The sequence below is a fragment of the Lactuca sativa genome, chromosome 5, assembly GCF_002870075.4.
Source record: "Lactuca sativa cultivar Salinas chromosome 5, Lsat_Salinas_v11, whole genome shotgun sequence".
In the NCBI taxonomy this organism is placed as follows: domain Eukaryota; kingdom Viridiplantae; phylum Streptophyta; class Magnoliopsida; order Asterales; family Asteraceae; genus Lactuca; species Lactuca sativa.
Window position 1 is genome coordinate 284473331 of NC_056627.2, and position 64420 is coordinate 284537750.

General features: G+C 36.8%; 2 protein-coding genes and 1 long non-coding RNA gene across 3 annotated transcripts; 2 read left to right on the forward strand and 1 right to left on the reverse strand.

Moving 5' to 3' along the window:
* The first annotated feature begins 17957 nt into the window (after positions 1-17957).
* LOC111910222 (uncharacterized) lies at positions 17958-20197 on the forward strand. Its single transcript, XM_023906013.3, has 2 exons — positions 17958-18346; positions 18977-20197. The coding sequence occupies exon 2, from the start codon at positions 18998-19000 to the stop codon at positions 19964-19966; it is 969 nt and encodes a 322-aa protein (XP_023761781.1). The 5' UTR covers positions 17958-18346; positions 18977-18997; the 3' UTR covers positions 19967-20197.
* Positions 20198-40984: 20787 nt separating this feature from the next.
* LOC111910224 (uncharacterized) lies at positions 40985-41730 on the forward strand. Its single transcript, XR_002856463.3, has 2 exons — positions 40985-41196; positions 41291-41730. It is a non-coding gene; the product is annotated as an uncharacterized LOC111910224 (long non-coding RNA).
* A 1009-nt stretch (positions 41731-42739) lies between these two features.
* On the reverse strand, positions 42740-44568 carry LOC111910223 (cytochrome c oxidase subunit 5b-1, mitochondrial). Its single transcript, XM_023906014.3, has 6 exons — positions 44322-44568; positions 44085-44164; positions 43949-43999; positions 43367-43433; positions 43197-43276; positions 42740-43097 (listed from the first exon to the last, which is right to left on the reverse strand). Exons 1-6 carry the CDS (start codon positions 44449-44451, stop codon positions 43032-43034), a joined length of 474 nt encoding a protein of 157 aa, XP_023761782.1. The 5' UTR covers positions 44452-44568; the 3' UTR covers positions 42740-43031.
* Positions 44569-64420: the final 19852 nt, after the last annotated feature.

Here is a 64420-nt window from a genome sequence, read left to right on the forward strand (position 1 = left end):
TGGGGGTTAGGGTTTCTTGACCCCTTTGTTGGTTAGATTTGATGTCCATTTCGTCCCTATTTGTGATGAGGCTTGGGATGAGATGCATAGAGGTCCAGAGAAGCTTTATTCCTTAAGCTTTATGAGGATTCATGGGAGTTTTGACCTAGAGTTATGAGATATGGGGCTAAAACATCATCTAGGAGCAAATAGTTGTTGTTTGAGCACCAAGGTTTGGACTTTACGTGATTATCATGCTTGGGGAGGCCAGATCTATGATTATATGGAACAGATCTGACCTCAGAAGTGAGTTTGAGTTATGCATGGCATGGACTCGCCGAGTCTGAAGAATAGACTTGGTGAGTAGCATGAAGTTTGCCCGTAACCACTCAGTGAGTGGTCTTGTCGAGTTAAGGGGTCAACTCAGTGAGTCAGGGAGAGTCAGGGGGAATGAGTCAAGCCGGAACTCGCCGAGTTGTTCTTGAGACTCGGCGAGTTGAGTCGTGGTGGCCTCGCGATTTATGCCAGGTGAAACTCATCGAGTCAGAGAAATACTCGACGTGTCAAGAGAGGATCCAAGGGAGTTAGTGGACACGTGTAGACTCGCCGAGTCGCCCTAGTGCACTCGCCGAGTCCGGTCAAAGTTGATCGTTGACTTTTGTTGACTTTTAGGGTTTGGTCAGTGATGTGGCCTTTGGGCCAAGAGAGGGGTAAAATGGTCTTTTACCCTTAAGAGGGTGCCAAGAGAGGGTTGATTCTAGTCTCGAGAGTTATATTCATGAGAATATTTGCCTTATGTGTTAGGCGGTGGCGAGTTCGAGATTCAAGTGTGGGGATATCTGCTTTCTGCTTGCCAGGTGAGTCTTCTCACTATACTTTACCTTGAGTAGGTAACCAGAGTTATGTGACAGAGTATTTGTATGCTATGTATGTTATGTGTTGTACTGCATTGTTTCTATGTGATCTATGTTGTGCATGTTTACAGAGTTAGAACCGGAAAGGTTCCCAGAGTTAGAACCAGAGGGTTCATAGAGTAGGGTCCACAGACCCACAGAGTTATAGCCTCGAGTGGCTAATATGTGTTATGTGTGGCATTTTGGGGGACTCACTAAGCTTCGTGCTTATAGTGTTTTGTGTTATGTGTTTCAGGTTTCTCTCAGGATCACGGGACGGCACCGGCTCGATTGTACACACCAGAGAAAGAGTCATGTTTTGAGGATCCTGGTTTATTAAGCAAGTGAAAATGGAGTTATGTTTTTGTAATTCGATTATGACTGAATTTTAAGAAAAGTGTTTTTAAGAATTAACGATTATTTTTAAATGAAAATTTTGTAGCACCGTAAATTTTCAAACAAAATTTTCATTTCAAAATAAGTTATTTTCATTCAAAACAAGGCATAAACATTTCAAGTGTCATGTCAAAATACAAATCATCTGAATCCCAAGATCACAAAACATCTATCAGTGTGTACAGATCATGCCGGCGTCTTCCCACGATCCTCGCTAGTACCTGAAACACATACATAACAACTGTAAGCATAAATGCTTAGTGAGTTCCCCAATATACAACTTACGCACATACGCCTTTCCAGGCCCTGACCTTCCGGTCCATGTGTCTCAGGGGACTTCCGTCCCTGCTGGGTAAACCTTCCGGTCCTACCCACGCCGACCTTCCGGTCCACAACACAACGCCTTCCGGCCCATAACATAATGCCTTCAGGCCCATAACATAATGCCTTCCGGCCCACATAACATACATAGCACGTATAACAATTAACTTATCACATATAGCACATATATCTCATATCATATCCGACCTTCCGGTCACACAGTCAAACCCTTTCGGGTACAGTATAGTGAGAAGACTCACCTCGTGAATGTCGAAAGCTAGCAAATCCCGAAGTCACTCGTACTCGATCCACCGAGCTACAATCTCCCTATAACATCATACATCTCTTATTACACTTTTATCTTCTAAGTTTGACTATCCCTAAGAGGTCAAACATAGGTCAACTCTGGTCAACGGTCAACGGTCAACTTGACCTGACTCGGCGAGTGCTAGGGCGACTCGGCGAGTCTAGACGTCCTCACCAATTCTCTAAGATTCCCTTTCTACTCGTCGAGTATCCTCCTTGACTCGACGAGTTTCTCCTGGAAGAATCGCGGGGCCACCCCGACTCAACTCGCCGAGTCTGAAGAACAACTCGACGAGTCCCAATTAATCTTCAAGCTACTCGCCGAGTCTGTTCATCGGACTCGGCGAGTCCATGCCATGCAACCGCTCAAACTGCTTTCTAAGGTCAGAACTGCTCCGACCATTCATAGGTCTGGCCTTCCTAGACTGATTCATCACGTAAGGTCCTCATTTCGGTGCTCATAATACACCCCATGACTCATAATTTACATTTTTACCTAAGGCATAAGGATTCCAATCCAAAACCTCCATTGATTCCCGAAATGCTCAGGCATGGGACATTCTGGACGTCCAAAGATCCCAATACAGGGTTCCAATCGTTTGGGGGACTAAGGCAGCACTCAATCTAGCCACAAAAGGGTTCAATAAACCCTAAATCCATATACACATCAACATAGAAGGATGCAACTCGAAATATTACCTGAATAACGTGCTCTCTGTGTCCCCAATCCTCAGAACGTGGCTTCCCTTGTTGTTCCCTTAACGAAGCCTCCTCTTCCTTGCAAAACAACACTTCCAAAATCAACAATGGTCTTCTACCTTGCTCCAGATGCTCACAATCGAATTAGGGTTTCTCTCAGAGGACTAGGGTGAACAATGACGGCCATAAGGTCCCTCATATACATCCCAAACCTGAACGGTTAGGGTTTTCGCTAAACAGCGCAGACTCGCCGAGTCCATATCCGGACTCGTCGAGTCCAGTCGCGAACCCGCGACCAGATCCGCGATCCTACTCGGCGAGTCTAGGCTCTAACTCGCCGAGTCCCCTCTTAAAACACCCAAAATCATAAATATAACGATACCTGAAATCCCGGGCTGTTACAAAATTGTTTTGAAATTTACGGTGTTACAGAGATGCTACGAAAGTCCATTGCATCATGCTCGTGGCTATGACTGTAGAACTCTAAAAGTCCTACGAGTACTACTATCCCTATGAGATGCACCAGGATTTGCTAGACAGGTACCACCAAAGTGCCACGTAGGAGAGGTACGAGATCATCACTTCGATGATCACGACCAAGATGAGGGATTGAGAGTCTGTCACTACTCATTAGCAGAAAATGCAGAGATATGTCGACCGCTTGCTGAAGTTAAATGTTAATTTCGATGAAGAGTTGGCGATTGATATCATTATTCAATCCTTTCCACCTTGTTTCAACTAGTTCCACATGACCTACCACATGAACAAGGAGGAGGTCAGCTTGAGCAAGCTTCAAGGCTTATTGAGGACTACTGAGAGCAACCTTAAGGAAAAATCCGTTGCATCAACTCCCGCTACTACTGCCCCCATCTTGGCTATTGAGCAAGGGAAGGGTAAGAAGAGGAAGGCTCCTTCAAAGAGCCACCATAAGGGAAAGTCCCATGATGACACCTCTTCTAGTGGAACCAAGGTTGGTCCCGCTGTACCCACCTCCAACCCAAAGGATGCAGAGTGCTACTACTGCCATGATAAGGGGCATTAGAAACGAAGCTGCCCAAAATATCTGCAAGATATCAAGGATGGGAAGATCAAGTCGTCCTTCGCAGGTATTTATACTATTTAATCTAATATCTCATCGCATGCTATTTCTTGGGTTCTTGATATAGGATGTGGTTTTCACATTTGTTCTGATTTGCAGGGCCTAAGAAGAAATAGGGATGTGGAGCATGGGAAGATAAACTTGATCATGGAGAATAGAAGATCTTCGCCTGTCACCAAGATTGGAGTTTACTCTTTAGTGCTTAGTAGTGGGTTAGGACTAGAGTTGAATAATTATTGTTATTCGCTAGAAATGGCAAGAAACATCATTTCTTTTCATGGTTTATATAAACAAGGATTTAGATTTTCGTTTGATAATGAAAAAGTTTCTATTAATGCTTTTATGAATGGTGTTTTCTATTTTGAAGCATTGCCTTGTAATGGAATATATGAAACTTTGATGGTTGTAGACAACTTAGGAAAGGATGTGTTGCATATCAACTCTTCCAATAGTTTGGACAAAGCATGTTTGTGGCATTATCGTCTTGGACATGTAAACAAGAAATGCATAGCCCAACTCCAAAAGGATGGAGTGTTAGATTCATTCGACCTTAGGGACGATGACGTGTGCGAGTCTTGTTTACTTGGAAAGAGGACCAAGTCACCCTTCACTGGTACTTGTGAAAGGGGTGAGGGTTTATTGGATCTCATACACACCGATGTATGTGGTCCCTTTAGATCCACCACAAGGGATGTGATCCGCTTCTATGTGACTTTCACAGATGATTATAACATATATATGGGTATATCTACTTAATCAAGCACAAGTCAGAAACCTTTGAAAAGTCAAAGAGTTTAAGCAATAAGTGGAGAATCAGTTGGGGAGGAAAGTCAAGATGCTTCGATCCGATTTAGGTGGAGAGTACCTTAGTCTTGAATTCCACGACTACCTCAAGGAATGCGGAATCGTTTCGCAATTGATGTCACCTAGGACACCGCAGTTGAATGATGTAGCTGAGAGGCGTAATTGAACCTTGCTCGATATGGTTCGTTCCATGATGAGTCGTGCTTCGCTACCTATCTCATTCTAGGGGTATGCCTTAGAGACTGCCGCCCATATCCTTAACTTAGTCCCTATAAAGAAAGTTGCCAAAACATGTCACGAGATGTGGACAGGGAAAGATCCCTCGTTGGCACATATCAAGGTTTGGGGTTGCGAGGCTTTCGTAAGACGAGAGACTCACAACGAGCTCGAACCTCGTAGTGAGCGGTGTATTTTCATCGGCTATCCATAGAAATCCTTTGGACATCTCTTCTATAGACCAAATGACAGTGTTGTCTTCATTGCGAGGAGAGGGGTTTTCCAAGAGCGAGAACTCATAAGCCAAGGAGACAGTGGGAGGCAAATCGATCTTGAAGAGCTTCAAGAATCGAACGATGAAGGAATCTCAAACACTTGCGCTCAGCTTGAGGAGGAAAATTTTGTTGAACCGATTGACGAGTCCTTACCTCTTAGACGTTCCAGTAGGGTTAGTGTTCTGCCTGTGTTGTATGGTTTTCATATAACAAGTGTGGGTGATACGTTTATTAGTGACAGTACACTAATAAATTTAGATGAACCTAACAACTACAAGGTAGCCATGGCAGTCCCGAAGTCTGCAAAATGGAAAGAGGCTATGGACACCCAGATTTAGTCCATGTATGACAGTAAAGTTTGGAATTTGGTTGACAATGTGCCAAGTCGTAAAACAGTCGAGTGCACGTGGATCTTAAAGAAGAAAACCGACATGGATAGGAAGGTACACACTTATAAGGTGTGATTTCTTGCGAAGGCCTTTACTCAAACTCCCAAAGTTGACTATGATGAGACCTTCTCACCAGTTGAGAAGATAAAGTCTATTAGGGTGATGCTATCCATTGCTACATTTCATGACTATGATATATGGAAAATGGGTGTCAAAACCTCTTTCCTTAATGGGAAGTTGGCTGAGGATGTTTAAATGAGTCAGCCAGATGGTTTTGTCGATGCGAAGCATCCAAATAGAGTGTGTAAGCTTGAGAAATCCATTTATGGATTGAAACAAGCATCTCGCAGATGGAATCTTTGTTTCGATGAGAAAGTCAAAGAGTTTGGCTTTCTGCGAAGCTCGGATGAGTCATGTGAATATATCAAAGCCAGTGAGAGTATAGTTAGCTTCCTCGTATTATATGTCGATGACATACTACTCATAGGAAACGACATCTCGATCCTGCAGGCAGTTAAGTCCTATCTTGGGAAGTGTTTCGCTATGAAGGACCTCAGAGAGGCTCCCTATATTCTAGGAATAAGGATAGTGAGAAACAGGAGTAAAAGACTAATAGGACTTAGTCAGAATACTTACTTGGACAAGGTACTAAAGCGTTTTAGTATGGAGAATTCCAAGAAAGGGGAGTTACCGATCCAAAGCAATTCCAAGTTGAGTAAGACTCAAACCCCGAGTACCGAAGCTGAGATAGCAGAAATGAGTCGAGTACCTTACGCTTCCGCAGTTGGCTCGGTCATGTATGCTACGACTTGTACTCGCCCTGATGTGGCCTTCGCTTTGAGCATGGTCAACAAATATAAAGGGAACCCTGGAAGAGCAGCTTGGACCGCAACCAAGAATATTCTTAAGTACCTTCGGAAGACCAAAGAATGGTTTCTAGTCCTCGGTGGGAGTGATGACTTAAGGGTGCCAGGGTATAGCGACGCCAGTTTTCAGACCGACCGGGACAACTACCGCTCTCATTCGGGTTGGGTCTTTACCCTGAATGGAGGAGCAGTAACTAGGAAAAGTTCCAAGCAAGAGACCGTAGCTGATTCAAAGTGCAAATCAGAGTACATAGCAGCGAGAAAAGCGTCAAAGGATACAATATGGTTGAAGAAATTCATCGGAGACCTTGGAGTTATGCCAGCTATATAGGAGCCTATGGAGATTTTCTACGATAATGAAGGGGCGGTTGCCTTGACCAAAGAACCGAGGGATCATGGCAGATCCCGACATATCGACAGGAAATATCACTTTATTAGATACCGGGTTGAAGAGGGACTCCTCGTGGTAAATAGGGTATCGTCCGAAGATAACCCAACATATCCCCGTACGAAGGGACCGAGTAGGGTTAAGCACTTGCAGCACACTAGGAGCATTGGTCTGAAGGACGATATTAGTTTGGATTAGATAGCTTCGAAACATGTAATAGATAAATTGTAATTAACATTTGATGATTAAATAAAGGAGTATTAGTTATGAGTAAAGTTAATGTTGTAACATCCGGAAATTCAGGTAAAGCTATTTAACCCTTCCATTTTATCAAGTTGTCTAGATTGGTCCCTTGAGAGAGTTCTTGTAGCAAATGAGTGTGTTGGGCGTACTGGGGAGTACACCGCGCGTACTCATGCGCTTAATTTGGATGCGGACTCGCCTGGGTACGTTGGGCGTACCCAGGGTCACGCTGGGCGTAACGGGTCCAGATGCAAACCCTAAATGTTTGGCTTGTGCACTATTTAAAGGATGTTAAGGCTCATTTCCCAGCCTCCATATCAGAGAGTGAAACCCTAAGAGAGAGCCTTCCATCGTCCTTAACTTGAGTGTGTGTGTTTTGGAGCTAAAAGTGTCTTGGTGTATTAGTGAAGAAGAAGGAGAAGAGCTTGTAGAGACTAGGGCTTGAAGTGCAAGTTTGGATCTGAAATCTACAGAGAAAGGAGCTTCATCTAGAGGTATAAAGTTCAAAACTTTCCTCTTTATTTGGTTTGATGTTGCATGGACCATTTCTAGGGTTAAAAGTCCTAAAGGTGGAGACCTTATGAGTGTAATGTACTCCATGGACCTAGATCTGTCCCGTTTCAGTGATATTTGTGTTATAGATCCATAAAAATTCAATCTTGGTCGTTGTTATGAGGTCATGCTTGAGTTATGAGCTTTCTAAAGTTGGGAAATGGAATGTTATGGGTGTTAGTGACTTATCCAGCCATGCAAAGGCTTAAAGTCACCAACTTTATGGATTAAGAGGCTTAAAAATGGTCAGATCTAGAAGTTGAACGTGGGTCTTAACTGTTTAAGACCTCAAGAGCTTAGAGTCTAAAACTAGGAGTTACGCGGGGCGTAATCCCAGTACACGCGACGTAAGGGGTCGCGCACCCCGTTTCTATGAGGACGTCGGGTACGCCCATCTTACATGTTTGGTACGCGCAGCATAACCCGGAGAGTTGACTTTTGTTGACTTTTAGGGTTTGGTCAACTTTAGGGTCTTTGAGCCATGAGAGGGGTAAAATGGTCTTTTACCCTTCTTAGAGTACTAAGACATGAAATATTCTAGCCTTGAGAGATGTATTGATTTATAGTGTTTATTTCATATGATTAGGCGGAGGCTAGACCAGATTTTTACAGAGTTTGAGATTACCGAGTTACCTGAGGTGAGTCTTCTCATTATACTTTACCTAGAGTGGTAATTAGAGTTATGTGACAGAGTATTTTGTATGCTTTTGCATGATGTGATTTCTATGTGATTTATGCTATGTATGCTACAAAGTTTACAGAGTTAGGACCGGAAGGTCCACAGAGTTAGGGCCAGAGGGCTCACAGAGTTATGGGACTGGAGGGTCCTACTAAGACACATTGACCAGAAGGTCAAACAGAGTTATAGCCTCGAGTGGCTAATATGTGTTGTGTGTGGTATTTTGGGGAACTCACTAAGCATTTATGCTTACAGTGTTGTGTTATGTGTTTCAGGTACCAGTGAGGATCGCGGGAAGGCGTCGGCTTGATTAGTACACACATGAGGAGCTTTTACATATTATGATCTTGGGATGTGATGTTATGAATTGATTATGCGATACAATGATATTTTTATAACAATTATGAATGAAAATGTGTTTTTAAATGTGAAAAATTATTTGAAAATTTGGGTGTTACAAGTTGGTATCAGAGCCTTGGTTTGAGGGATTCGGGTGCACCTTCGGGCGTATCTGAACTCAAACTGAGGATTTGAGAGATTTTCAAATTAAAATTCTCAAAATTGTTCTCAAGAGTAAAAAGTTTTTGAAATAGCAGATCAGAGCAGTGTGTACGATCAACCAGAGCCCGAATGGTGATTTCCCAAAATACCCTTATATTATGAGTTATGAGATATGTTATGATATGATATGCATGCTAGAGTAGGCTAGGTATTCTTATTAGGACTAGAGTGGCTTGATTTGGGATGCCTTAGCCTAGGGATTTTGTTGCTAGGAGATGCTTGAGAGTGAATAGATAGCAGCGAGGAGCTTATGAGAGATCTGCTAGAGAGTAGACTATATATATAGAGAGAGTAGAGTACTTGGGACTTCGAATCCTAGGAGGAGGACTTAGGGTGAATATTGATTTGGTGTGCATGGTAGTATTGGGCCCGTACTACCGAAGGCACCCGATCAGTGCGCAGCCCAAGTAAGAATCCTTAGGGGACCAGGGATCAAGTAGGAATGGGATATCAAGTGTATGTACACTCGAGCGAGTCTTTGATATCTTATGTTGTATTTGAGAGAGATATCATGGTTGGGACACGCCACAGGCCAGGGACTAGCGAGGGGGGTGTGAGCGATGAGGAGCTCTGCCAGATGATTCATGATGAGGTGGCTGTTGCCATCTGCGCTGAGATTCCAGAGATGTTCGGGTCTATCAAGACCACACTGATTGAGACTTTTGATGAGTGGTATGCTGCTCTTACTGATGCTGTTGTTGCTGCAGCCGTTGCTGCTTCCAGGCCGTAGGGGGTGACGCGTTGCTGTATAGGGAGTTCAACAACACGAAGCCACCAGAGTTTGATGGGACTCAGGATCCGATAGTCGCGATGAGGTGGATCTTTGACATTGAGGGGTGCTTTTACACATGTTCATGTCCAGAGCATCTGAGGGTACGGTTCGCTTTGAACCAGCTTTGCTTGGGAGCGATGGACTGGTGGAAGTTTATGACAGCACACTTCACTTCTGCAGAGCTCGCTGCGGTGACCTGGGAGAGGTTCACCACTATGTTCCGAGATGAGTACGCTCCCCCGGTGGAAAGGGAACGTTTGGCCCAGGAGTTTCTGACCCTCAAGCAAGGTACCGAGTCTGTTACAGTGATCACCACGATGTTTCATGAGAGGGCGATGTTCTGCCCTGAGCACGTGTCTTCCGAGCAAGCACGCATGAGCAGATATTTGAGTATTTTGAGAAGAGACATCCGCGAGTTCGTGGCGAACTCGACATACCGGACATTTTTCGAGCTTCAGGAAAATGCCCGGAAGAGGGAGATTGAGCTACAGACTCAGGCCAGGGAGGAGGCGGAGTGTTAGGGGAGGGATCGGCGATCGGCACAGTCCCAGCCGGCTGCCAAGCGGGCTAAGCCCGCCGATTCGAGATCAGGGAACCAGAAGGGCCGCACTTGTGGAAAGTGCGGCAAGAGTCATGAGGGGGTGTGCAGAGTAGGGTCTTGCTACAAGTGTGGCAAGGAGAGGCACATGGCCAAGGATTGCCCCAAGGGGTTTGCAGTTTGTTTTCACTGCAACCAGACCGGACACCGGAAGGTCGAGTGTCCGCAGTTACGAGGGTCAGCTCAGGGAGCTTCTCAGGGATCTGTACCTGCTGCTGTTCGAGCTACGAAGAGTCGGCCTGTGAAGGCCGAGGCACCAAAGGCTCGCGGGAGAGCCTTCCATTTGACAGCGGAGGAGGTCCGCGCAACACCCGATGTTGTGGCTGGTATGTATTCTTTCATCTGTTTATTTTGAGTTTGTGGTGTTATGCTTATGTTGTGATATGCGTAGGTACATTTCTTGTGTGTTCTGTACCTGCTTTGGTGTTATTTGACTCGGGTGCGAGTCGGTCTTTTGTGTCGTTAGCCTTTAGTCAGCACATCAGTATTCATCGAGAGGCGTTGAGTCGACCTTTGTGAGTTTCCATAGTTGACGAGAGAGCCGTGTATGCCACTAATGTGATTCGAGGATGTGTACTCGAGATCTTCGACGTTGAGTTTCCGATTGATTTGGTCCCGATTGCTATGGGAGATGTATGTGTCATTGTGGGCATTAACTGGTTGAGCAGATTTGGAGCGGTTATCGACTGCGAGCGACAGTTGGTGACCATACGAGACCCTAGTGGGGGAGTTCTTACGGTTTATGGCGAGGGTACCCGTTCTGGGTCAGCATTTTGTTCAGCCGCGAGAGCGAGGCAGAGTCTACAGCAGGGCTGTAGTGGGTTTGTGGCTTATGTGGTGGATACGAGGGTAGGTGTAGAGAGACCGAGGTCGGTCGATGAGGTCCCGATAGTGCGTGAGTTCCCGTATGTTTTCCCCGAGGATTTACTAGGTGTTCCTCCCGAGAGGCATGTGGAGTTCCGTATCGATTTGGTTCCGGGGGCAGCGCCTATCGCCAAGGCGCCCTATCGCCTTGCACCTCCAGAAATGTAGGAGTTATCCTTGCAGCTTCAGGAGCTGCTGGGAAAGGGGTTTATACAGCCGATTAGCTCGCCGTGGGGAGCGCCGATCCTTTTTGTTAAGAAAAAGGATGGTTCACACCGGATGTGCGTTGAGTACCGGGAGTTGAACAAGCTGACGGTCAAGAACCGTTACCCCTTGCCGAGGATCGACGATTTGTTCGATCAGTTGCAGGGAGTGTCTTGGTTCTCCAAGATTGATTTGAGGTCTGGATATCATCAGATGAGGGTGCGTGATGAGGATATCCAGAAGACAACGTTCATGACTCGTTACGGGCATTACGAGTTCGTGGTGATGCTTTTCGGGCTCACCAATGCACCGGCGGCGTTCATGGATCTCATGAACAGGGTGTGCAGGCCGATGTTGGATCGTTCGGTGATCGTGTTCATTGATGATATATTGGTGTATTCGAGATCCAGAGAGCAGCATGAGGAGCATTTGAGGGAGATCCTCGAAGTTCTGAGATCGGAGAGGCTTTACGCGAAATTCTCCAAGTGTGATTTCTGGTTACGAGAGGTCCAGTTTCTAGGACACCTCGTCAACCAAAATGGGATATTGGTCGATCCGGCCAAGATTGAGGCGGTGATGATTTGGGAGGTGCCGAGATCCCCTTCGGAGATCAGGAGTTTCCTGGGGTTGGATGGTTATTATCGGAGATTCATCCAGGATTTCTATAGCATTGATGTTCCTCTCACCAGACTGACCCGGAAGGGCATGGCTTTCAGTTGGGGCCGGAGCAGCAGGCGTCATTCAAGACACTTCACCAGAGATTGTGCGAAGCCCCAGTATTGGCCCTTCTGGAGGGAATGGAGGACTTTGTGGTATATTGTGACGCATCGATATCGGGACTGGGTGCGGTGCTGATACAGAGAGGGCATGTGATAGCATACACATCGAGGTAGCTGAAGCCTCATGAGACGAGGTATCCTACTTATGATCTGGAGTTGGGGGTTGTGGTGTTCGCCCTCAAGATCTGGCATCACTATTTGTATGGGGTTCGGTGTACCATATACACGGACCACAAGAGCTTGAAGTATCTGATGGATCAGCCCAACCTGAACATGCGTCAGAGGAGATGGTTGGACGTGGTAAAGGATTATGATTGTGAGATCCTGTACCACCCGGGCAAGGCTAACGTGGTAGTCGATGCCTTGAGTCATAGGGCACAGAGTGCCCCTTTGCGAGATGTTTGTCTGAGGTTGACAGTGATGACTCCGATGTTGGACACCATTCGGGAGGCCCAGGTAGGGGCCATGAGACCGGAGAACCGCAAGCGAGAGCGGGTGATCGGACAAATATCTGAGTTCATTGACGATAGTCGGGGGCTTATGATCTTCCAGGGCCGGATTTGGGTGCCATTTGAGGGCGAGGCACGTGCCATTTTGATGGAGGAGGTGCACAGTTCGAGGTTTTCGATCCATCCCGGGGTCACTAAGATGTATTTGGACCTGAAAAGAGACTATTGGTGGCCTTGTATGAAGAGGGATGTGGCGTGGTTTGTAGAGAGGTGCTTGACCTGTCGCAGGGTTAAGGCCGAGCACCAGTGTCCTCATGGCAAGTTGCAACCGCTTGAGGTTACCCAGTGGAAGTGGGAACAAATTTTTCATGGATTTTATCACCAAATTGCCGAGGATTGTGAGAGGCGTCGATGCAATTTGGGTGATTGTTTACCGGCTGACAAAGAGCACTCATTTTCTTGCTATCGGTGAGAGCTCTTCCGCAGAGAGGCTGGCAGAGGTGTATGTAAGGGAGGTGGTATCGCGACATGGTGTACTCCCGAAAGTGTCTCCTTGGAAAGGAGTGATCCGATTCAAGAAAAGGGGCAAGTTGGGGCCCCGGTACATTGGACCGTTTAGGGTGATCGCGAGGGTGGGCAGGGTAGCATATCGATTGGAGCTACCTTCGGAGTTGAGCCAGATTCATGATACCTTCCACGTGTCTCGGCTGAGGAAGTGTATAGCCGACGAGTCGGCAGTGGTGTCGTTGGAGGATATCCAGGTGGACGCAGGGCTGAATTATGTTGAGAGACCGATCACGATCTTGGACTGGAAGGTCAAAGTTCTGAGGAACAAGGAGGTACCTTTGGTTCAGGTCTAGTGGCAGCATCGGAGGGGGTCCGAGCTGACTTGGGAGACGGAGTCAGAGATGCGGGAGCAGTATCCAGAGTTGTTTTCGGCATGAGACTTCAAGGGCGAAGTCTGGTTCTAGTGGGGGAGAATTGTAACATCCCGAAATTCAGGTAAAGCTATTTTACCCTTCCATTTTGTCAATTTGTCAAGATTGGTCCCTTGAGAGAGTTCTTGTAGCAAATGAGTACGCTGGGCATACTAGGGAGTACGATGCGCATACTCATGCACTTAATTTGGAAGCGGACTCGCCTGGGTACGTTGGGCGTACCTAGGGTCGTGCTGGGCGTAACGGGTCCAGATGCAAACCCTAAATGTTTGGCTTGTGCACTATTTAAAGGATGCTAAGGCTCATTTCCCATCCTCCATATCAGAGAGTGAAACCCTAAGAGAGAGCCTTCCATCGTCCTTAGCTTGAGTGTGTGTGTTTTGGAGCTAAAAGTGTCTTGGTGTGTTAGTGAAGAAGAAGGAGAAGAGCTTGTGGAGGCTAGGGCTTGAAGTGCAAGTTTGGATCTGAGATCTACAGAGAAAGGAGCTTCATCTAGAGGTATAAAGTTCAAAACTTTCCTCTTTATTTGGTTTGATGTTGCATGGACCATTTCTAGGGTTAAAAGTCCCAAAGGTGGAGACCTTATGAGTGTAATGTACTCCATGGACCTAGATCTGCCCGTTTCAGTGATATTTGTGTTATAGATCCATAAAAATTCAATCTTGGTCGTTGTTATGAGGTCATGCTTGAGTTATGAGCTTTCTAAAGTTGGGAAATGGAATGTTATGGGTGTTAGTGACTTATCCAACCATGCAAAGGCTTAAAGTCACCAACTTTATGGATTAAGAGGCTTAAAAATGGTCAGATCTAGAAGTTGAACGTGGGTCTTAACTGTTTAAGACCTCAAGAGCTTAGAGTCTAAAACTAGGAGTTACGCGGGGCGTAATCCCAGTACACGCGACGTAAGGGGTCGCGCACCCCATTTCTATGAGGACGCCGGGTACGCCCATCGTACATGTTTGGTACGCGCAGCATAACCCGGAGAGTTGACTTTTGTTGACTTTTAGGGTTTGGTCAACTTTAGGGTCTTTGAGCCATGAGAGGGGTAAAATGGTCTTTTACCCTTCTTAGAGTACTAAGACATGAAATAGTCTAGCCTTGAGAGATGTATTGATTTATAGTGTTTATTTCATATGATTAGGCGGAGGCTAGACCAGATTTTTACAGAGTTTGAGATTACCGAGTTACCTGAGGTGAGTCTTCTCATTATACTTTACCTAGAGTGGTAATTAGAGTTATGTGACAGAGTATTTTGTATGCTTTTGCATGATGTGATTTCTATGTGATTTATGCTATGTATGCTACAGAGTTTACAGAGTTAGGACCGGAAGGTCCACAGAGTTAGGGCCAGAGGGCTCACAGAGTTATGGGATTGGAGGGTCCCACTAAGACACATTGACCAGAGGGTCAAACAGAGTTATAGCCTCGAGTGGCTAATATGTGTTGTGTGTGGTATTTTGGGGAACTCACTAAGCATTTATGCTTACAGTGTTGTGTTATGTGTTTCAGGTACCAGTGAGGATCACGGGAAGGCGCCGGCTTGATCAGTACACACATGAGGAGCTTTTACATATTATGATCTTTGGATGTGATGTTATGAATTGATTATGTGATACAATGATATTTTTATAACAATTATGAATGAAAGTGTGTTTTTAAATGTGAAAAATTATTTGAAAATTTTGGTGTTACAAATGTCTTGTGTTAATTATTTACCTATTGTTTCACTTTGCATGTTTTGACTTCCTGAATAATTAGATTATTCGAACAGTCCACAATCGCTTATACTTTGGAAGTAGGTATGAATAAAGGCTGTCATGAATTGGTTTGTAGACTGTCTAAAGTGTATTAGACATAGCAAAAGTTTGTTGTAACGTTCATGAGTGCTTATGAAATAAGATTTGAGCATTGGATTAAACCTACGCTTGCTGGCATCACTTCATGGAATTTATCACAAGTGATCGCAAGACGATAATATCATATAGTCTTTAAGCCTAGATATATGGTTTATTGTTTGCAAGTTGGTTGTGCATTGATAATGTGTAAACGCATCAATAACTTGATGTTATAAAACGCATTGTTGTGCATGATTTGATGAGTGAATGATAAATGCATTTAAGTCGAAGTTTATGTGTTCCTTTTATCCTAAGAGGGTAAAAGCGATATCTAGGCCCCTCGATGATTTGGTTTGACTTATGTGTTGGGCCCGGTCAGGACTGAATTGATGTGTTCAATTAAGTTCTATGTCAGAAGAATCAGAGATCGAGAAACAAACCACTATACAATAAGTATGACTATGTTCCATGTAATTGTTCGCACGATATCTTGAACGGAGGACTATATGATCATTTGTGTAAAGGACGAGTCATAGTTCGACATCGGCTTTTGAGAGCTACGATTGCTAATCGGATCCTAAAGTCGTACTTGCATTTATAGTTATTAGACTTATCCAAGTGGGAGAATGTTGGATTAGTGTCTAAGTCCATAACTATATTTGGTGTGTACTTAGCCCAGTTTGTAGCATGGTCATTTTGGGTTGCCTTCACCAAAGCAACTGGACTGGATGATTGTTAGAGAGAGAGAGAGAGAGAGAGAGAGAGAGAATATTATGGTTTATTAATATATTATAAGAATAATATATTAAAAGAGAAATCATATTATTTAATTAATATTGGTCTAGAATTAATTAAGAATTAATTTTGTGGCTAAAAGAGATTAATTAAATAAAAGGGGACTGATATTGCCAATTATAAGATAATTGGATTTGGTTTGTGGATCTTGTGGATTAAGGGAGTAGATGAAATTAGGGTGGAAGCCCACCTTGAAATCGTCCAAGCCTCATTCCAGAATGTTCCATTGGACTTCTTAAGGCCTAAGTCATCCAATTAGGGTTTTGACTAAAACCCTAATAACTCAGCTATTTAAGGAACCCTAGGGCATTCAAAATCGGTGACCAGAAGAACCCTAGAGTCCTTAGAGCCTATTTTGTGCCTCCATATCCTCTCTCGAAAGATCATCTTCTTTCCTTGGTGTTTGTAAGTCATTAGAGGTATTACAATTGTGATACTAAGCTCTTGAAGTTGAAGATTCTTGCTACTTGTGAAAGGTAACCATCTAAACTTGTTTTAGTTATTATTTTTAGAATTTGTATGCTAGATCTAGGGTTTGTAAGCTTTGGATAAATTTGCATGTACAATAGAGAAACCTAGATCCAAAGCTTTAGGGTTTTGCATGTGCACCATAGGATTGATGTTTTGCTAAAAATCATCAATTATAGCCTATCACAAGTCATAAAAAGGCTTTAATTAATGAATATCGGAGAATAAAAATGTAACAAGTATTTTGACATTTGGTATAAAAATAGAGGTAAGTGATAGTTTTATCTACTCAATATTTTGTGCACTATGTATTCATAAATAAGTAAAATTTAAGTGTATCAGGAGATGATCAAGTTAGGCCCAACTAGTAAAGGGATAGGTTGTGTGCGCTTAAGGGGCTATGTTGTATGTGCTTTAGAGGCCTGACATCACCGCCTAGCCCACAACTTGCTGGTCTTGAACTGGGTTGGCCCAAGCCTAACCTAATTATCCATCGACCTAGATCTATAACCCACTAACAATGTTTTTTGTGTATACATTTGACCAGTGAACTTGGTCGACCTATTCATAATATGGTAATAATATCACCGGTAATTACCAATCATATTACCCTATTTTGAACTAGGGATGTGCTTCTGGACGGAATCTACCCGAACCGGACTGGATCCGAATAACCCAAAACCTGAATTGGATGAAAACTTGGAACCGAAACCGGGAGCGATTATACTAATACGAGACCCGTTCGGTTCGGGTAGTACATGTTTTGGTTCTGTTATTAACCCGAAAGGACCGAAATAACATGTACATTATGCAAATAAACCGAAATGACCTGAATAACTCAAATAAACTGAAACAACTCAAATAATCCAAATAAGGAAATATTATATCTAGTTCAAGAAAAAAAATATTAAACATATAATTGATACTTAAACATTAAACATTAAACATCCATTGGAACTTGAACAACTACTAATAATCGACTGAAACTAGTTTTTGTTACACTTTTTGTTTATAAATTCATTTCAATTTTCGTTCATAATGAAACTAGCATTTGAAATTCCGTAGCTTAAACATGTAAAAAAGTTCAGTGGGTTGGCAAAAAAAAATGGTTAAGGTAGAAACGGGAGCTCACGTGAAATTAAAGACAACGACGTAGTATCTATTTGTTATGCTTGATTCAAACCTTAAAACAAGTTTCAATCGATAACAGATAGTAGTAACTAATTAGCAAAATTCATCAATTTCAAGGTTGGTCCTTTTAGCCCGATTAAACCTTTATTCGGGTCAACCGGACAGAATAACCCGAGAACTGAATTTGGCTAAAATAGATACCCAAGAACCGACCCAAATAACTTATTAAGTCCTAATTCGGGTCGGCCCGGTTTGGTTTCCGTTTCGGTTCGAATATAATCAGTCAAAATGCACATCCCTATTTTGAACAGTCAAACAACTTTAATGATCAAACATGTACGAAAAAAAAACATGATTATCTAAATACGGACAACACCAACGTTTGTTACATTCCTAGGTGATCAACCCTTTGTAATACTTTTACATCTTATTTTTTTATGGTTTTTAGTTTTTTTTTTTATAAATTATATTTTACAACCTTTGTATGTTTTCTATTAGCTTATTATATAGGCAAAAATATGACGGCAAACATACAACACCCTAGTAAGGTTAATATGCATTATGGTTTGGGCCATAGGTTTAGCCTTTAAGACACGAACAGCCCAAAATGTGAATGGATGAGTGATGATGACGATTGACGATATTGACCGCCCCAAAAAGGCGTGGCTGACGGGGCGGCATACTTTTCTATACGGTTATTATAGTAAATTCACACCGAACACCCTTCTCTTCCCAAACAAATACAGTTCATTCATGTCACATACGCACTGTAAGGAGTCCACGAGGCTGCAAAAACTAGAAACTTCTTCACCAAATCACCAAATTCGGTTCCTCGATTAGCAGCCAGGTTTGATTTCTGCTGCCTACCTTCATCAATTAAACGCCGATCAGTGTTTGAAATATTTTAATTACTCAAATACATCGCATTCGTCTTAATTAGGTTTTGTTTCTTGATGTTTAGATTCTCTCTGACATGATCCGTTGATCTATGATTAAGTTTTGTCTTGGCGTGCTAAAAGTTCAAAATTCAAAAATATTAAATATGATTATAAAGGTGTTTTTCTGATACGCTTGAACAATCATTTAACTAGGTTTTTGGTTTATGAAACCCTAATCTTATGTTTTGCGACTCTGTTTCCACGGCGTTGAGTTGGAATTTAAGCGAAATCGGCTCAAAATTTCAACTTAATAAGCTCAAAAATCCCAAATTCGAACCTTAAATTCCATGCTTCAAATACCTTCAGTTGGAATTACATAAGTTACCATATTGTACGGCTGATTCTGATGTGCAATTATCGCCATCTAATTTGTGCGCATGGATTTGTTTTGCAATCATTACTTTTTTCATAAAAGAAAAGAACTGGAATCCGATACCATTCCCAATGAGTTTATGATCTTTTTATATAACCAAAATCATATAATCAGCTGATCAGATCAAGTACTTACATTTTTTTCTCTCTCCATTCTTCATAACCAGAAACTCCAAGAAGCTTTCAAGATGCCCAAGGATCGAAGATCTTCATCTCTCGATAGGTTTAGGGCATCACCATATCCACCTTGCTACAAGAAAGCTGATAAAACAAAATCCAAATCCCCCTCTCCACCAATTGGAAACGAGAAAGAATGGGAAGAAGCTAGATGCCCTATTTGCATAGATCACCCTCACAATGCAGTCCTTCTTCTTTGTTCTTCTCGTGAAAAAGGATGTCGCCCATACATGTGTGACACAAGCTCACGCCACTCAAACTGCTTTGACCAGTTTCGAAAGTCAACCATGAACATGAACCCTAATTCCTTACAACAACAACAAACAAAGCTTGTTTGCCCTCTATGCAGAGGTCAAATCAATGGTTGGATTGTAGTGGACCCTGCACGCCATTTCATGAACAAAAAAACAAGAACTTGTTCATCAGGAACCTGTGATTTCACTGGAAACTATTCAGAGTTGAGGAAACACGCGAGGCGTGATCACCCGTGTGTGCGACCCACAGAAGTGGACCCTGATAAGGAACTTGAATGGAGGATTTTAAGGGAAGATATGGAACATCAAGACATTTTCAATATGCAATTTGAGTTTGATGATAATGAAGAGCCAATTGATCAAGTTTTGGAAGGTTTGAGTGAACTCGCGAGTCCAATGTGGGATATTGATTTGGATTTTATGAGCTTTTTGACTAATTTTGAAACAGAATTTGATAATATTTTTCCGGAAGTTGATGGGAATATGGTGATGGATGATTGGGAGAATATGTTTGGGTTTTTAGCTTCTTCACATGAGCCAGAGATTAGGTCAAGAGGAGGAGGTCAAAACAGGTCAAGGGAGATTGGTTTGACTACTACTAGAAGAAGAAGCATTAGAAATGGAAGACAAAGGGCAAATCGGTCAAATCAAAGTTCGGATACTCAACAGGCTCGGATGATGACTCCTTGGGTTGATTTTCTTGACATTGACTCGAATCTTCCTTAAAATGCTTGCTATTAGTTTCTCATAGTACTTATTTTGGGATCAGGTACAATTTCAAAAAAAGATTAAAAAAAAAAGATGGTATTTTGATTATCTGTTTTTTATTTATTACTTTTGCTGTCTATTATATATGTATTTCTGATTTACTTCATGATCTGTAGAAGTGGTAGTAGTTTATGGATTGATTTTTCTTTTGCTTTCTGGAAAGTGATGAAACTTTGTCCTTTTGTTTTCTTTCTTCCTTTTTCTTGTTGGTGAACTATACTGACTATTAATATGCATCTAACAATGCAAAAGATGTGAATCTTGTCATGAAAAATAGTTTTTAAAAACTTATTCATTCATGTCACTTTATGTCTTGTGTAACAAAAACAGTCTTGTTAAATAATTTGAGTTTGAACTGGACTATTGTTTCAGTACACTATTATTTAGTTAGTTGATGATTGATGTGAAATGAAATTAAGTGTATAGATGAAAATTAAAGTGTTCCAAATATAAATCTAAATGAGTTGGATTATAGACCGAGTACCTTCTTTGTTTTGATTTTATCTGAAAAATATAAATCTAAATATCATCATTTCTAGTTTGAAAATTGGAAAAAATGACAAGTTTGTTGGGGTTTGAACAAAATCGGACCAAATCATGAACCAATTTGAATCGAAACAAGATTGATATAGATCAATTTGGTTTTTCTGGTATAACAATAATCCCCAAATCACATGAGGTAAACCAATATGCGGTAAGGGAGAGGTTAGATGTAAATAGTCTTACCTCCCTTGGAAGGGTAGAGAAGTTTCCATAGGAGACTTTTACACCCCGTTCCCGAGTTCAACTTAACGAGAGAAAGGAAAAGAAATGAGTGGAAATGAGAAGAAAATTAAAGAAATTTGTGTTCCCAAGTTTCATTAAAGGAGAGAAGTGGAAGGAAATGAGATGATCACTTTCCCTCCTAACTTTCCTTCCGATTTGGGAGGATTTGGAAGGAAAGAACAAAATGATTCATTTTCCTTCCACTTCTCTCCAACTCGGGAACACAAAAGAAAATTTTGTTTTCCTTTCCTTTCTCTTCTTTTCTCTTGTGACTTTCTTTTCTCTTCTCTTCTTTTTTTTTTGTTAAACTCGGGAACGAGGCATTAGCAAATAGAAAGTGCTGCAAACAAAAGTGAATAAAAAGAGGGGGATTAAAAAAATATGATGCTAACAATAGAACCACAAGTAAAATATGTAATTATATTGTTATAACAAGTCATAATTCTAAAATTAATGCTTATATTAGATCAAATTAGTAAATACTAAATTAGATAATTGAGACTGTAATAACAGTAAAAATTCAAGTAAAGAAACGAAACCTACCATCGCAACTATCTTTGAGATAGGGGTGTGTATGGGGTGGCTTGGTTCAGTTATTAGTCAAAACCGAACTATAACCATTATGATTGGTTAATGCATTTTTGTAGCCATTGGGTATGGTTAATATTGGTTATAGTTAATGGTTTTTATCGTTTAATGGTTTTGGTTAACGGTTAATATTGGTTAACCATAATGTTCAAAATAATATAAATGACAAAAGTATATTGACATAAAAAATGAAAATAGAATACAAAAAAGTCATCGACGCCAATGTTTGTAACCTAGCTTATAGTAATAAAATAAAATGTGTACATTTGATAGTCAGAGTGAGATAACACATAGTCACATTCAAAATAAAAAACATTCAATAAAAATTTAAAACTTTTTAAAAAATTAACATTAATAATTTCATATATTGATAATTGATAATAACATTAAAATAAAGCCAAACATTCATATATGTTCAATGCGATTAAATCAAAAACTATAAAATAAAATAGTCAAACATTTATATTATGTTTTATCTGGATAAAAAAAAAATCCAATAACTCATATACATTCAATATGATTAAGTCAAAAAATCATTCAAATAGGTCTATAAAGTCAAAACAATCTTTGATTAGGATTAACCGTGTGAGAAACATCCATTTAGGATTATGAGTGTGAAGATTAAACTAATTCTAAATAATGTTTACAAATTGTAGAATTAGCCGATTAGGAATTACAACATTAATGAATAATCAAATTACTGGCATGATTGAAGATTGTGTGTGTCAGCGTGATCAACCTTTGATGGTTTGATTGTTCGTTCGTCTCCTGATAAGTGAGGATTAACGAATTATATTTTGGAATTTTAATGGGTCATAAATAAGTTTTACTATATTATTCTATATATAATCTATAATTTTTATATATTAAAATATCAGGTTAGCGGTTCGGTTAATAATGGTTTGGTTAACCTATCAAACCATAATCTAACCGTTAGTTATCAGTTAACAAAAATTTGAAATCGAACCAACGGTTTTTAAAATGGTTCAGTTATTATGGTTAATTTGTTTTTGGTTCGGTTTTTTGGTTATTATACTCACCCCTACTTTGAGAGGTTAACTCAGCTACTTCATGTCAACCAATGTTGATTCAAAGTCTAGTCTCATAATATATGTGCTTTCAGTTCAAGTCATTGAACTGTCATCGATGATGAACCCCCGCTTCTATTTTGGTTACACTAACAATTAGGGACATAGGAGCAGTGGCGGACACAGAACGTTTTAGGAGGGGTAGCACTAAAAAAGTTTCCAAATAAATCTAAATTACTATTTTCATTCGTATTTTAAGTCGATGCACCTAATAAGAAAAACATAAAAAAAAAAAAACATAAACTTTTTTTACACTACGTGCCGGAATCGGAACAGTGGTCTGGGACCCCGGGCTCCACTAAGGTCCACCACTGCATATGAGAATATAAAATATAATGTCTATTTGATCTTTTACCCTATTAATTTTAAAATTTTATTTATTAACTCCCACGTATTAATTTAAAACCTTTCATATATTTTTTTATTTAATAATAATAATAATAAAAGAAATAATATATTACAAATTTAGAAAAAAATACATAGATTTCATTAAACATCAATGTTTATTATTTAAAATATGTCAAATTGCAAGAAAGTCATTATATTACCACAAAATTTCGATTTTGACGTCGTATTTTTTCTCAATTATATCACTATATTTACTATTTTGTTGCAATATCAATCAAATTATCGGTTCTCTATGTTCTCCCGGTAACCACTTTCCTAAATTGCAATAAAGTCACTAAGTTTACCAAAATTTCAATTTTGACACCGACTTTTAAATTACAATAAAGTCCTTATATGGCCCTTACAAGGTCGATCCAGGAGATGCTTAGTGAGTTTGAACCACTAAATCAACATTGTAGGGTCTTCATTTATTTTTTGTACAAATCGAGCTTCTAATTCATAATAACATCTTGAAAGGGTGACTATGCCCTTTTTGCTGACGTGTAAGTGAGTTTGAACCATTAGACCGACCTTCAAGTATTTGTTGTGCAAGTCAAGTTTCTAAATCGAGTTGCTAAACCATAATAACATCTCCTAAATCAGTCAATTGGTTGACATTGCAACAAAATTGTAAATGTACTGACATAATTGAGAAAAGAAAAACTCGGTGTCAAAATCGAAATTTTGTGATAATATATTGACTTTCTTGAATTTTGAAACTTGGTGCCAAAATCGAAATTTTGGTAAACTTAGTGTCTGTATTGTAATCTGGGAAAAATAGTTAACGAGAAAACAGAGAGAACTAATCATTTGGTTGATATTGCAACAAAACTAAAAATATAGTGGCACAATTGAGAAAAAAATAACTCGGTTTCAAAATCGAAATTTTATGGTAATATAGTGACTTACTTGCAATTTGTCCTTTAAAATATTGACATTGTTTAAAATAATTTATTCTTCCCAATATATAATTTTTTTTCACTTAAAGTACTCATTATAGGTTTTTATTTTTTTTCAAGTTTTGAATCCAAACATTGAATATTAGTTAACTAATTTCAACATGTTAATTATCATAGACTTAGAGCGTGTTCGGTAAAAATGGCTAGAAACCTGTAGCTTTAAACTGGAAACCGATAGTTGGTAGCTAAAAGTTGTAGCTTTTATTTGTATAAAAGTGTTCGACACAGTTAGTTAAAAACTTTTAAAATTTATAAAATTACATTAAATGACATATGAATATAAACTAAAATTGAAATATAATGATGATAACATAATTTTTCTAAACTATATTTATCAAAGTAAAAAATCATCCAAATTAGTAAGGTAAAAACTTTTTTATCCATATTAGTAAGGCCAATTAAGGTTCTCCATAGGTAAAAACTTTTTTTATCCATATTAGTAAGGTAAAAAACTTTTTTTTATCCATATTAGTAAGGTTGTGTTTCACATGCATAACTAACTAATTTTTCGAGTTTTTTTAAGTTGTTATTTTAGTAAGCCAAAAGTAGTTTTAGTTTGTAAGCTACACTTTTAATAAGTTATTTAGACAAAATTTCAGGAATTTTTTTTAAATAATTTTTCAAATATATCTTTAATTAATTATAAAAATCATATTCCTCTAAATGCATTTTTATGTTATTTTATATATTCTTATCAACTAATTTTACCAAATGTTATTTTTTTATCAGCTAGTTTTTCAGCTATCGTCTAATTTTTCATATAACAACTAGTTTTCTGCTATCAACTAGTCTTTCAGCTAACAATTAGTTTTTCAGCTAGCACGACAAATATAACAAAAATGATAATTTTTTTACAAATAAATTAAATAGGAATTTTCAATTTTATAAGAACTCAAACCAAACATTTTTTACATATTACAAGTGTTTTAGCATTCTACAAAAACAATATTACTGTATGATATTAATTTTTGGTTTATAAATTCATATAATAAATATTTATTAATTTATTAGATGAGGATTAATAAATAATAAAATTCGTTGATATGATTATTTAGAAAAAGACATCATAATTTCTAAAATATATTTAGTCATATAAGATAATTATCAAATGTATGGATATGATTTATTTATTTTAAATGGTGTTTAAGTCAATTTGTTAAAATCTAAAAGAGTTTTTTGTTAAATGCTAACTGAAGTAACTTTTGGATTTAAATATTTTTGTTTAACCCAAAAGTTAAAAGTTCATGTTGTCGTACGAAACCTTTTTTTCACATTTTTTTCTTAAAAGTTAAAAGTTAAAAGCTCCCAAAAGCTATGTGTCATACACGCTCTTATAGCCAATTATAAATTCAAGTCTTGATTCTTAATACTAACCAATTAGAATGTTTAACATAATAAAATATTTGGACATTTAATTTTTTCCAGACCTAGATAAATATTTGAACCAAAATGTTTCTAGTCCAGTGGTATCAAGTATTGTCCTTCCTCTTTGAGGTCAAAGATCCAAGTCTCGTTGTGGGCATATATGAAATTAGGTGTTAATTTAAGATTATATTAGATTTGTTGGTTAAAAAATAGATAAATATTTGAATTATTTTCAACGGTAACATATTAATATTAATGCATAACCAATTAGACTATCATACCAACACATTTCTTTATACAAAACATGTCAGGATAATCCGAAGCCATCACCGGCCTGCCTGGTAGTAGACCATTGATCAAATGAGTTTATTTAGTAAATATTATAATTATTAAACTTATAGTTTGCAATTCAGTTTTTATTTGGTTAGGTATATTTTCTATCAATGTCTCGATTGTACATTGGTTGTTGGCAAGTTGCATCAAGATAGTTCGACTATCACAATATACAATAGTGAAAGAGGGTCGGTTAATTTAATAATCTAAAGCCAACATTTGATATCTTGTCGTGCAGTGTTGCTAAGCTACTTGATTCTATAGAGTATTTGAGTAAGGAAGCCATTTAAGTTTCGAGTACCTTGTAGATCCAATTCCAGGAGGTTGTAATAACAGGAAACCTCATGTAACATCCCAAAAATCATGACAATTAAAAAAAAGATATTTCATAAATCGTCATATAATCATATATCATTTTCAAATCAAATCCATAAAGAAATCAAAGTATCAGACAATCTCTCAAACATAAAACAATAAGAAGATGTATACAATCACGCATTCACCTTGCCCCAATCATCAAAAGTACTTTAAAACATTGTAATCAACAACCGTAAGCCAAAACTTACTGAGTTCCCCCAAAATACCCCGCAGAACAATACATATACAATGCATGCACACCAGACCCACAATATAAAATTGGATTGCTCCCGGGTCCATAGTTACCGGACTGGATTTGCCCCCAGTCCCACGGTAATGAGACCAGATTGCCTTGGGGCCCACAGTACATGGATGGATTTCCCTGGGTTGTTGGCCTACAATACAAAGTCGTACCGCCTCAACCTAACCGCACTTTTTCGACATATGTAACCAGATAACAATAACCAACAATATAAGTAATGATACAGATTTACCACTCTATATATCACTATAATATACCAACATCCTACACACAAGGACATATACTACAGTACAAAGTATAGTGAGAAAACTCACATTGCAGCCTAGAAGATAACAGCACTGATCACAGATCCAATAATCAGTCCTACAGGTCACCTATACAACAGACAGAGACCAAAACTTAACTACAACCCAAAACCCTCAATTTGACCTAAATTCAAACTAGGTTAACCAGTCAACGGTGAAGGTCAAGGTCAACATTCAAAGGTCTCTACAGCCGCTCACCACATCGTGACCATCCTTTGGTCAAATCATGGCAGTGAGAGGAAAAATAATTGCAAATCAGACCATCATCACGACGTAACAATTACGATTATACCCTTGGCCTCCGAAGACTCAATCAAACACTTGGATCACTTATACTATGACACCCACATCCGAACTGGACCAAATCCTTCCTTTCAAAAGGCTTTAAGCCTTATGATAACTAATGGTTGGGCCGCAGCCCCGAGCAACGAAGTAAATCCAAAACCGAGTGTTACAGTATGGCACCTTGGCAATCGGAGCCACACCTGGAACGAAATTAATCCTGAACTCAACCTACCTCTCGGGAGGCACATCAGGTAACTCCTCCGAGAACACATCCACAAACTCTCTAACAACAGGCACATCTAAAACCGAAACCTGCTTCCTAGCTCGAGTATCAACCACATACGTAAGATAACCCATACAACCATGTTGAATATACTACCGAGCCCTGGCAGCAAAACAAAAGGTTGACCCAATCCTGGTACTCTATCCAAAAATTACCAGTTCTCCCCAACTTGGGGTTCTAACTACTACCTGCTAACCCTCGCAGTCAATCATAGCCCCGAACCTACTCAACCAATCCATTCCTACTATCACGCACATATTCCCCACGGGGATAGGAATCAGATCAATCAGATAAGGCATCCCAAAAATCTCTAGGACACAACCCTGGTAAACGCTCGATGCAGATATCCTATGCTCGTTGACGATAGAAACTCGCAACTGAAATCCTGACTCTCCAAGAGTCATATCAAAACCTCTACTAAAAGATTGGGATACAAAGGACCGACTCGCACCCGAGTCAAAAGGCACAAGAGCAGACAAGGAATTCAGTAAGAATGTACCTAGCAGAATCATAAACATAAACATACCATAAAATAACTGATAGAATAATAAATGGAAACATACCAGTAACGACGTTCGGTGCCGCCCTGGCCTCCTCTATAGTGAGCTAGAAAGCACGACCTCAAGGCCTCGGGGGCTTCATCCTACCCTGGCGTCCATTGGTGATCCTCAAAGTGGCTGGTGCTAGATCCTACATCGGCCTAGATATAAGAAATGGGCATTGGGTCTTTACATGGTCCACCTGATCACAATGATAACAAATCCTGACACTCGGTACTGGGGCCTGCTGATAACAATCCTTGGCAGAATGCTTCTCCTTGCCACATTTGTGGCATCCAGATGATGATCAACAAGCACCCTCATGAACCTTGCCGCACTTGCCACAAGTGCGGCCCCTCTGTCCCCCAGATCTTGAATCAGTAGGCTTGGACTAGTTCGCTGCAGGATGTGATTGAACAAGATTCTACCTCAAAATCTTCGTTTGAATCTCAATCTCCCTCCTTGCGACATCCGAAAGCTCAACGAGGGTAGCATAACGTTGTGTGGACACGAACTGCCAAATATCCGTCTTGAGCATACTCAAGTACCGATTCATCTGAGCCTCCACAGAAGCAACAAACTTAGGGCAGAAAGATACCTCTCAGTCAACATCTTGGTGATCTTTTTCACCATCTTAGTCGTATGTCGCAGATCCAAGTACTCCTTAGCCAACCTCTCCCTCTCCACCAAGGGAACGTATCACATACAGAACATCTCCGAGAACAGCTCCTAAGTAACAGCAGCTCTCTGCTCAGGAGTGTAAGCACCAGTCACCAATCTCCACCAATCTTTCGCCCCTAACCGATGAAGGTTCAGGGTGCACTTGACCTTCTAGTTACCAGGGCAAGAGCATGTGCATAAACAACCCTCCACATCAGACAACCACCTCATCGCCACAATCGGGTCCCTGACCCCATCAAACTTCGAGGGCTTCGTATCGTCGAATTCCCGGTACTGGAAGGATCTCTCTTTTCAGATCCCCGCCGCAGAAACAGTCGTGGTAGCTACAACGACATCAGCCTCAGAAAGATCAGGATAACGATCATCAAAGAGCTTAATCATAGCGGTCTTGATAGACCCAAAAGTCTCTGGCATAGACCTCCGGACAACAGCAACCACCTCAGTGGCGATGATCTCCCGAATCTGATTATCACTCAAACCTGGCCTATCTTGTCCACTCGCTCCAGATCCTGATCCTATCATCTCCACCATTCTGAAATTAAACCAAGATACATCAGAAAAGCCACAATACACATTGCTACAATCATGCGACGAGACTAAACCCTTGGGGTTTGTGACTTCCTTGCTACGCGTAAGGGTCATGTGCTTTTAGCAGTACGGGCACATACTACTTTACACTCCTACCCGTATTTGTCTCAAGGATCATCCCAATCACCCAACACAAATACAACAAATAAGATATGCATACATCCTATCCTTACTCTCTCTCTCTCGATTAGCTAAACATTCCTCATCTGGACGACTGCTCACACAAATACTCATCCATGAAACTTCCACTAACCCTGCAACACTTGTGTATGTTAATCATACATAACATTAGATCCTATAGAAATTCGAATACTTGATTCTACGCTAATCCCACAACCAAACGAGGAACATGAAATAAGGCTAAACCAAACATTCTTAGGCTATAAAATATTAGTTATGTACAACTATGATGTATACAGTAAGAATATACAGTAATTATGTTAATTTCATATAAGAAATAACACTAGGCAATCAGGCATCATACGTCAGACAATTCTATCATGCAATTTCTGAAGATCCATAACCTATCACTAGCATGATGTTTTATCACTATAAATTTTAACTCTTCAAAGACAACCCAAAACCATAATTGTTTACAAAACCATTGTTTCAAAAGTTTATTTCAGTTTTCAGAGTATCCCAAAATCCAAATAACATAAAACCGAAGGATGTGCACGATCACACATTCGCCTTGCCACGACCATCTGAAGTACTTGAAACAATAAACTGAAACTGTAAGATTGTGACATCCCCATTTTTTACAACCAGAAAAGACCGGTTTTGTTTATGCTTTATAAAAATCAGAGTAACTTTTTAATAAAAATGTTGCGGAATTTGTTCCCAAAAAAACATGATAAATACGTTATCAAAGCATTTCCGAAGAAATGTATTCTTATTGATTTTGAAACATTTGGGATGTCATAGTCAATACAAAAAAATAAGCATAAACAGAACTTACATTCATTATCACTAGTGATTTATATCTCCTTAATCGTTCAGTGTAATATAACTTCATATATATAATTTAGATCTCACAAAATATACAACTTCCCCATATATATATAATCGACTCTTACCCCCACCCCATCAATCCTCACAACGAGACTATCCATACTCTCGGACCTTAAATTTTACCTCTTACTCCCAGATCTAATCCATGCTCTTGGATCAATATTTATGCCCATTCCATACTCTCGGATTAAGGTCAAATGTCTATGCCTAAATCCATACTCCCGGATTAAGTACGAATAACTATGTCATGTCCATACTCTCGGACTAAGGACAATTGACTATGTCTTAATACATACTCCTGGATTAATGAAAATTGACTAAGTCCGATCTATACTTTCGGACTAGGGACGAATAACTATGTCTCATCCATGCTTCTGGATTAATGACATGTTTAAGGGTTCAATTCTCCATGTATATCTCACTCGTACTCATAAGAAAATACTACCCGATATTTCTCATAATTAATTTAGGTTTAATCTTTATTAGGGATGTCAAAACCCCCGTGGGACCCCGATCCCGTACGGGACTAAATTTTTAAAAAAACCGGGAGTAGAAGCAGGAGCGGGGGCAGAATTAAACCCCGCTTATTTTCGGGACCGGAGTCGGGAGTTGGTATTTCCGTCCTGTACTCCCGCGGGGGCCCCAGTTGTACATTTATGTAAAAAATATATATTTAATATAAAATACATATACAAAATAGATTTTCTAATTTTAGGTTTAGGTTAGGTTTCACTTTCCCGTTTCCAATTAATGGATATTGAAGAGGTAGTGAATTGATCATATATTTTTGGATATGTAAGTATTTTATATTTGTAATATTGGATTTGTCATATTTTACATTTTTAAGATTGTTGGAATTGTCGTTTTGTAATGTTGGATTCATAATGTTGAATTTTTAATTTTTTAGTTTCTAAAAGATTATGTTTTAAACTTTTAAAGTTATTAAAAATAGGCTTTTTAGCCTAAACCAAAGTACTTGTTTAGCAAAAAAAAACGAATTTTAAGCATATAAACCGGGGGAACCAAGGGAATGGGGGCGGGACCGGGGGTGATGGAGGTAACCGGGGGAGGGACCTGGGGCTATGTAAACCGAGAGCCGGGGGCGGGACCGGGAGCGGGGGCAACAACTGATTTCGGGGGCGGAAGTGGGGGTAGCTATTTTCGCTCCAATTTGGTCCCATTGACATCCCCACTCTTTATCCTAAATCATATATTATCAGGTATGTTATTTAACACGTATTTTAGGCAACATCAAATAATTCGCACATAAACATATATTTAATACTTAAATCAATACTTGTATTAAAATCATGTTCATGAAAGGGACTATGCACTCACTTATTAAAGTGATGATTCCAAACTCGGACAGCAATTCACTTCTTAACAATATAATTTCCTTCGAAAAAACCTAGTATTATTACCACTAGATTTTAGTCTAATATTTACCGTGATTCGTGACTAAGCATTAGTCTAGATTTGTTATTAACTCCAAGTATACTTCATGATCTATCAAGTAAGGAACAACCAGGTAGGATCATATCGGATGTAGGGTCCGTTTGGTATACGAAGTATACTGTTTGGAAATCACACTTTAAACACCTCACTAAATCACGTTTTTATGTTCACGTGCAGGTAAAGACAAGATATACAACTTTCCTTTTGACTCCGTCGGCTAATTCTCGACCGATTTTAAATTTAACAGTAAGAGAAGATTATACTGTTAAATGACCGCGTAAAATTCATAACTTTTACATACGGACTCCGTTTTCGTCATTCTTTTTATTGTTAAGCTCCTATTAATGAGATATTCAATTCTCATTTAGGTCGTGTTGGCCAAAAACCGCTCAATCTAAAATTCGAATTACGGGTTGTGCACTGTTATGACAAATCTTAGAAAAATCATAAATTCCTCATACAAAGTCAGATTTGGGCGTTCTTTTTATGTATGTTCTCGGTTTAACGTATACTACAACTTTCATTTAGAACTCTAAGGCTAAAAAGTAGTTTATGAAAAAAAATCACTTTTTACGATTCTCGGTATCATGCTGGTTTTGCCGTAAAACTTCGACAAGTCATAACTTCTTCGTTATAACTTAGATTTCGGCGTTCTTTATATGTACAGAACCCTTGTAACATATACCATAACTTGGTTAATATTAATCCTTATAAATATTCTTCCATCAAAAACTCATTTTTGATGCTCATTGTCTCGAAATTGACTAGCCCGAAACTGCAGGCATTACAATTATCTCCCCTTTGGATGATTACGTCCCGGAATCATCAACAAAACACGGTTGTATAGTGATTCCATATGTTATCTATTCATCCTAGGTAATAACTGTAAATTCTATGTTTCTTCGAAAGAGTATCTAACTCTTAGACTTCATGACTGCAGGCGGTGCTTGATCTTGCACCCGCACTCTGTCTCACATTAGGCTTTCAATCATGACCTTCCTGTCACAAATCTCGGCCCTTATTGGAGACTCCTCCTTCTTCTTAACAACTTAAGATAAGTATCATCCTTCGATTATCATAATAGACTGATGGGTCACATTCTAATGACCTCTCATCGTATGATGCAACCCTTAGACTCAGGTCTTTTAATGTCAAATTCCAAAACGGAATATACCATCCTTCATGACCTAATGTGATATAATCACATTTTAACATGTAGCATTTCTAGCTACCAACTTCTTTAACAACGAGCGCAATACTTCTATTGATCGCATTGATTTCATTCTTCTGGTTCAAGTCAGATGTTACATCGAACTTGGTTCTCTAAACCTCTGTAACGACGTGAATATTCAAAACAAATTTTCATTTTTCAAACATAACATGTCTCATACAAATCATCTCAAAACTCAAGTGTATCCAATGTTATCACGGTAAAACATATCCCAGAATCTCAAATACAAAATCCTCTATTAGTGTGTACAAATCATGCCGGCACCTTCCCGCGATCCTCGGTAGTACCTGAAACACATATCACATAACACGGTAAGCATAAATGCTTAGTGAGTTCCCCAAAATAGCGCATACAGCACATAAGCCACTCGAGGCTTATAACTCGGTAAGACCCTCCGGTCGATGTGTCTCAGCGGGACCCTCTAGTCTCGTAGCTCGTTGGACCTTCCAGTTCGATCTAGCTCGTTGGACCCTCCAGTCCGGTCTGATCAAGGACCCTCTAGCCTCATGAGTCGTTGGACCCTCTGGTTCGGTCTAAATAACACATAGCATACATATAACACGATGCACATAAATCTCAAACATACACATACACATAAGACCCTCCGGTCTACACATAGATACCATTCTAGGTAATGTATAGTGAGAAGACTCACCTCGTATGATGTCTAGTATACTCTCGTTCTCGATATCCCCGATCTAGCCTCCTCCTATCAAAATGATAATATCTCTAATCAATACTCTCTTTATTTTCTCATCTCTTAAGAATGGGTAGAATACCATTCTACCCCTCCATGACCTCTCTTGAATTAGTCTGACCAAAACCCTAAGGTCAACTGAAGTCAACTCCAGTCAACGGTCCAACTTTGACCTAACTCGTTGAGTGCACTCGAGTGACTCGGCGAGTCCATGCGTGTCCTCTGAATCCTCCTAAGGCCTCACTCGACTCATCGAGTTAACCTTTCACTCGACGGGTTACCACTGATCACGAATCGCGGGGAAACCCGATCCGACTCGTCGAGTCCTCTCATGAACTCGGTGAGTTTCCTCCATGGCAATACTCAATTGACCTTCTGAGGTCAAATCTGTTTCTCTAACTTATAGATCTAGCCTTCTAGCACCCAAAAGTTACGTAAAGGTTCAATCTTTATGTCCATGCACCACACATCTAGCTCTATTTGATAAAATAACCCTTATAATGGTGTCTTAGGCTCAATACTCTTATGTGACTGCTTAAAGCTAGGTTGTTGGGACTCTCTGGACCTCTCAACGTCCAGATCTAATGTCTATGCCACAAAGGGACTCTACATACTCCATAACTCAACTAAAAAGGGGGCAAGGAAACCCTAGATTCATGAGATCCACTATATACACGAATATAGGCATGGATTCATACCTCAATCAGAAACCTTTGATGAAGTGATAGTAGATCTGAGCTCCTCAATCAGCCTAGCTTGAATCCCCTCCTTCCTTCTTGCAAGAATGCACTAATGGTGATGAAATTCGCTCCTTCCCTCACTCTCTATGCTCTCTGGTTCGTTAGGGTTTCTCAAGTGTGTGTGTGGCCGCAAATGAAGGCCATAAGGACCTTTAAATAGGGCACAGGCCCAAAGATTTAGGTTTTCTATCCACAACGCGGACTCGTCGAGTCCACTCATTAATCCGAGTCATCAGTCGCGGTCCTACTCGATGAGTTTAGGCGTCAACTCGTCGAGTCTCTTTTCTTAACTCAAAAATAAATATTTAAATTATGTACCTGGAAATCCGGATGTTACAACCTCGTAACATAGTCATCTTAGTCGGACTCAATTTGATATGACTACTAGGGTCGAAATAACAATTATATTCTTGGTCATCTCCGATTCAATGGTAACGACATACATGAACAAAACGGAATCAGTTACTGGCTTCTTAGTAACCTTGTGACTTTCCCTGATCCAAGCGCGAGTCCTGTTCTTCCGGTAGTATAGGCCTCTTCTACCATTAACACCTACTCATACTCATCCCAAGTATTGTCCCTCAGTTTATCCAAGTCGCCATACAAGAACATCATACAATCATTCAACACATCAGATAACAAAACGAAGGTTTATATTATTTCTTGAAATGATTACATAGGTGTTCAAGTTCACCCTATATTATGCCTCTAATAGGCTACACCACGTGGTACTACCTACATGGCTACTCAATCTTTGGATATAAAATTCTTATTCCTGATTCCTTGCATCGTCATCCGCTTCGTCATGGATCATTTGAAATGCTCTTGCCTTTGGTTTTGGCGGCACATTTGGCTTTGTGGCTTCTTCTCTCCCTGGGCAGTCTTGCTTGAAGTGTCCTTCTTTACCACACTTAAAGCAGGCTTCTCTCTTGGTTGTGCATTCTCTGGCGTAATGACCAATCTTCCCATATTTGAAGCAGGTCATCTCTTTAGAGCATCTCCCAATGTGCTTCCTTTTTCACTTGTCATACCATTGTGCTCCTTCTTCGAACTTCTTCGAACCAGACTTCGAGAATTTTCTCTTCTCGTCGGACCTTGTGGATCCTTCAAACTTTCTCTTCTCACCAACTTCAACCTTGCTAGCGGTTCTTCCCTTGATCATGTCTTCAACAGACTTGGCAGCTCATATAGCTGCCTCTAGAGTAGGTGCCTGTCGTACTGGCACCGCATACTCCCAGGGAAGTCCCTTTATATATTTGTCAATTTTTGTCAGCTCGTATGGGACAAGGCGCAACACAAACTCCATTTTGTCCGTGAATTTGTTGGTGTATTCATCGATGGACATGCTTCCTTTCTTCAAAGTCAGGAATTGGTTTTCTAGCTCGAGCAGATTTTGGGCGGAGCAATACTTGCGCTTGAAATGCACCAAAAACTTTGTCCAAGTCAGTTGTAGGGGCTCATTGGGGCTTAGAGTCTTCCCCAGGGTGTTCCACCAGCGAACAACGCCTCCTCTGAACTGACGCACTGCAAACGTGGTTTTTAGCTTGCCTTTGCAACCAAATGTCATGAACGCTAATTCCATCTCCGAGATCCAATCCATAACTCCGATCGGATCTTCTTTCCTAGTGAAAGTTGATGGCTTGCAAGTTAGAAAATCTTTGTACTTGCCTCCATTCCTCTTGACTCCGTCATCTTCGTTGTTCCTCCTAATCACCGGCGGATCAGCTTGACCAACGGCTCTGCTATAGTTTCCCTCCTTATACTGCCCATCATTCAATTCGGGCTGCTCAATAGGCATAGTAGGTTCATCCGTATCTTGTAAGATTAGTTGCCTTGTTTCCTCCATTTGACGATCCAACATCATTTGGATCATCGTTTGTACCCCATCCATTGTGATTGGCTCTAGTGCAGTTGCTACCTCTGGTGCACATTCAATCACATGCCATTGATTATATTCTCCGTTAACATTTTCGAGTCCGCTTCGAGTCCTTACCATGTCGATCTATAAACCAATTTAAACTTTCGGTGTGTAGTGACGAGAATTTAGATAAGAAAGATTTTATTTACGATCGGTCCCGTTGACATCCCTACTCTTTATCCTAAATCATATATTATCAGGTATGTTATTTAACAATGTATTTCAGGAAACGTCAAATAATTCGCACATAAACATATAATACTTGTATTAAAATCATGTTCATGAAAGGGACTATGCACTCACTTGTTAAAGTGATGATTCCAAACTCGGACAGTGCTTCGCTTCTTAACAATATAATTTCCTTCGACGAAACCTAGTATTATTACCACTAGATTTTAGTATAATATTACTGTGACTAATCATTAGTCTAGATTTGTCATTAACTCAGAGTCTACTTCATGATCTATCAAGTAAGGAGCAACCAGGAATGATCATATCAGAGGTAGGATCCGTTTGGTATACGAAGTATACTGTTTGGAAATCCCACTTTAAACACATCACTAAATCACAGCCTAGACATCATTCCCGTAAGTAGATCAACCAGTATAACTTTGAATAACTGATAAATCTTATTTATAGGTTCATAATAACAATATTAAATTTAAATATAAGTTATATTTAAAGTACGGTAGGCATATCTCACTTACAGCGAGTTTTATTAAAAACCGGGTTTCGCTTGATCAACGTTTCTGAGCCGAAAACTCTTCTTTTCGGAGCCTTCGGGCGCTCCGGGGCTTCCGCCTCGTGCTAGGGAGTTTACCCTAGGCTTTGGGGGATTTGGGGTGTTAGAGAGAGGTTCTAGAAAGAGAATGATAAGTTGGAAGGTGTAAGAAGAATGCTTCACCCGACACCTCTATTTATAGGCTGGCTGGCAGCCCAACTCGTCGAGTAGGAGGACCTACTCGTCGATTCCATGGCCAGGCATCACCATCTGGTGGCTAGCCTTGGGGAGGAAGCAACGGCCAGGATTTCGCCACGTCACCCGATTTCGCAAAGCTCATTCTCAACTTAGAAAAATTATAACTCTCGCATACGAGCTCCGTTTTTGACGTTCTTTATATTCACGTGCAAGACAAGATCTACAACTTTCCTTTTGACTCCGTCGGCTAATTATTGACCGATTTTAAACTTAACAGTAAGAGAAGATTATACTGTTAAATGACCGCATAAAATTCATAACTTTTACATACGGACTCCGTTTTTGTCTGTCATTTTATTGTTGAGCTCCTACTAATGAGATCTTCAATTCTCATTTAGGTCGCATTGGCCAAAATCCGGGCTGTGTACTGCTATGCCAAATTTTGGAAACATCATAACTTCCTCATACGAAGTCAGATTTGGGAGTTTTTTTTATGTATGTTCTCGGTTTAACGTATACTACAACTTTCATTTAGAGTTATAAGTCTAAAAAGTAGTTTATCAAAAAATCACTTTTTACGATTCCCGGTGTCGTGTCGGTTTTACCGTAAAACTTCGAAAGGTCATAACTTCTTCATTATAACTCAGATTTCAGCGTTCTTTATACGTACGGAACCCTTGTAACATATACTATAACTTGGTTAAGATTAATCCTTATAAATAGTCTTCCATACAAATCTCATTTTTGATGTTTATTGTCTCTAAATTGACTAGCCCGAAACTGCGGGCATTACAAAGACAAATCTTAGTGAGTTCCCCCAAAGTACCACGACACAAACTTATAATCAAACAGATATCGGGTCCACAACCTCCTGGTTGGATTACCCATGGCCCACAACCTTACGGTTGGAAGGCCCCGGCCCACAACCTTTCGGTTGGCTTGACCAATACATAACGGGTCCACAACCTCCTGGCTGGATTACCCCCGACCCACAACCTCCTGGTTGGAATGCCCTGGTATGTTGACTGATAGCACAAAGTACCACATTCTTAACCCCAAATACTATGTCAACATATATATATATATATATATATATATATATATATATATATATATATATATATATAACAATTAACATGTATCTAGCAACATATAATCATATAACCAGTCAGCAGACAAACAAGCAGATTTACAGATCTCTACCGCATAACAACATCCTATATATCAGGATACGATCTAACAGATCACTACAACATAACAACATCCTATATACCAGGATACACAATCTAATGGGTCGTTATTGGTGCCTTCGACCCACGAGTATCATGAGGAAAACTCACCTCTCAATCCGAACAAGTAGCTGAATTGGTCTCTACTCCGAATATCAGCTCTACCCGTCACCTATTTATCAAATAGTGAATAATCTCAAATACAAATCAAAATACTCTTAGGTCAAACTTGGTTAAAGTCAAAAAGTCAAGCATGGTCAACACAATTGAGTACGCCCAACGTACGAAGCTTGTACACTTGGTGTACATGAGCATTGACCAAAACGAGCTGAGTTGACCTCGAACGCTAAGCGTTCCAGGGCTACGCCCAGTGTTCGCGAGGGGCTTCTTTCCTTTCTTATTAAGAGCTTAATCCTTAAGCTCTTTTACCGATATTCCAAATCTAGCCCTAAAATAATGTCCTTAACCATAAAGTTTCCAACTTTATGGTCTTGCATCGCCATTAAGTGCCCAATATCAAAAATTCTAACTATTTAACCCATTAAGACCTGGTAACTCATGCATGGAAGGAAACTAACAATCAAGATTATTTTTTTATACTTCTAAATGCTCCAAAAAAAGTCTTAAATGACAACTTATATGGATTAGAGTAATCTGTACTCATAATACCAAGCTTATGGGACCAAAAGAACACCATTTCATAACTAAACAAGATCTAAACAACTCTTAATCAACTTTAGAGCTTTTTACCTCCAAATGATGTTGTTGTTCTAGATCCAGAGAGTCTCACTCCTCGAATATGATCTTCTCTTCTTCCTCTCATTCAAGGTTACCAAAACACATACAAATGCTCAAGAATGCTCTAAAATGGATTAGGTTTGCTTGGGGACAAAGGTGAGTTGGAAGCTGATGAAAAAATGCAGGTTTGGGACTTAAGGATGCTTAAATAGGGTCTAAACCCTAAAAATTAGGTTTTGCACTTTGGCCACCTACGCCCAGCGTTCCTAGGGGAACGCCCATTGTACGTACCCAGCTCCCAAAATTAAGAAAATGCCAGTTTGGTCCAATTTTGCAAATAATTCACATCCACGGTCTAAAATGAAATAACATTTCATACTTAGGGTTTAAAATGAAAATACCTCAATATCAAGATGTTACATTGAGTGCTTATTTAAAATAAATGAATAGTAATAAGTGATAAAAAAAAAAAAAAAGCCCCCATTTGAGATGCCCTTAGTCCCAAATAAGTCGAATATCGGATAAGTCTCATTTTATGGTAGAGTGTGAGATCAGAGTGGAGTGTAGTAGTCCTCTTTTTGGATGAACATAAATGGTGGGTCTAGATCATCCAACTAGCAAGTTTGTTTGGGTTATCGACCAGAGTAGATGACAACATTTAACTATTGTAGGTGGCCTAGTGAATTACGTTGCTAACGTAGACTTATAACCTACATACATAGATAAAATGGGATACCAGATTTATCAAATACTTTGTACATTGGTTGCCTTAATATAACTTACACAAGCCAAGGACTCCCCTAGTTATGTAGTCAAACAATTGCTCAGAAAATTTACCAGGTAAGGTGATTCTTCCAGATGATCATCGAGTTAGGATTTGTGAGAATCGATTATGCATGATAGGTGGTTTTACATCAGATTATATACACCAATAATATTTGTTTGTAGGAATGTTATTATGATTTATAACTATTAAAATTTTATTTGCTTAAAAACCTTATGCATATCACAAAGTTTCTCAAACCTGACCCACTCAGTTTGTATGCATCACAGGTAGTGGAACTAAGACTATTGGAAACTAATTAGGATGCTGAGTGAAATAAGAATTGAGTTTGTAATAGTATTTTAGGACCTTTTTAGTATTTACTTTGTAACCTATGTTTGGATATTAATGGTGACACCATGGAATTTTAATATAATGACATAACTTATGTTATCTCAAATTGTTTTAATTAAACTGAGATTTTCCGTAACAATAACTTAAAGCGTAAAGAAAAAGTATTAATTGGTTATGAAAATATGGGAATGTCAGAGTACACATGTGTCATTTCTTTAAAGATTTACAAGTTAAAAGGCTAAAGGAACCTAAGTAATTCATTCATTCTTCATCCAAAAGCATAAGTCTTAGAGGTTAAGGAGGATTATAGTTGTTAAGCAATGTTTAAACAAGGGGAGTATTTTATATGCTTTACTACGATACATTTAGATAAATGATTTATGTGTGAAGAAAGTTTTATGATAATTAATTGTCATGTTTTTTCATAAAATAATGTTATGATTATGTTTTTCTATATGACAAATATGTAGATGTTATGACATGATATTAACTAGGGATGAGCAAAAGGACCGAACCGGCCGGAACCGGACCCGACCTGGGAACCGGCTTCGGCCAAAATCAAGAACCGAACCGGCGCGGTGGTTCTACCGGTTCCCGGTCTCTACCGGTTCTTGTCGTGTCTTCAAATGTTGGAACCGATCCTTGAAAAATAGCATCATACGGTTCCGGTTTTTGCCGGTTTTACCGGTTCCGGTTATATCGGTTCCGATTCCCGGTTTCAAAAATCCACAAAAATAACGTCCCGGTCCTGGCCCGACCGGTTCCATCGGGTTCCGGTTCCGGTACCGGTTCTAGCCGGTTCCCCGTTCCATATGCCCATCCCTAATATTAACATGTCGTTTACATTTACATGTTACACATAGAAATCATTTTTTTTACATGCTAAGTAAAGCCTTTAAATATCGGGATAATATTACTATAGCACTATAAAATCTTCACTTTAGTTTTAAAATGTCCCTAATATTTTTTTGTTGTGGTTTAAGGACATAAACTCTATATTTACCTGTAAAAAAAAGGACCATAACTTGTAATAGTGGATGTCTATTGATGATGTGACTTAATCTTGCACATGTGTCCATTTTATTGATTTTTTATTTTTTAAAGTTTGACCCGGTCAAAATATAAGGACTTTCTTTTGTGCTTGTGTGGACTGCAATAGAAAGAAAGAACAGGGAAATAGAGAACACAGAGAATGAGATTACAATTAGATGTTCTACGATTGCAACAAGGAAAGAAGAAAGAAGGCGAATCCGAATAAGAGAATGAGTTTACTAGATACATCAGATGGAGAAAAAAACATCAGACGTAGCCATGGCTGTGACTTATGGCATCAAGGTTGTTGTCCGAGGTATGGCCATAAATCTATTAACATATAATCGAATTTTCACCGGATCTGAGAAGATAACGATCATTTCTATTCATCTGTTTTGTTTTTCACAAAGGGTCGAAGCAGAGAACACGATGATCTGAAACATTTTCGTTTTTTTTCATTAGAGGGCTTGATATGGAAAACATTTAGTTTTTTTCGTGTGTGCTTGTGTTTGGTTCAAGACCAGTGGGGGGACAAAGAACAACAAAGATCTAGATTGGTTTTTAGATTTTATACATTTCGATTTTGTGTTAGTTTCGATTTTGTGATATTCATCTTTAGGAGATTTGGTAACAAAGATCTGAAGACGACACGTACAATGTTGGTTCTGTGATGTTCATCTTCAATAAAGCTGGAAGATATTTTGTTATGTTCATCTTAGTCTCCTGAATTTGATTATTGGGTGAGCGATTTTTTATTCTTAGTTTCTAGATTTCGATCCTTAGATGGTTGAAAGATTTCTTTAATGTTGGTTTTGGAATGATGATAAATACAAAATGATTGGTATCTGTACTACATTGATCGATTTTAGGATTCTTCATTTTGTCTCCATATGTTGATTTTGGGTTTGTTTTTTTAGCGGTTCTTGTGTTTTTTTTTTCTTTTGACCTGGGTTCATGGGTGGGTGGTTGTTGGAGATAGATGATGGATAGTGGTTGTCAACGATAGTGTATAATGGTTAAAAATAAAAAAAAATAAATAAAACATGTGGCTGCCATGTCAGCACCAACCAATTCAACTAACAAAATATACTATCAACAATATAACAATGTAACTTGTTTACCCCTTCACATCTAAATGAATGGTGTTTTTGATAACTCAACAATATAACAATGTAACGTACAACAAAGTATAAAGGGGCGTCTTGCACACGAACCTTTTTAGGTAGCCCTACGGTGAACCCAAGATCAAAAAAATCTCTATGTTTATCATGTAACAATGAGATCTCAAAGAAATATTTTATTTATATTTACCCTTTGATAAAGTATTTAAAAATTTTATTTTTGATCATGAAACCCTAACTGCTCACTAACCTTAAAGCTTATGTATTCATATATGTATCTCACTAAACAAAGAATAAAGACCACTGAAATATCATTATCATGTTTTGTTTTTATACCATCTTCAGCTTATGTAAAACCTCTGGTTTAGGTTATAATGAAATAAAAGTTTTGATATAAGTTTTTCTTTTATTCACTTGTATTAAAGGCAAGAATAAGTTTCCCCCAAAATTTGGGCATAACAATAACTTCTTAAATTATAAGAGTCCCTTATCGATAAAAAAATATATATATATTATGTGATTTTCTATCTTTGAAAACTGTTTTAAAAATATCTTAAAGTAAAAGGATACAAAGTCTAAACCCGTTAACCCAATACAAACTTCACACAAAGGTTCAAGTAAAAGGTCATTTAAGACATGACACGATGCGAAAACTAACAAATAAGTTCTTTCAACCAGTCTAATTTTCAAGTTGAAATGGTTGCCAAAGATTAGATATATACTCCAAAAACAAATGGATGAATCTCTAAGAGCCTAAGCTTTAAGCCATTAATTATTTCAATGCATTCAAGCAATGGCATTCACAATTCAAATGAAGAAAGCATGCCCCAAAATCCACAAAGAAAAATCAAATTGTATGCATGCTCTGATTCTCGACCAAAAACCAACACGTTTAAAAGTAAATTAATATGAAACAAACATAACATAACAAAACAAAAGAAAAGACAGGACCTGTTAAATCCTGATGCTGCAGTAGTAATCTCACCAGATTTTTATTCCGGCATTTTTTTTTTAAAGTTGGAAATTTCAATCAGTGATGATGATGTTCATCCTCGTCTAGTCCATCTGGAAGTCCTCCTGGGCCCACTACTTCCAACTGCAAAAAAAACATTTATAATGTATAAATAATTAATTAAATATGCAACAATTTAATCAAATGTCACAATGTGTTTATAAACAAATAATTTGCACTCACCTTGAAATATTGTGAGCAGACTGGGCATTCATGTGTTTCTCCTTTCTTTAGCCAAAACCAAACAACATCATGCTCATCCTCTTTATCAAAAAAATTACATAAAATGAGATATTATATATATTTATATGATACTACTAAAGTCTCCAAAATTACAGAAAAATAAGACTCACCCCCTTCTGCACCAGGGCAACCAACAATTCTTTGGTCATAGTAAGATTTCACAATAGCAGGAGCTTCCTACAGCCAAACACAAAACTAAACATGAGATCACAGCTTCACCAACACTTCTGATATAGGGCTTTCATGATAGATTTATACATGTTAGGGTTATGAATTGTGATATGTTAGAGTTAGGAAAGATATGGTAGAGCAAGAATACAATTCATAGCAGGTTTATTAAAGGAGAGTATCCCTAAAGGCCAAAACAGCTAAATCGTAAACTAATTTTCATGTATATGTTGCAAAGTGCTAAAATTACTTCTTAGATACCTGGCATTCAAAGCGGTATCCAGTATCCATAGAATAAACAGAAATCTTTATGGATACTGACATTATATATTGATGATATTAGGGATAGGTAACAGAAAGCTATAGTTCAGCACAAGGTGTTGACATTGTTTTGATGCTTAGACCAATTCAAAAAAAAAATAGCCAATAGCTAAGGTTAGGACTAACTGTATCCAATGAAAACAATTTCGCCTCTTTTGATAAAAGAAAAATATCATTTGAAATAAATTATTGATGTACTTTACCTTGGTACCGAATGGACCTTCAGGAAAATTGATATCAAGAATATCCCGTCCCTAATCACACAAAATAACAATCCAGATTAATCTCAATGACTGAAATTTAACAAAAAGCTCTACAAATCGAGCACAGAAAACTGACCTCAAGCTCGGCTTCAAGCTCCTCACGCTCGTGACCAGTCGCAATAGGCATCACATCTTCGACTTTCTTAGAAACGCTTCCTACAATTAACAATCAACGCACATCAAAACCACAAATCTCGAAACAATCGCATCCACAACCAATACACAGAGGTCTTAAACAAGAATTAAATTCAGATCTAAACGAAGACGATAGAAGCAAAAAAAAAAAAAAAAAAAAAAAAAAAAAAAAAAAAACCTGAATAGTGACGAGCGACAACAGTGGCGGATGGCCGAAGAGTCGCCGGCGATAGTGAAGAGGTAACGATACGATTAGGCCTGGCAACAGATCGGAGTGCTAAGATCTTAGCAGAGGCTCGTCTCCACATGGTTTCACCTTCACCGGAACCCTAGGTTTTCGGCTGTTGATCTGAATGGGCGACGGGAACTTTTCTTTTTCAACACTTTGTAGGAGGAAATTTTTCGTAGAGGGTGAAAATGAAATATAAAATTGGGTGTGAAAGAATACCTTTATGCGAGGAGTGTGGGATGATCCTCTACATGAGGGTGCAGGGAGCTAGCTGCTTCCTTAAAATCAGTTGTCCTACATGCATACATACTTGTACATATCCCTCTAATTTAGCGAAGTCAACTTTTTTGTATTTTCCAACCTAATTGGGCCTTCTCTTATAAAATTAAAATCAGCCTATTTGTCTGAAAAGAACCCAATTGAGTATTAACATAAATATATGTGAAGGGCCCAATTACTAGTCCTGATTAGCCTACGCCCGGTTTTATTCATGTCTTTTTTAAAAAGTTTAGATTATGTAAAACTACTTTAAAAAATATTAAATTAGAAATCACTTAAATAATATAATAAAAATTATAACATGAGTTATTTCTGTAGTATGTCAAGACTAAAATATAATATGAAACAATAACATAAATATGTAAAATAATAGTACCTCGTTTACAAATTTATAGATAATAAACAAAAGGTATATAAAATAAAATTATGATCTAACTAAAAACATTGTTCTTTAAATAGAATTTTTCAATGTTTCATTGTGTACTTATGTCATACATATGTAAGTTTAATCCCTCAGACATTTTCAATGATTAACTTCTTAAACGTTTATTATTTTTGTTATATCATATTTCCATTAACTTTTATTTTACAAAAACTTATTGTCATAAACTATTTCAAATAATTCTTTTAAATGCTTTTTCTTTAATTTATTAAAATTATTTTGATTTTTCTTATATGTTATATGAAGTCCCCGTATAAAATTTACATTTTTTTTAATTATGTTAGATTTCAAGAAAAACATTAATTTACATTTATATTTAATTAAAAAACAATAAAATATTATATGGTTATAACGTTTTTTAATATTTGGTATTTGTTTTGTTTTTTAAGTTGGGACACGTGAGTATTTGGACCGGTGGACCGGACCAGACCGGTGAATCGGACCGGACCTTTTTTTGGACACCCCGGTCCAGTTCTCGGTTCTAAGATTTATCTTTGGTCCGGTGTGACATCCCCAAAATCACGGCCAGAAAAGACCCGTTTAATTTATGCTTTTAAAATGATTTCGGAGTAATCATTTGATTAAAAGAGTTGCGGCATTTGTTTCCAAAACAAAATATGATAAAATAAGATTTACCAAAGCATTTCTTAAAGAAATGTATTTTTCATTATATTACAATACTCGGGATGTCATGTTCCGATAAACAAACCAAAAGCATAAACATTTCAATACGGACCTTACAACAGTTATTTACAACAACAGGTCTATAATCAAAAAAATAACTTGACAAGTCATCCAACTTATGCTCTGGCGTCACTACCTGTAATACAAAGAAATTGAGTGGGTCAGGCTTGGGAGCCTGGTGAGCATATAGGGTTTTCACCCCAAAATAAATAATTATATTTAATTCCTCCAACCAACAATAACCCAATTACTCATTCCTGTTATTCTCACTTTACAACCCTAAGACAAATAACATAAGGGACCTAGTCTAAGAATATTTCATCAGGGCGACAACACATGCTTCGGGGGTTCCTCAACAATATAAGTCAAATAAGACAACCATGAGGGGGAAGGAGTACAGCGAATGAACACCCAAGTTCATTAACACCTACAGGTGGCGAGCCTGCTAGCGTTCCACAAGACTGTCTAGAAAAGTCTATGGTCGTCATCTAAACTCCGCTAGATGACTAAATCAAAAACATTGAGGCCTCTCATCTTTTTATCACAAGACAACTATCTACCCATGTTCTACCCAACATTTTAGTAGATAAAATATACATTTTCATACATAGTTTAAAACCTGTATAGTATGTTCATTCAAAACACATTCCAGATAAAAGATGAGGCACATAAACATAACACATATTTCATAGAGAATAAATCATATTTATGAGATTAGAAGATAACATAGATACACTCACATAACACATATACTTAGTACGTTAAATCGATACTTGTATAAGATCGTGCATTTGAAAGAGATTATGTACCCCCTTCAAATCAACACAAATATATAAATACATACCACGTATTTCATAGTAAATACTTCGTATTTATGTATTAGGAGAAAGTAACCACACACTCACTTGATCAGAAGATGATCGGACAGCACTACGACTTGTAGAAGTAGTATCCTTCGGTAGATCTGGAAGATATTCACAAAAACCGGGCTTCTCGCGGGCAGAGCTTCGGCTCGAGATTCTCACTTCTCGGGATCTTCAGGGCTTCGGGACTTGCTTCGGGTCTCGGGAATGATACCGGGGCTTCGGGGGGTTAAAATAAGGCTTAGAGAGAGTGTCAGGAGTGGGAGAGAAGAGACGGAGCAACCAAAATCGGTTGCCCCTTGAATTCTATTTATAGGGCAAAAATTTCAGGCTCACCTCGTGAGTTTTTAATTCTCACCTCATGAGTTTTGCAATTCTCACCTCGTGAGCTCGATATGTTATTGCGTTCGTCATGGCCACTTGCCCCAGAATACGTTCGTCAACTACTCACCTCGTGAGTTTTGCAATTCTCACCTCGTGAGCTCTGACACCACCTTGGGTTTCACACCCCGAACTTCAGAAATTCATAACTTTCGCATATGAGCTTCGTTTTTGACGTCCTTTATATCCACGCGTAGGTGAGATTATGCTCTACAACTCTCGTTTAGACTCCATTGGCTAATTTTGACTTTAATTTTAATATATTATTAATATATTATTTTTAATAGGCCGGGACAGGAAAACTCCGTTAGAAAATCATAACTTCTTCATCCGACGTCCGTTTTCGCATATCTTTTTATTGTTTCAATACTATCGATGAGATCTTCGATTCTCATTTAGATTGTTTCGGCTAAAAATCAATCGATCTCAAATCGAGGATTCGTGCTGCATACTGCTAAGTCGAAACTTCGGAAAATCATAACTTCCTCATACGAAGTCAGATTTGGGTGTCCTTTTTATGCACGCTCTCGGTTTAACGAACCCTATGACTTTCGTTTAGATCACTAAGGCTAGATATCACTCTATCTTAAATTCATATTTTACGTCATTCAGCGTCGTGTCGGTTCTGTCGCGAAACTTCGACATGTCATAACTTCTTCGTTATAACTCGGATTTCGGCGTTCTTTATATCTCCGGAATCCTTGTTTCGACCACTACAACTTTATGTAAAAATATCGGGCTTACCTCACACTTTAATTTTCACGTTTATTTTTATCCTTTATTAATTATATCTTTATAATTAAGTAATAAGCACACAAATACACATAATTCACATAATACTCAAATATTTCATCATTAATACTTCAAAAAAAGTTACAAGGGTTAACCTAGACTATCACATCAACGAAAATGTCTTGCCTGGAAACGTGGGCGTTACATCCGGTCCGGTTTTTTTCTCGGTTTGGTCCGGGTTTAGAACCGGTTGGACATGCTTAAGATTTCTGTGACGTTTTTTAAACACCCATAACTCATTTGTTTTAAGTCGAATTGACCTGCGGTTTTTTCCAACATTTAGTTTACAGTTTGTAGATGAATTTAAACTATAATTTTGTTTATTTTGGTATTATATTCACCGAGTTACAATCCTTCAAAGTAGAGCTATCAAAGCTGAAAAAATTATGTTTTTCAGCAAGATTTTGTAATCTGTGACGTTTTTTAAACACCCATAATTCATTCGTTTTAATTCGGATTGACCGGGATTTTTTCCAACATTTAGTTTACAGTTTGTAGATGAGTTTAAACTATAATTTTGTTTATTTTGGTATTATATTCACTGAGTTACAATCCTTCAAAGTAGAGCTATCAAAGCTGAAAAAATCCAGCTTTTCAACAAGACTTTGTAATCTGTGACGTTTTTTAAACACCCATAACTCATTTGTTTTAAGTCAGATTAACCTCCAGTTTTTTTCCAACATTTAGTTTACAGTTTGTAAATGAATTTAGACTATAATTTTGTTTATTTTGGTATTATATTCTCTAAGTTACAATCCTTCAAAGTAGAGCTATCAAAGCTGAAATATTTCAGTTTTTTAGTATTATTTTATACTATAATTCCGAGTCCGCGTTTAGCACACATGGTAGAGTTGTAAGTGAGTATCAGACTAGTTTATCGACATTGATGGTTGAAGCTGTGTTATGCACCCAAGATTGGGTGAGAAAGTCTACAAATCTGATAGTTGACAACGTTGATGACATCTTGAACGATGATGATATAGCTTTAGGTAAAAAAAATTACAATCTTTATTCTTTTTTATACAATTATTACTTTTTATTAAATACTAACAACATTTTCATTTGTGTTTATGTAGAGATTGCACAAGCTTTAAATATGTTACATATGGGTGACAATGACATGGGGAAGAAACCAATTGAAGATTAGATTATGAGTTTACGAAGTTTGTTAGTTTGATCGATTTTAAAGTTTAAACTATGATTTTTGTTGTTACGGTAATACTTTTGTATGTTTGTCTTAAAATTGTTTAACTTTTATTGGTGAACTTGATTTATATGTTAGTTGCTTTTATTTGGAAAAAATTAATTTTTGCAAATTGCAAGTTATAATATTATACATCAATGTGGATTAGTTAGGCATGAAACGGAAACATATTAATTTTGCAAGTTATAATATTATACATCAATGTAGATTACTTATAATCTATGCAATTAAAATTGTACCGGTCCAAATGGGTCAAAAAATCGGAAAACCCGGACCTGGACCCAGATACGGACACGACTCAGCCGGTCCGGTCCATGGTCCACAAAATTCTCCATAGCCGGTCCGGTCCAAATGCTCACCCCTACGTGATAAATATCTATAAAATATATTTATTTTTATTTTGTATATTTTACCTGTATATAGGGTGTAAAATTAAATTTCATCAGTTAGAAGATCCTCTCTAATAAATGAAGGTTTTTTTTTACCATTTGTCATACTCTCCTTCAATTTTTCAAACATCATTTTATGGTTATTTTGAATTATTTTTTTTCTACATATCATTTTATAAGTTTTTCAATTTTATTAAATTTCATATAATATTTTAATGTAATAATCATAATAAATGTATGAATAAATTGATATCAATTTTATTAATAAAATTACCTTTTAATTTCAAATTTTCTAAAATTAAAGCTCATTAGTTTCTTTTATTTATTTAAATTACTATTTTTTAACCAGTGAGAACCACGGTTATAAAATTAATTAAACTTTTATAGTAAAAAACCAAAATTATTAATCAATTATTTTAATTTATTACTTAATAGATGTTTTTTAGTTATATAAAATTATAATCGTTGATTTAAATAAATAGGTGAAGTTATATCACCTTATAATCTATATTAATTTAATTTTATTTTTTAATCTAATGTTATTAATTGAATATAATTAGAGTGAAAATTTTTAAAATTTGAAATTTAAAATATTGAATCAATAATTAATTAATGTAATTAGAGTAGGAAATTTAAAATTTAAAATTAATAGGTTGATATTCTGACATGATAAGTGACATATAATATTAATGAGGATTTCTAATGGTATGACACTTGTCAATATGAGAATAAACATATTTATTTACTAGAATAAGGAGATTTGTTTAAATTCAAAAGATAAAAAATATTTTCATTATAATAATTCATTGTTTTTTCTTATTTTCTTATAATTTAAAAGTTTTCAAATGTTTTGATCTTTATATTTAACATTTTTTTTAAATAACTCATATAATATATGGGTTTTATAACTAGTTAGATATACAAAACATAAAAACAATACATTACGCGGTTGAAGTTTACATGTGTTGATTTCAAAAACCTCCACATTCCGATGGTAAAAAAATATACAATAATTTATTCAAATAGTAATAAGTTTTATAAAATCTACATGGAGATGATCTTATCAATTTTTGGTTTCCAAATTTAAAGTATAAAATAAATTGATAAATACAAACATCTTAAAAGTTAAAATCAATAAATTAACTTACTAAAGATGATTGTTATAAGAATTAAATTCCATATTGCTATATCTACCGATAACAAGGCAATGATACCAAATGTATCGAGTTTTTTCTTCAACTTCATTTGCATATATGTTTCTCCTCTAATTGCTTCTATTCCCTTTGTTGATGGTCGAGCCTTACAAACACACCTATACCACATGTTTTTCCTCTTTCTTTTCGTTTTAAGAGAGCCATTTTCAATTGTACTGCACAAACACACTTGTACTACTTTCCCAAACATTTGTACTAGCTTATCCATTTTTATCATTCATCATTATTAATTATTATTAAATACAATTTGAGCCCAATATTTAGTCTCTAGACTATTATTTTCTTAACATTTGTACTAGCTTATCCATTTTTATCATTCATCATTATTAATTATTATTAAATACAATTTGAGCCCAATATTTAGTCTCTAGACTATTATTTTCTTAAAGGACTGATATCGACAGCAATAATACTTACTTTCATTGTTAAGATTTTTTTCAATATCCTCTTGTGTTAATTGACATGATTTTGACAACAAGATATTTGTCCTTTTCTAATTATATTGTTCACAAATAAGTTTACAAATAATATTAGTCGTCAAGATTCTTATATACAATTTTAACATTATCATGTAAAGATTAAATTTTCTATTGTAATAATGGGTATTAGAGAAATTAAAAATAAAAATAAAAATAAAAAATAAAAAACCCTACAATTATCACATTATGACATATACCATATAAATTGATTAAAGACTAATGTTTATATAAGATCATCTGGAGTACTAGCAACAAAGGGGCTCATGGTCTACGTGGCCACAAGAATTGTGCGTGCACACCAGCTCGGACCTTCGTGGTTGGGCATGATTATGGTGATTTGTGGTGGGGAGGACGAATGAGCACGACTAATGAGAGACCGACTCTGTGTGTGTGTGGTCGTGGAGAGTACTTCATGGCTTTATTGTGGGTGGTGGTGATTCATCTGAATGTTCTCCATGACCGTTGTCGTTGATAGTATTGCAGATTGTCTAATCAAACACTTTTAAGAATTTTGTTTGAGGATTCGAGTTCTCCTTGATATGTTTATGAGATATTGCTCGATCATGTGTGACATTCAAGGCGAGTGGACATCACACCTATAAGACTAAAAGGTATGGTCAATATCAACCCATTAGAAAAGTGTTGTTACCTCTGTATCACATCATCTTCGCTACAACTTCACTACCACACTACCACCCCTTATAATGGTTACCATTCCACATTAATTATCTTTTCTTTTACATTAGATTAAATAAAAAATATAACTATTAAACATAAATAAATATTTTACATTACTTAAAAACATAAAATTTTAAAACCTAAATTACTAAAACAAAACATAAACACATGGAAATTTAAACCTAAATTGCTAAAAAAACGTTGAAAATAAAATATAAATATTAAAAAACTTAGAACCTAATTTACATATTTGTTGCGGACTTGTTGTTGTTGAGTTTTTAAAAACTTTGTTAGATTTTTCGGGTCGAGATCCGGTTGGGGCTTTGTGTTTATAATTATGAAACCGATAAGAGCTATTTTTGCGACAAGCTTCCTCTGTTGATTCATATTTTTTTTCTAGAAAAATTAGAGTTTTGTCTATTTTTTCGCAAGTGTGTATTCGCTACTCGCTTTTCTGGATGAATACCCCGCCCGTTTCGCTTTGTCGCTTCCCGGTGGTCGACGAAGTTAGACTTCCGATGGACCCTCCCCTTTGGTGTCCACGAAATCATTATTGAGGTCGAGACCACAACCCACATCTGACTCGGAAGTTCTCGGCCTTTTGTTAGAGCCGGTTGTCGATTCCGAATACGCCGTCTCCAGATTAAGGGGCCATTTTGGACCCTTACGACAAATATCTCATACTTTTTGGTGGTCGAATGGTTTATCATTGTTGTCAAGCTTGTATTTGTAGCATGCGGTTGTAAGAATATTGAAATTGTTGTTACCACTTTTGTGCATATTTTTAAGATTCTCAAATATGTCATTAAATTTAGTGCAAGTCGCACGTAGGTCACTCCATTTTCCATTGACCGCGTCGACGGTCCGTTCCGTTTACCCCTAATAGTTTGTGAAAGTGGTCCAAAACACGATTCTAAAAACTTTCTCCTAATTATGTGTTGCCTCTTTTCGTGTCACACAATATGAAAATCCAAGCTTTTGATAAAACTTCCTCCTCTTCTTCGCTCCAACCCCTAACTCTTTTTTTACCTTTATCATTATGTTGCCTTCTTCTAGATGATGATTGTGTTTCTGGTGCCTTTTCTTCGTCATCATTGTCGAGGTTTAGAGGTTGGGATTGAGAAAGTGGGAATTATGATGGTTGTGCTTGAGATTGTTAATGTTGAGAAGGTTGGAGTTGAAATTGTTGAGAATAATGTTGTTGATAAATTTGGAAATAAGGTTGATTGAATTGTTGTGGTCGTTATTGTTGGTAGTAGTTTGGGTGGTATTAAAGGTTGGTGAATAGAGATTGTTGTTGGATTGAGATGTTAACAGTTACATGTAATTAAGATGTGCATATGGATCCTTTTGAGTGGTTAGAGTGGGTGGGGTATTTTGATTTGGATCCATAATTTGAAGAAAATATGAGAAAAATAGAAAGATGTTGTGTGTTTTTGTAGCGTGAAAGATGTATATAAAATTGTTGGTATTTATAGTTGTAGAATGTATGGTTAAATTTAAAAAAATAAATATTTTTTTTAAACACAAACATTTACATGCATTGATTCAACGGACAAATTTTCAACTGTTTGCAAAGTTGCTCTCTTATTGGTTGTCTTCATGCGTAGAGTGGGTCACGTCACAACATACCTACACCCATTAGGGGAGATGTTCAAGTGTAGCCTGGCTTGCCACGTCGGACATCACACGTAGATTGACCTCCCATACCGAACAACCTAACAATAACACTAAAAAAGAAACAATAAATAACACAGAGACACGATAGTTATTCGTAGGACTTAATAGAACCAATAATAAACAAGCTCCAAACTAAAAGCCTAATTAGCCACAAAGCGATATATTGTAATCAAAGTTCACAAAGGGAAGCCAAGTAAGATTTGGTGCACCCTTTGGGGTTCTACATGGATAAAACAAAAGCCATGAAAAAGGAAGACAACCGATATCCATCCTCTTCATCTGCCATTAAACTCCATACCTTCTAACATGCCATCGAAAAAAACCACAACTAAAGGAGTCCATTTGCAAAATTTACTGAAACATCATTAGAATTTTCCTCATCCAGATTATCTTATGCCATCCAACCATATTATTTTTGTTATTTATATTGTTTTCTATATCATATATATATATATATATATATATATATATATATATATATATATATATATCATACATACTTATAAAGCTAGCATTTTTTCTTGAATCTCATGCATTTGAAACCCCTATAAAAATTTGTCAACACCTCATGCATTTGAAACCCCCACACCTTTTCACCTTCAAAGTAATTAATCACACATAATCCCATTCCAAGAAAATCACACACTCTATAAATTCAACACCTCATAACATACATACTTATAAAGCTAACATTTTTTATTGAATCTCATGCATTTGAAACCCCTTTTTTTAACTTCCTCAAACCACATTCATTTGAAACCTTTTTTTTAAATAATGCAACTCAAAAGTTTTCTTAATTATGATTTAACACTCAAAAGTTTTATAACTTATATTATGTTTAATTAGCATTTATTGAAAATTTTACTATAAAAAGGCCAATCTTTTCGAAAGACATGCATACAAATCATATACAAATTTCAAAAAGAAAACAAACTTAAAGGTTTTTGTGTTGGGTCGAGGTCTTATGACCACTTTTGGAGATATGTTATTATATTAGAGCTTTTAATTTGTAAGTTTGTTATACTAATTCGTTTTTATATTGTCTTCGTTTTTTGATTATTGTAACACAGTGGTTGTATATTGTGGTTTAATCGTTAATATATTGATCATTTGTTATATAGAGTGATGTCGAAAATATTTAATTAAATATTTTAAATATGTTTTTTTGTTTTGTAAGTGTACCATTTCAAAAAGATAATTAATTAAAACTCATACATATGTTATACTTTCCATCTCTCTCTCTCTCTCTCTCTATATATATATATATATATATATATATATATATATATATATTATAATAGAGGTCAAAACACTTCAACCAAAATTTATTTAAAATCTAATATTTCAAATGCTTTTTAATAATGATTGTAAAAATTTCAACATGTGTTATTTAATTGATTGATTAATAAAAATATTAATGTTTTGAAACTCCTAACTCTTAAACTTATATTATTTAATTTGTTAGTTAACTAAAATATTTTTCCTATACAAAGATAACATTTTTATGTTTGGTTACTCATATTTGTTTATGTAATTAGAAAACAATGTGTACATAGAATGACTACTTCAATTGCACATAGGAATCGATACCACTAGAGATGTATGTTGTCTTTAACCGGTGGTAGGAGATCAACATACCCTTTTTAATTATTTATATCAATGTTTAGTATTATCTATTTTATATTCTTATTCACCTTAATTTTTTAGGTACAAATTAAGGAAGAGGATTCTTGGCGCACTAACATAAATTCAAACGTATGCCTTGCAAAATATGTAATCAAAATTAAATATCATATTTACTAATCGACTTATTTTAAAACTCTTGATGACATTTATGTATAAAGATATATTTTGTATGACTTCATTCTTAATTTTAATGTTTAATATTTGAAAGTTCATATATGAAACCATGGATGTTTTGGTGTAATATAAATAATGTAATACAAAGTTTATTAGTTCAATATTGTTTATAAATAGCTCATTCAAAACAACTTATTTCTTATTTTATCCAAAAAATATTATCGGACATAAGAAAAGTAGATTATATTAATGTTATATAAAAACTTTTAGTATATATTGGATATTATAAAAGTAAAAGTAAGTTTATAAGGTATGGACTATATTAGATAGTATCAAAATATAAGTTGATGGATTTTTATGTTATTTGATAATTCGGTTAATGCCCAAAACATGACTAAAAACATAAATTTCAACATATTTCTATTTTTTCTCATAATTATTTTAACCACTTAAATGCATTCTTGCGTAAAGCGTGAGGTTACGCCTAATCATCATACATACTTATAAAGCTAGCATTTTTCCTTGAATCTCATGCATTTGAAACCCCCATAAAAATTGTCAACACCTCATGCATTTGAAACCCCCACACCCTTTCACCTTCAAAGTAATGAATCTCATTCATTTGAAACTTCCAAGACTATTCAACTTATTGGACTTAATTTGACTTTTGAAATTCCCTTCACACAAATGTAGTTAGCCTATAAATACTTACTTCTATAGAAACAAATATCCTAAACGAAAACAAAATACTTCTTTTGTCTAATTAGTGATCATTTGTTTTCTGTTTTGGTGTAAATGAAAGTCTTATGTTGTCAATATAATATTTAAGTTCAATAATCTATAATAAGGAAGGTATGCATTTTGTGTTTTTAATCAAAACAATTGGTTTTTTTGTTGGTTTGTTCACATATTGTGTTTTTAATCGTGAATAAAAGTAGCTCTTAGGTTTGAGAACTTTCTAACATCTATTTTAAAAATTGACACATGCAATATTTTATTGAGCATACAGGTACGAGCAAATATTTTTTGAAAGGCAAGACTCTACACCATCCATTTCTTATAACTTTATATTATTGGGAGTAAAATTGAATTGGTGAATGGAACAATCAAGGGTGAGGATTTAACTTCAAGTTTTATGATTCTAACTCTGCTTGAAATGTGATATGCTTAATTATTCGAACTTATTTATAAACACTCTGAGATTTAATGAATATTTAAGTTGAAGATTACCTTACATTTTAAACAATATGCAAGTTTTTGTGTTGAAGTTCATATTGAGATGTAGAAATTCACTTTAATGAGTTGATGAGTTTATGGCTTCATGATGAAATTTGTAGTTTTTAATGAGATGATGCATTGATGTTTTTAAAGATGATACCAGAAACTTTACCCTTTACCGTTGTTAATTGTTGTAGGTTTGTTGTACAAGTTGTATCTCTTGGTTTTTAATTCTATTGTTGTTATCCATTCACATGTTTCATATTATTGAAAATGATCAATGCAATGATTTTCTTAAATTGGCATTAACAGAGTAAAGAGTCAAACACATTAATTGCAATAAAATAATAATTGGACTTTTATGAAGAAACAGATAGCTCGAACAAGCTACCTCCACAACTTAAACCTACAACAAATTCTTAATAATTAATAATAGAAATTATAATAAATGTTGAAACTATAAAACAAACATCTAATAAGAAATATCAATGCCAAGATTGTTAAAATATGTATTTTTTTTTAGTTATTCACTAATCTTGGTTTTTATTTTATAATAAATTTCATATTAATGCAAAATATTCATTTGAAAGTTACACAAACTCTTGATCTTTCAAGTAATTAACCAAACATACTCGTTTTTTTTAACTTAATTAAATCATTCACTTTAACCTCCTTAATTTGATTTATTTAATACATTAAAATTGATTATTATTCTAAGTTCAACCAAATCTTCATTTTTCAACCTAATATATACATATAACTTATTGGTTAAAATAAAAATCTCTAAATATTATTAAAAGAGAACCCTTATGACATCATCTAAAACAATCTGGACCGTTGATTGTGTTTTCTTTATATGTTTTACACCCTTAGATCCATTTGCTTACGTCACCTTGATCAAACAAGAAGTCAATCCGTTATATTAGGAAATTAAATGTAGGAATTGAATGAAAATGATACTTGAATTCTTTCCAAACTTAAAACTACAAAATTGGTTCCTTATTAATGTAAACCTTAAATTTAGGCTCTATTTTCATTCAAAATTGCTTTCCAAATATATTATATGTTGAACTCTCGGAAACTGTTAATTTCAAATTTCAAAATTTTCGGATATTATTATGAACTAATACACTTTCAAGAATGATATCTTCTATTTTAAATTTAAATGAGATTTCAATCGATTACCTGCTAATTTTCATCATATTGACTTGTATATATATTTCAAACCTTTTTAATAATCGATTTACACAAACATTATGTCATAATTCCCACGTAGAAAACAAATGCAAAAAAACTTCAACCTTCCCATCAGTCTGATTAGTCGAATAAATGTATGTATTTCTTCCTTAAATCCTTTTAATCTGTAAGTTTGATATTGTTTTCGAAATTATATATTTTTACTCATTTGTATGGTTCTTTGTTGAATACTTATAATTTGGATGTATAATGTTGTTTTTGAAAAAAAAATTAATGATGTGTTCGGTTCTTGGTTCCATCTTTTTAATCGGTAACTATAATCCTATTTTCAAAAACAATAAACTCAATGTTAAAATTTGATATTATATATAATGAAATTATGATGTTACATGTGTGTGTATACCTTTGTAAAAAAATCAATAGACAAGACAAGAGATAACATGACATAATATAACAGACGGGTTGTACAAAAGACATGAACGCCCTCATTAGAAAGTTTTTTTTATGTCTCCAGTAGTAACAGAATAAGAATAAGAAATATACCTTCTCAACAATTGATGTGAGCTTTAAAGTTAAATATAAGCATGTTGTGAAAGATGAAAATAGGCTCCCGTATTCTTTTTTCAAAAAGAATCGGTACCATACATGGGCAGGTAAGAATGCACGGTATAATAGAAGTGTGCACTCAACTAGAGTCAACATTTGACCCTGAAATACCAAAAACGCCCCTCAGAACCTTCTGAAAAATAATCAGGTATACTCAAGGACCAAAAATGTAATCTACTCTAAACTTAAGTGTGTATATATATATATATATATATATATATATATATATATATATATATATAAATTTTGTTATTATGCTATATGTTTTTTAGTTTTGGTTCAAAGGCAAAATGATCATTTAAAAAAAAAAAAAAACTAACAGCTAGGCTGTTAACTTAGGCAATCATAAAAGTTTTATGAAATAGTGAAACAAGGTCTAAAAACTACAACCTGATTCTTTTATGGACCAAAATCGTAAAAATCAACTAAACACAGGGACCAAATATGTAATTTACTAAAAATAAACGAAAAAACTTTTGTTTATACTGATCCCCCCCCCCCTTTTGAGGTCATGGTGGTAGATTGAGCTTCATCACTTCTGCCCCTAATTTGCTCTTTGCTTTATAGTAAGGAATGTTCTTTACTACCACTAGATCATTTCTTGCACCGTTCATGATCCATTGATATAATCCATGTTGTATTTCAAATTCAATAACAAAATTGTAATTAATTAATTTCTCATTGAAGTTAATAAATTATAAATTTATCTCACTTCCTGCTCATCCAAGTTTTCTCATTGATATAACATCACCAAGTTGAACATATCGCATATTTTTCTAAATAAGAAACACTAATATCAACAAAAGAAGCTATTTAATTTCGTAATAAAGTTGAATTAAAAAAATAAGTAAATAAATAAATAAGAAACAGAAGAACCTTGTATTACCACCATATTTTATGTTATGCATCATCATCATTTTTAAATCCTCTCATAATTTGAGGCATTGTGATTAACTAAAATGCAACAATGCTTGGATCTTTCATGCTGTCAATAATATGCTGAAACACAAAAGCAGATGTTTTAAAGTGAGATAATTGTTACAAGAGGAAAATGGGTAGAATCGTAATTGACATTTACCTCATAAGGGTTTTTTGTTTTTTTCATTATGTTGTAAGCTTTGTATGGAGGCTCGATAATTTGCAAAGTAAATAAAACTAAAGGGGTGTTTCTTTTTTCCTTTATTAAACTCTATAGCGAATGACTATATGGATAAAGTGTTCTATACATAAAGATTGTAAATAAAGATAGAAAATAAAACGCAATGGATTATGAGAAATCACAAAAAATAAGAACCAAACCCAGGAACCAACATCGAACAGAAACCCTACTTTCTTTACTTCAAAAAAAATCAACGTACCTACACATACTCAAAACCATAGAACGAATTTCACAAAAAAAAATGTTATTTCATAAAAAAAGGTGCCTGAAAAAAAAAGATGGTGGTAAACCGAAGAAGACATATCAAAATCAACAAAAAAAAAATAAAGATATAAACATAAATGATGGACCTGATAAATGATTTCTGTCATATTATCCCTAAAATAAAAAAGACGCAATCAATGAATCTTAACATTGTCGATAACAGTGACAATAACTCAGATTAAGGAAAAAAAGATTTGATATTAGAGATGAAGTGGAGGGAGATGATTAGCTTCGTTGCAGATTTATTGGTTATAGTTTCTTTATATTTAATACTAGGTGTAAAACCCGTGTATTACACCGGTTAATTAAAGAAAAATAAAATATTAAAATGTAAATAATAAGTATTTTTTAGAATAAAATTTTGAAATAAAGAATTTAACATATTAATTGCAAATTATTGTAATATTTATTACATTTGATACTTTACATATATAAGTATAAGATTATGTGGCTTTTTAGTTTTAAAAATTAAAAAAAAAAACCATAAAATAACATGTGGATATTGTTTATTTAAAAAATATCATAAAATGACAAGTGTCAAAACTCATTAGAGATTGACAAGTGGTAAAATTATTTTTATTTATTATAGTAGATTGTGAGGGGTTTTATGTGGTTCATTTTGAAGGAACATAAATAAGTTGCTATTTTTTGAAATAAACAGTTATATTTTGCAATATAGCCATAAAATAACAATGTATTTTGAAAGTACATTGTTAAATGTTGGATTATACTTGTGTAGACCCATTTTCACGCATGGTTGGCTATATATAGTTGTTTTCCATGTCACAAGTAAAAAATGTTTGAAGGTATTTATATGTGACAAGCAAGGTCATTGAACTAATAAAACAAAAAAATGTTGTCTATAAAGAAGTCCTTCAACGCTATATATATATATATTGAAACGGCAAATCTAACCTATTCCTAAACTACTCCTTAAATTCACCTATGTCCACGACGGGACTCGAACCCTCAACCTCAAGGAGGGAGGGCAACACCGGATACCGCTGGGCTAGAAGCCCTTCAACGCTATATATATTTACCTATTTTAGTGTAATTCCTACACATTTCAATAATACCAATAACCCTACTTTTTTATAATTATTTTGTAATATCTATATAAATTTGCATTTTATTTATGTGTTCCCTGCGTTTAACGCGGATCATAATCTAGTTGTTTTAAATCACAACCATAAATCAAAATATCATAAGACTATTTTTCTAATAGTTAAAAATTATATATATTTTTAAATATAAAACCTAAACTGAAATGTATATTTAATTAAATGTCAATGTGAAACTAACCCACTTAGTAGAGGTTTTTCTTTTAGATTGAAGGTCTTGCATTTTAATCCGGACGTTGATGAATTTTATTAACTTGGTCATAGTAACTTCTAACAACTAAACATCCGTTATAAAAATCAAGATTTTAAACAATATAATTGCACACTGCGCAACACGCGGAAATTCGTCCGCTATACTTATAAAGAAAACATTTTTCCTTTCACCATATTCATTTGAAACTCTCATGACTTTTCAATTTCTTTCTAATAATGATTATGAGTTGGTTAATAAGGTTAAAAAAAATATAAAACCTAAAGTGTAATCATATATAAACTAAATTTCAATATAAAAATAACATATTTATTTCTACTTACAAAGTTATATTTTTAACTTTTAACATATTATACTTAACCTATTAGTTTTAATATGATGTTGTATGTAAACCTTTATCATTTTCAAGCTACAACTTTTGAACAATTTGTATAAAATACTTAAATTGTTAATTTAAATATAACATTATAAGTCAACTTAAATAACCCAAATAATATTTTGTAATAGTTAAAAATGATAAATTCTAAAGTATTTCTAATAATGATTATAAGTTTGTTAATTCGAAAGATAAGCTCAAACTCTCAGATCACCGCCACAAACTCAACCACCTATATTCGCCACACAACCATGTTTATAAATTCCAATTTCCCAAAATATCCCAGAAGTCAAATAGACAACCCTTGGTCAAAGTCAAAGTCAACGATCAAGGTCAATAGTTCGTGTTAACCTCAACTCGCCGAGTACAACCAGCCACTCGCCGATTTCCTTGCATAACTCGTCAACTCGTCGAGTCACTTGAGTGACTCGTCGAGTTCCTAATGTTTGCGGTCGTAAACTCCTTGGCAAACTCGTCGAGTTTCCCTTGGAACTTGCGAAGTTCATTCGTGTCCAAAGGTTGGGAAAACCCTAGCTGACTGTCGAGTCACTCTACTGACTCGCCGAGCCCACAACAATCTTCATCGGACTCGCCGAGTTGGCCATGCAACTCGTCGAGTCCCTTCAGTCCTTCAACCAAATAGATGCTTTTTAAGCCATGATAAGGTTCCATATTGTTGATCCAGCTTCCCAAGGCATGTTTATCACTTAAAGTTGCAAACTTTACATGCATGCAAGGCTCTAAAGTCTTAAATGACAAAACCAAGCTTGAAATGGAGTTTTTCACTTGAGGAGAGGTTCATACTTGCCAAAGCTGAAACTTGATGGACTTAGAGACCTAAGAGAGCTCAGATCTGAAGTTGCAATGTAACGACCATAAAATTCCAACCAATTTAAACTTTTCAAAAACAACCCGATTTCATAAAATTATTACAAAAAGGTTTTCAATACAATTATTTCAGAGTATTCCCAGAATCACATCACAAAACATAATCATGAGGAGCGGTACGATCACGCCTTTGCCTTGCCACGGTCTCCTGAAGAACCTGAAAAACATTAAACCACAACTGTAAGCCCGAAAGCTTAGTGAGATATCCCCAAAATACCAACCACATATACCATACATGCATAACATTCCATATCGTAACCGAACACATAACAGCCATGCACTTCGGGTCTACTGTGTGACTGGTCCGCCGCACCGGGCTTCAGTCCACCTGGTCCACCCTCCGAGTCTAACCACATACATCGAGTCTACAGTGTGATTGGTCCACCCGCACCGGGCCTTCAATCCATCTAGTCCACTCTCTGAGTCTACAGTATGACTGGTCCGTCCGCACTGGGCCTTCAGTCGGCCTGGTCCACTCTCCGAGCCTCGGCACGTCCGGTCCGCCCTCTTGGGGCCTACAGCCTATCCGGACCGCTCGCTGGGCCTTCGGGATAACCGGTCCGCCCTGGGTATGTTGGCCTACAGCACAAAGCAGGTCCCGCGTCAACCCAACCCCAGTCCAACAACCATGTGCACATAAACATTCATTCATATAACATATCACATCCAATCAAACCGACCTAACCGGTCACTAGCATAGCATCATCCTATATACCAGGATACCGACCTTAACCAGGTCTCTAACATATACCATCCTAACTACCAGGATGCAACACAACAACAAAACATAACAACGATACCCGGATCACAATCCGATAAAAGGGCCGGCCTTGGTGCCGTAGACCCTGTCGATATAGTGAGGATAACTCACCTCGTAACTGCCGACTGAACAGATAAACCCAACCTGCTCCGACCATTGATACGATCCCTAACACTGACCAACACCAAAACTCTGAACTCAAAACAAAAGCCAACAATTACCAAAATGCCCCTGGAAATCAACTGGTCAACCCTTGGTCAAAGTCAAAGTCAAAGTCAACCCCTGACTGACTCTACTCGCCGAGTCAATCCGATGACTCGCCGAGTCCCCATGTACAAAACTCCCCCAATCCGCGACTCAACTCGTCGAGTCACCTCGAGACTCGCCGAGTCCAACAACTCTGAGTCCTTTCACACTCGACTCACCGAGTCATCCCTTGACTCACCGATTCACAGCTCAACCAGAAGAAAGGTTAGGACCTCATGACCAGACTCGACGAGTCCAAGGCTATCTGCAACCAACTTGCCGAGTTGTTCTTCCAACTCGTCGAGTTCCTGCTCATCTTCATCCAACCCGCCGAGTTGTTCATCCAACTCGTCGAGATCCATCCTATCTTCAAGCAACTCGCCAAGTACACCCGTGCGACTCGCCGAGTACCTCTAGATCTGAAACCATACAGAAGCTTTCCAAGCCATGCAGTTGATCCAAAACGTAGATCTACCCTTCTACAACCCATCCATCACGTAAATCGGCAAACTTTACGTGAATCCAAAGAGATCTAGGCATTTTACACTCTAGGGCTAGGGTTTGGGACAAGACGGCTTTACCAAACACTCAAGAATAGGGACTTTAATGCACTCTAGACCTTCTCCATTCCAGATCTGAGGTAGCAACCTCAAATCTAACCTTCAAACTCAAAATACCATAAGCTAAACTTTCCACACACTCCAAAAATGATGAAACTATAAGAATAACAGCCCAAGAAACGAAGCAATACCTCAAAAGGAAGCCCCAACAGAAGAGAAATCTGAATCTTAGCAAAGCCCCTTGCTCCAAGCCTCCTAACTCTCCAAGATCTCCTCCAAAACCTCTTCTCCAAGGTTTAAATGCACTCAAATCCCTCACAATCGCGTCTTAGGGTTTTCTGGACTTCAAGAGAGGGTAAAGAGGCTGGGAAGAGGGTATAATGTCCTTTATATAGGGCTCATCCTCCGAAATTAGGGTTTTCTCCACTCAGCGCTTACTCGCCGATTCCATCCTGCGACTCGCCGAGTTGGCCACTTAACACGCGACCAGAGTCTCGACTCTACTCGCCGAGTCCACTCGTGGACTCGCCGAGTTGCCCTTTCCCATATACACTTTT

Bases quoted from the DNA above. Each gene is read 5' to 3' on its own strand.
- LOC111910222 (XM_023906013.3), top strand. From the start codon at position 18,998: ATGCCCAAGGATCGAAGATCTTCATCTCTCGATAGGTTTAGGGCATCA.
- LOC111910223 (XM_023906014.3), bottom strand. From the start codon at position 44,451: ATGTGGAGACGAGCCTCTGCTAAGATCTTAGCACTCCGATCTGTTGCC. The intron at 44,165-44,321 runs GTTTTTTTTTTT...TGTTAATTGTAG, and splicing joins TGTCGCTCGTCACTATTCAG to GAAGCGTTTCTAAGAAAGTC. The intron at 43,277-43,366 runs GTGAGTCTTATT...TTTTTGATAAAG, and splicing joins TTGCCCTGGTGCAGAAGGGG to AGGATGAGCATGATGTTGTT.